This window comes from Miscanthus floridulus, chromosome 16 (genome assembly GCF_019320115.1).
Source record: "Miscanthus floridulus cultivar M001 chromosome 16, ASM1932011v1, whole genome shotgun sequence".
NCBI classification, from domain to species: Eukaryota; Viridiplantae; Streptophyta; class Magnoliopsida; order Poales; family Poaceae; genus Miscanthus; species Miscanthus floridulus.
In genome coordinates, this window is record NC_089595.1 from 11,971,040 (window position 1) to 12,041,487 (window position 70,448).

At 47.8% G+C, this 70,448-nt stretch overlaps 2 protein-coding genes and 2 long non-coding RNA genes across 11 annotated transcripts; 2 read left to right on the forward strand and 2 right to left on the reverse strand.

Moving 5' to 3' along the window:
• Nucleotides 1–4,386: 4,386 nt before the first annotated feature.
• LOC136514150 (uncharacterized) lies at nucleotides 4,387–4,823 on the reverse strand. Its single transcript, XR_010773552.1, has 3 exons — nucleotides 4,806–4,823; nucleotides 4,592–4,693; nucleotides 4,387–4,483 (listed from the first exon to the last, which is right to left on the reverse strand). It is a non-coding gene; the product is annotated as an uncharacterized lncRNA (long non-coding RNA).
• Nucleotides 4,824–9,554: 4,731 nt separating this feature from the next.
• Nucleotides 9,555–54,086, forward strand: LOC136514146 (cyclin-B2-2-like). Of its 7 annotated transcripts, XR_010773548.1 has the most exons (10): nucleotides 9,555–9,849; nucleotides 10,545–10,697; nucleotides 10,791–10,856; nucleotides 10,962–11,007; nucleotides 11,824–11,949; nucleotides 22,035–22,090; nucleotides 22,201–22,380; nucleotides 47,253–47,383; nucleotides 47,473–47,551; nucleotides 47,636–48,758. XR_010773548.1 is itself a non-coding variant. In XM_066508143.1 (7 exons), the coding sequence occupies exons 2-6, from the start codon at nucleotides 10,558–10,560 to the stop codon at nucleotides 47,512–47,514; spliced, it is 420 nt and encodes a 139-aa protein (XP_066364240.1). In that variant the 5' UTR covers nucleotides 9,555–9,849; nucleotides 10,545–10,557; the 3' UTR covers nucleotides 47,515–47,551; nucleotides 47,636–48,758. The 7 variants fall into 7 exon arrangements, 4 of the variants coding, with proteins under 4 accessions (XP_066364240.1, XP_066364235.1, XP_066364238.1 ...); XR_010773549.1 differs by lacking the exon at nucleotides 47,253–47,383; XR_010773550.1 differs by lacking the exons at nucleotides 47,253–47,383; nucleotides 47,473–47,551; nucleotides 47,636–48,758 and adding an exon at nucleotides 53,932–54,086.
• A 31-nt stretch (nucleotides 54,087–54,117) lies between these two features.
• LOC136514145 (TIP41-like protein) lies at nucleotides 54,118–56,207 on the forward strand. 2 transcript variants are annotated; one of them, XM_066508137.1, is made up of 6 exons: nucleotides 54,118–54,563; nucleotides 54,695–54,802; nucleotides 54,875–54,934; nucleotides 55,045–55,060; nucleotides 55,709–55,778; nucleotides 55,935–56,207. In XM_066508137.1, the coding sequence occupies exons 1-6, from the start codon at nucleotides 54,402–54,404 to the stop codon at nucleotides 56,062–56,064; spliced, it is 546 nt and encodes a 181-aa protein (XP_066364234.1). In that variant the 5' UTR covers nucleotides 54,118–54,401; the 3' UTR covers nucleotides 56,065–56,207. The 2 variants fall into 2 exon arrangements, 1 of the variants encoding a protein (XP_066364234.1); XR_010773547.1 differs by lacking the exon at nucleotides 54,118–54,563 and having other exon boundaries at nucleotides 54,767–54,802; nucleotides 55,045–55,087; nucleotides 55,637–55,778; nucleotides 55,935–56,012.
• A 2,064-nt stretch (nucleotides 56,208–58,271) lies between these two features.
• LOC136514149 (uncharacterized) lies at nucleotides 58,272–59,541 on the reverse strand. Its single transcript, XR_010773551.1, has 3 exons — nucleotides 58,977–59,541; nucleotides 58,492–58,574; nucleotides 58,272–58,399 (listed from the first exon to the last, which is right to left on the reverse strand). It is a non-coding gene; the product is annotated as an uncharacterized lncRNA (long non-coding RNA).
• Nucleotides 59,542–70,448: the final 10,907 nt, after the last annotated feature.

A 70,448-nucleotide genomic window follows, 5' to 3' on the forward strand; every position in this document is an offset into this window, starting at 1 on the left:
TCGAGCAACGCTCCAGGTGCCATTAGATACAGGGGAAGCGTGCGACTCATCAACGGCGCCACCCTCTGTGTGTGATAGGCGCCGATGATCCACGACCCCTTCACACCCCTCTCCTTCAGAATTCAGATGGCGGCAAGATGGTCCTGGATTTTCTTCTTGTCTTTATCTAGGACACCCCACTTCCATGGCTTCGGGACCTCTTCGATAATGTGCCCAGAGAACGCTGGCAAGGGGGGGCTGTGTCGTCCTTAATGTAAAACCAATGCGAATGCCACCCCTTGTTGGAGGTCAACAGACGCATCGACGGGTATTCGTTTACCCAGTTGTTTGCAAAGATGAATGCCGGCACATTCCACTGGCACGCTCAGCTCTTGCCTCTTCTCCCGCTTCTTCAAGAGGGTGATGGCAAAGAAATACTGCCACAGATCGAAGTGGGGACTAATCCCCAGGAATCCCTCACATAGGGCAACGAACGCCGCAATGTGTTGGACTCTGTTGGGGTAATATGTTGCAGCTCCACCTTGTAGTAGTGCATCAAGCCCCGAAGAAACTTGTGGGCGGGTGTGGCAAATCCCCGCTCATGGAAGTGAGAAAAGGATATGACATACCCTTCGAGCGGCGACGGTGCGTCCTCATTGCCGGGCAGTCGCCACTCCTTAGTGGCGGTCCAAGGGCAAAGGAGGCCACGACGAACTTGGCCCTCCAAGCGCTGAAGGGTGATATCAGATCTGCACCATGGCTCCATTGAACGATTGGGAGGGGGGTGGATGCAAACTTGATGGCAACCGGGATGCGGATGCGGGAAACTTAGACGATTGGCGGCGAAGGTTGTAGATGCAAAGGTGAGGAGGCAAAGTACGGAACCCTGGGGGCAAACCCCTCGGTTTATAGGGGTGACGGATGCGAGAAGGGCAACTGTTCGCCTAGATCTCTATGCCTACCATGATACACCACCATGTCATGTCGTAGGATATGCGCCCGTAATCCCTATCCTTTCCCATCAAAGTCACGCCGGACGTTTCGCCTTCCCGGGCAGACCAAGACTCTTTTTCCCATAGAGGGGATATGGGTCAAAAATGCATTTCTCCGGTTCGCCTGGGCCCAGGAGTTCGAGGGTTGGCCCAATAATTTCGACAGCCGTCCCGACGAAGGATGAGCCCGCGAGCGGCCAAAACTTAGGCGCACGAGCCTCAAGGGAGTCTTGATCCGCAATCGAGTCTCAACCGGGCTGACCCTAGACGAATCCCCGCGAACAGGATACCAGGGTTCCCTTTAAACTATCTAGTTGTCAAAACACCAAATCTCATACCCATACCCACGAAGGGTCCGAATTACCCCTCGGGTGATTCTATCCAAATCACCCGGGGGCTCGGGGGCTGCACTCGACGGGTGCGCTCGCGCGCACCCTCTAGCAAGTCAAATCACCCTCGGGTGATTCTATCTGAATCACCCAAGGGATCGGGGGCTACTATCGAGGACCTAATACTGGGGTACCAATGAGGTGGAAATAATAACCATCAAACGTTGATGCTTTCAAGCAGACAAGAACGCAACTGCACTTCTTGTCCATACGACCGAAGGTTGGCCGCGCCTCGCCCGGCCCTTGAGGGTTGGCTCCGCCTCGCCAGACCCCCGAGGGCTGGACTCCGCCTCGACCCGACGTCTAGGGGCAAACTCCGCCTCGCCCGACGGCTGAGGGCTGGCTCCGCCTCGCCCGACGTCTGGGGGCAGACTCTGCCTCGCTCGACGGCTGAGGGCTGGCTCCGCCTCGCCCGATGATCGGGGACATGCCTCGCCTCGCCCGACCCCCGAGGGTTGGGCTCCGCCTCGCCCGATGTCTAAGGGCTGGCTCCGTCTCGCTCGACGTCCAAGGGCTAGCTCGGCCTCGCCCAATGTCTGAGGGCTGGCTCTGCCTCGCCCGATGTTCCGGGGCAGGCTCCGCCTCGCCCAACGTCTGCACCCTACTCCTTCATAATGACAAGCACAGGGTAGGATAGGACACTCAAGTCAACGGCAATACCGAGGACCATACCCTGCACGCCCACGGGGAAGTACTGTCAGGATATGATAGGACGGGCGCTTTAAGCCCTTCCAGGCATGACAGAGCCCGAACAGTGTTGTAGGCGTCGACTTTTGTCTTATAGTGTTGTGGGCGCCGCCATCAGCCCTCGGACGTGGACCCTGACATAAGCATACGACAACCACTACAATCCAAGAGGGAACTCACATCGTCTACAGTAACGGACGTATGGTCACTTCCCCGTCTGCTCCCCATAGTGTTACGGCTCGTCACCCTGGCACACTGCACCATCCGCCGAGGTAGGATGGGACGTGACCATTTGCTGAACGAAGCCAGAGCACGGCCCTATCAGAATTGACGAACGTGCTATCCCTGGTACCATTTGCCATGTCAGCAGGGCAGGCTCAAGGGAAAAGGAAGACCCGGCACCTTCGAAGGACCTTCTCTACCTCTGTTTTTTTTCTTTCTCCCATCTGTAACACCTACTCTCCCTTGATATATAAAAGGGAAGACAGGGCACCCCCTAAGGGGAGAGGTCGATTTCACACATCACGCAACACACAGCCAAGCAGCAACCGAGCTCTTGGCATCCTTTCGACCTTTTCCATCAGAGACTTGGGACTTGTCCCTCTCTCGACCGTTTGTACCCCTACTACGAACCTTTTTCAGTGCTAATAACACGAGCAGCAGTAAACTAGACGTAGGGATATTCTGTCCGAACCAGTATAAACCTTGTATCCTTTAGTACATCATCCGGACCTAACGCGCAACAAATATAAATTTACTAGTTGGTGTTTGTTCGAAACACCGACAACAACAAACCATAAAATGATATCTGAACCAGTTAAAACTACAAAGTGGGTAGAAGTTTATGTAGATTTAGATTATTACCGAGTGCACAAATTTCAGGGAAAGAACGTCACTTTTAGATTGGTATAGCCATGATAATCTCCTTGTTTCCAAATCGAGTAGACCGGCACCAATGTCTGAACCTAGAAATAAGATGAACAAGTGAAAAGTGAATCCCAAGCGAAAAGGATACTGTATTGTGCCAGTAACATAAGCAGGCTACGAATTGCAAAAACTGTAAGAATGAGAACATCTTGTTATGACAATTAAATTAATTGCTCCAATTATAGAAATGACTAACCTTTAAATTGAAAAAAGGCATCACAAGAACCAAAATTAACTGAGTTACGGTGGAAGAAAAGTATATAGGTATACAAGTACCAAAACAAGAAGGTCTTGCTATATGGATTCAATACTCAACTGTCAAGTTTAAATCCTCAAAAAAAATTCAGGAATGCTGATTCGGTAGCAAAATTGTCAGTGAATGCATCCAACTTGATAGAGTTATGTAACACAAAGTTAAAACAGAAACAAGTTACAAAAATAGTGTATCTATGTGCAAGGGAAATTTTGGTTGTCTCCTACATTTAAGCTCTGACTCAATGAGCTCACCGAAAGCTGCATGTGTGCCATCAGAACTACAATCAGCTGTCCACATTGTACGATCAAGTGAATGAACTCTATAGGTAGTCCATGATCCCATTGCCGAGTCAATAGCTTCAGAAAGATCCATAGTATATATAGAGCCACCAGATTCTCCAGATCCAAGAGTAGCCACCATGTTTCACAACGTCAAGGGACCCAAGCTCACAGCATATTTCCAGTTAAGAATAAAGAAAACAGAATGCAAAACATGTGCATCTATGGCAACACCAAATATATAGAGAATACTATAAGTAACGAGTTTAGGATACAATGCTCGCTGAACTGATGAATTGATGTTGGATGCATCAGGGACATGACGTCCAAGCTTCTTTATACATGATATACTGGATGAGAAAGTTGTGTAGCCTACTTCAGATGACCAAATGCTGGGGAGTGCGCCTGCCTTGTGCTTTCCCGCGGGAGTCCAAGCAGGTTGGGGCAAAAACTCTGCCTCATTCTCAGAGTTATTCAGAGGAATCCCTAATCCGTATAACCTGTGAGAGGATTACAGGAAAATGTACCATGGCATTTGACATCAGTAAAAGTGAAGACCAATGAAAGATGAAACAGATCAACTGATTGTGAGACTTGAAGGATAAATAAACAGCGCATGTTCACTTAGAGCGGCCAACAGTGTAAGACGAAAGATTAATTTGTGTGAGCAGACAATACAGCGGCTGTGACATGGTGATACCAAGATGGGCTCAACAAGGCTTGCATACTACTTTATCTTTGAAATTTCAATCTTCTCTAAGAGCCTGCAAAATCTGTAGACGGTTTTAGTACATGCATCCTCAATAGACTAAGTCACTAATCAAATGAAAACAATAATTGGAAAATAATTATTGCATTATTCTATTAGTATCCACTACCTGGTGATGTAGTCAAGCGCTTCGCAGCCATTGTCAGATTATTGCTCTGCGTGTTCATCTGCCTTTTTTTCTGATGGGATCATTCTTAGGAAATAGTCTACAAGATTTGGAATAAATAATGAAACATGACTCGTAACTCATTATTTGAAAACATAATAACAGATACTTATTCTATAAGAAGAGTTGTATAGAAATCAAGAAATACCTCGATTAAGTGGGACGCATCGCACTGATGGCCACCCTAATCGGCACCTCCATCACCGAGCTGATCTTCCACTCGTCGGAATCGACCTCCGGTCCTCCACGCCTGGATCAAGAACAGGATTGAGGAGCAGGAAGAGGTTAGGTAGAGACGTGCCTGGAGTTGGAGCCGGTAGCAGTGGGACGGGGAGACGAGATCGATCTATGGATGAACTCACCTCCTCGGCGTGTTCGCGGCATTCCACCTCCTCGAACAGGCCACCCGCGCCGGTGCACCGCTGAGCCCGGGCCAAGGCCGGTTCTGCGCCGAAACCCTAGGTCGGGGTGGCGGCGGCGCCGGAGGCCAGCCGCCCAGGCCGAGGTGCCGCTCCGTGGGGAGGAGAGGCGGAGGCGGCGCTCGGCGTTGTCGAAGTCGGCGCGTGGCGGAGGTGACGGCAGAGGGTGGCGCGGCGGACACCACAGGAGAGAGCGATGCGAGGGAAAAGCCCGGAGGCGGCGTCTCGGGCTGAGGTCGAGAGGACGAGGGAGATATTTTTCTCCCCAACAGCTGTATATACAGCGGGCATTTGTAGGGGCGGCTGGTGATTCAGCCGCCCCTACAAATAGACACAGCAGGGGCGGCTGCTAATACGAGCCGCTCCTATAAATCTACGCATTTGTAGGGGCGGCTCGTATTACCAGCCGCCCCTACTGTGCTATTTGTAGGGGCGGCTGCTGTGCTGGAGCCCGAGCACGCCACTGTAGGGGCGACTCCATCACCAACCGCCCCTACAAAAAAATTGTCACGTTGCTACAAATGTTTTTTTGTAGTAGTGTACAGCGTGGGCGCCCTCGGGCCTCGGTTCCTCTACCCATGGCGTGACGCCGGCAGAACCGCCGCGCGTGGCCTCATAGAGCTCCATGCCAATTGCCAGCCTTCCCCGCGCGTGTAGTCTGCGTGCCTTGAGCACCACACCGACAGATAGGCGACGACAGACCGTGTTCGCCATCGCCAGCGGAGGCTCCGATCCAATCCCTCCCCCGTGCCCATCGGTCGTGGCCCACGTAGTGCACAGATCGAGGCCAGCCGCGCCATGGCTCGATGGCGCGTCGTCTTACTAGCTAGGCGTACATTGCTGGATGCGACGAGCCTGTCTAGGTGCGTCCGTTTGGCGGCTGGTCGACCGGCGACACTACGTGAAAAACGGTTTGTAGCAACGGGACAAATTTTTTTTAGGGGCGGCCGATGATAGAGCCGCCCCTACAGTGTCGTGCTTGGAAGCCCAGAGACCATACGCCCTTACAAATGGAACAACATGGACGGCTGGTGATACGAGCCGTCCCTACAAATGAGCCTGATTTATAGGAGCGACTCACTCACAAACCGCCTCTAGTATTTCTATTTATAGGGGCGGCTTAATCACCAGCCACCCCTATAAATAACTCTCACCATATCTAAAGTCTAAATTCGTTGTGGCCAGCTCGCGACGCCAGCATGTCCACGGTAGTAAACGAGATGGTGGCCGTTCGATGCCTGGTGGGTGGCCGTGATCGCGTTGATCAGCAGCTGGATCACCGAATATATACCGGCTCCAACCCTAGCTCTCTCTCCCGTCCACATCCGCCTCTCCTCCCTCCCCCTTATCTCGTGGCGGCGGCTAGGGCGGGCCCGGTCGCGCGCGTCCGGCCGAGGGCGCCACAGCTCCCTGGCAAGGGAGGCATGAGCCCCGGCTAGGGCGGCCTGGCGCGACAGCCGGCCTGGCGTGGCAGCGCAAGGGCCTAGCGCGGGTGGCCCCCACCATGGCGCACCCCGGCGCAGGGCGAGTGCGCCCCTCGGTGCGGTGTTGCGCCCCCAGCGTGGGTGGCACCCCGTGCGGCGTTGCGGGGTGAGCTCGCCCCCATGGCCGGCGGTGCGGCGGCGCGGGTGGGGCCCAGGGGTTGGTTCGGGTCAGAGCCTCCACGTGGCGGCTGGCTCTGAAGCCCCACGCGCCCCAGCGCGCGAGGACTCTGGCGCGAGCAGACCTAGGTGAAGGTGGCCTCTCTCCCTTGCTCCTCCTCTCCTTCACTCGCCGGCGCCGGGCTCGACCATCGTTCTGTGCTTGTCGCGCTTCTTTGCTGGGGTCGAACCGGGGCCTCCACGACCGAATCTAGGGCCTTCATGGCCGCATCCGTTCGTTCCGCCACTGAATCTAGCTTGGTCGTGTCCTCTTGTAGCGTCCGGCCGGATCGAGCTGCACGCCGACAGCTCTCGCCATCGCGATGTGGGCCATGCCGCCGGATAAGCCGCCAGCTTTGCTTTTGCGTCACCGTGCAGCTGCTTGCTAACGCTAGATCTGCGGTCCTTGTAGGTTGGTGGTGGTGGGAGGAGCGACCCCATGAGCGCACCACGGACGAAACGGCCTTCGGTACCAGGTCCGATTTGCTTTCTGTTTTCTCGGCCCTGCTTGTTCGATGTTTGATTTTTGAGTGCCTTTTCCCGCTTGCTGGAGTTAGGGACCGCGAGGACGATGCCGCAGCCGGACCGGAAGGCGCTGGGGATGATTCTTGAGAAGCTTCAAAAGTGCGTGTTTCACATCTTTGTCGCAAACGCAAGATGAGATTTGTTGTGTCAAGTTTTAATGAGCTCGATTTCTCCTCCTTTTGCCACTGCCCTATTCCGTAGGAAGAATACGTATGGAGTGTTTGCGGAGCCAGTGGATCTAGAGGAGGTAAGGAGCCCATATTCATTTGCCATGCTTCCTGGTGTTGTCAATTTGTTTGGTAGGGAGCTGTTGAGTGTTCATATCGCGGTTATTGATTGACACAGCTGCCTGACTACCACGATGTGATTGAGCACCCAATGGACTTTGGCACCATCTTGCCAGGAATGCGTATTGCTTGTTCGAGCAATTTGAGGTCAGATTGCTAGGCTTTGGGCGTATATTTAGGCAGCGTATGGATAATGAAATATCGTATTGCAATTTGTTGGCCATTAAAGAGTTACTTTTCAGTTCATTTTACTTTTGTCGTGAGCGAATTTGATGTGTAACGTTCTCCCAAAGTAGCAACATGTGATACGTTAGATTTGCCTAAGAGAATCAGGTTTGTAGTGAGGTAGCTAGACTTCTCCATTTCATCATGCATTTGGAACCACATTTCTTGGTCTTGCCTTTCACGACAATTTTGTGCGCAAGGAAGGTGGATACCTTTCCGCTTTGTCTGTTTGTACTAAATTTGTGTTGCCTCATGCAAATAGTCATTAACGTGTCCTTGAATTTGTGGTTGGGCACCCAATGGACTTCGCATCATGGTCAATCACATCGTGGTAATCAGCCCACCAGCTTTACCTCCTAAACTTTATGTTTAGATTTAACCTCACTGGTTATAGACCAAATTATTTTTCCTTCAAATAAGTTAAAACTCAACTTTGTTCATTGCTATTTCCTTTGATCAGTTTTGATGCTTCATAGAATCTTTGGCTGGTACTAAAAAACCTCTAATTGTAGATGAAACAAAAAATTACTGTTGCGTCACTACCTTTTTTATTCTGGGGATGAAGCAGAATCAGGTTCCAGCTTTTAAAAACAAGATAGTGGTGGAGGGTTTTTGTAACACCCTAAAATTTGCATCATCTTTAAAAATAGGTTGAAATGATTTTATTATGCACTTATGTGATCATGCAACATAGAAGAATCTCATATTATTTTTGTTCACCAGAACAGAGAAAAGAGTATCACCATCCATGTATTGGGAAGGCACAAGTGAAAGTCATGCATTTCCTTTCACAAATTTTCTTTTTCGTCAATTCTGGTCAGTTGTATTTTACTTTTTATGTCTGCTGCTGCCTTATTTGTTGTCCTGTCATCATATAAATGCATGTAATGATTAGTGTTTGAGCTAAAATGACGATCCTTGGTGCCTTCCTATGAATGGATTCTAGGATGTCCAAGCCTCCAAGGAATGACCAAATTTCTTTACACTTTTAAGATTTTGTTGTTGTATTTATCTGATCTGGTCTCTCAAAAAGCACCTGCAACATATTGCCAGCCACATGAATCTTCTCTACTAATGGTGTACACTACAGTTTTTGAACTTAAACAAGTGCATTGTCATGTTGGAATTCTGAAAATATAGTTCTTTCTTTTGTACAATAACTGGTGCATTTCTCTATAGGAGGAAAATGAGAGGAATGGGCAATTCTCTAATCAAACAATGGCTACTAAGTTTGAAGTGCAAACAGCGCCACTGAGTGATGGAGTCCTCCCTGGGATTATACGTCAGATAGTGATAGAGTAAGTATTCTTTGACTACTCTGAATTCCACGTGCTTTGGTTTTATCATCTTGTATGGTTTTAGAGACAGTGAAGCAAATTTCAGGATACTAATTAAAGTAGCTGGGAGGGACCTTATGCCTGCTTTGATATTACCTTCTTTCACCTCACAGTTTTGCACTCTATACTCTTTGCACTACGTCCAGTGGACATGCAGACCTAATAATTGCATACTAAGGGGGTTGCGTAAGAGGAAGTGATTGACACTGCAATCCTGACTGAGATATTGCAAGCTAGAGATAATACCAAATGCTGATGCCTTGTAACAGAGGTTGTATTTCTTTGGACCAGGGTGTGCCATGATATTGGAATCCTAGTACGAGAGGTATCTCCATCGTGCTCTAATTATGAATTTTGGAAAGAGGCATTGGTTACAAGTAAGAATTTTCCCTCTCGGATAACACGACCTGCTGGTACATGATGTCCTTATTTTGAGCATTGGCTGCTGCTATTTGGTGTACCATATACATCATACCTGTAGCAGGTAGCTTAAAGCTCATCCAGCATGTAGAGTCAGTTCAAGTACCTTTATTTTGGGAGGACATACAATTAAAACCTAGAGCGATGTACCTTGAGCGGTGACCAAGCACCAACATTATTCCATTTCCCAGATAGAACCTATCATATTCATTCTGTATCAACATTATTTCATTTCTCAGACAGCTGCGGCCATGACTCTCGCGCATTGGCGTGCGCAAATCACTAGTATTATAGAGCACAGTCGAAAAATATCTCTTGAGAGCTTCTCTTCCCCTGTCCTCTCTTTCTCTCCTCTACGCTCTCTCCCCCTCCCGACGCGAGCGGGCCAGCGGACGCAGCAGCCGCCCTCCTCTTCCTCCACGCCTCTCCCCCCTCGCGCCCCCTCCCCCCTTGCGCCGCAGGGGCGCGGCGACGGCGGCCCCGGCCAAGTCGCCGGTGCAGCGTTTTTGGGTGCAGTGCCACACGGTCGAGAAGGGTGTCGGCCACAAGCAAGGTGAGCGAACCCCCCCAGATCTGACGCGTGCGTTCTTGGACGGGGTTGTTGGGTGCGGTCGTCTGAGCTTTAGTTTGCGCTAGGGTTTGAATTGTTTACTGCTCTTGTTTTGCGTTGGATTTGGGTTCTTGAGCTACGACTCCCTTGGATCTCCGGTCAGATGGAGCAATTCAGGGAGAAGATTAGCTGAAAGCGAGATTGCATTCAGACTCGTAGCTAGCTAGCTAGCTTTGTTGCCTGCTGCGGGCGGATCTGCTCCCGAAGATCTCCTCTGCTCTTCTAATTCCATCGAAGAACGCCGAAAATTTGGCCTGGCGTTCTCGGAAAACCCGAGTTCTTGCGAGCTTCTTGCCCCCAATTTCTCAAAGTTGCCTCTTTTCCTCTTCTCTGACTGAGCCTGAGCTCGGGGGATCTCTTGCTTCTCTCCAGACTCCAGCTATGGAACATACCATCAGTAGCTCAGCAGCAGGATCCTTTTTTCAAAGTTGCCCTGAAATTCGCAGCGTTTTATTCTATTTCTTGACCTTCCTATGGTCCTACCTGCCGCATTTGTCGTCTGCGAGTCGTTATGTCGTACTACGATGCGGAATGTCACGCGATATTCAAACCAAAACGCCTTCCTTTAAGCAGATCCGCGTGGCTCTTGGAGTTTATCGGGTTCTCATGTACATTTCGGTTTGACTTTCTTGCTGCAGTAGCTCGTCAGCAATGGAGAATCTGAGATCTGGAAACCACCACCAAGGTGTTGCCATGGAGGGCGTCAAGTTTGCGCCGGAGATGGCCAACACCAAGAACATAATAGGAGGCCCGCACCAGCACTTGGCTGTCAGCAAGAGGGGTCTCTCAGAGTAAGCCCCCCGAGCTGTGCACAAATTTTGCTTCACCTGTAGCTTCCAATTGCATGAACTGGATCTCTAATTGAGTTAATTTCATTGCTTCAGAAAACCAGCTGCTGCTGTAAATACTAAAGATCAAGCTGGCTTTGTTGGACACCGTCCGGTCACAAGGTTTGCAATCTAACACCTCACTTCTAGTAGTTACTAATTACCATCCTGGATCGAATTACCATATATACCAGGTTAATGAAGTAGTATGTCTTGCTCTTTTGGCAGGAAATTCGCTGCAACACTGGCAAACCAACCTACGGTTGCCCATCTGGTAATAGTCATTAAAGATATTCAAATTGTTGCTAGTTTGATAGTGTCTGCTCTGTGCACTGCTGTTTGTTTCTGTAAATTTACGCTCCCATTATGGCATTATAAAAGTTAGGATTGACGTAGGAGCCAGATTATGAATGTGCAGTGCACTGTCTTTTGCTGCCAGTTAGATAATTTCCTGATAGATGCTGCTGCTTCTTATGGTGAATACGCCAATTCAGACATTTCATCAGTGTGAAAGAGAATTCAGATTTTATTTGCACGTAGCATATAAGTTTTATATATTTTTGAATGTGGTGCACTATGTTTTTGCTGTGAAATTGACAATTCTTGGATGCATGTTGCTGCAACTTGTGGTAAATATGGCCATTCAAATATCTGACCTGTGAAGTGTGAAAGGGCACCCATGGACTTCAAACTTGTATATTGAAGTCCTTTATATAATAATAATAATAAATTCAGCTTTTGCATATAGTATATAAAGTTTTGATCTATGCACTGAATCTTCTAATTTGTGCTGACTGCTCTTGTATGTTGTGTACATTTGAATATGCATATATAGAGTATATAAAGTTTTGATCTATGCATTGAATCTTCGAATTTGTGCTGACTGCTCTTGTATGTTGTGTACATTTGAATATGCATATATAGAATTTGAATATTCTACAAACTATCTTATTCTAGTAGACCTTTTTGTTCATAAATGTCGTGCAACTTTCTTTCAGTTCACATCTCCACATACTACAGTGAAATCCGACCTTGTTTCAACAAGTAGTAGTATTCATATATCAGCTCAGAATATTTTATTGTCATGTAGGCCCCAATTGGAAGTGAAAGACTGAAAAGAAACGCAGATACAACATTCCACACACCTGCAGATATGGAAAGCACAAAAATGACTGATGACATTCCCTTGCCTATGCTGTCGGAGATGGATGAAATGGTAAATTGACATTACTTAGCCCTTGGTAAGCATAATAGATTGGTCTATTTGGTAATTGTCATTAATACAAGTCATTTCAGATGAGCTCTGAACTGAAAGAGATCGAGATGGTCTATTTGGTGCACCTATTGGTACAACACTTTAGACTGTAGGCGGTGGTCGATCGGATTCGGGGCGTGCGTGGCGTGGTCGTGGTGGTGGCCCGGCGGCAATCAGACTGCGCGGGCTGCCCACACCTGTTGCAGGCGTCGTGGCCATGGTGTCACCGCCCAGCGCAGGTTGTCTGCGAGAGCTCCATCTGCCTCGCTATCGCGTGGGAGTGGCTCGTCGTTCGGCCGGTCAGCTAGCTAGCTCTCGAAGGTGGTGTCGCTGACCGACCAGCCGCCAGACGGACACATCCAGCAATGTACGCCTAGCTAGGAAGACAGTGCGCCATCGAGTCGTGGCGTGGCTGGCCTCGATCCGTGCACTGCGCGGGCAATGACCGACGAGCACGGAGGAGGGATTGGATCGGAGCCTTCGCTGGCGACGGCGAACACGGTCTGTCGTCGCCTGTCTGTCGGTGCGGTGCTCAAGGCACACGGACTACACGGTGGGGAAGGCTGGTAATTGGCATGTAGCTCTATGAGGCCACGCGGCGTCACGCTGTGGGTGGAGGAACCGAGGCCCTAGGGAGCCCGCGCTCTAGCTGCCTCGCTCACGGCGTCGACTACCTCAGGGCTCAGGGACCGACGGGCTGCGCCGTCCTTCAAGGAACGCCACGCCATGAAAGTGATCGATCATGATTTGTTGCGTTGCCTAGCGCGTACGCACGAGGAATTCAAGGTGAAGGTGGAGTGAACTACCTCACCGCAAAACCGCGGAAGGTGTCGGTCGGAGGGCGTACAGGTGCGTCGTCATGACGGACGGCACGTCGGCCGTGTGCGTGTCCATGAACAGCAAAGAAGCCCGTGGGACTAACCTGCCTGCCATAGTGCCATGACACAGGTCAAAACTAGCTCTCGATCTGCCTCACTCCACGTGCTACTTTGATGGAGTTTCATTTCATTAGTTCCTGCATCATGCATGCATGCATGGTGTGTCACTATCACCTGCAGGTTCTTTGTGGGCCACTGCGTTGATGTGCATGACGATGCCGCGGGAACGATCGATCGAGCTGCCTCAGCTGATTTCTTGTAGCGTGTTAGGGCGTGTGTTTTGATGTCTACAACTGTGTAGCGTGGTGAACTGCCGTCTTTTCTCTTGGGGCGTCATGCTTTTCCTTTTATCGACGAAGGGGAAGAGTAGGTTACACAGAGAGAGAGGGAGAAGAGCCAAGGAGAGGAAGGCTTCCAGGACCGTCGGGCCTTTCTTCTCCTTTATGCGGGTCCCGTCGACACTGCAGATGGTGACAGGGACGGTTCTACGCCGGGCGCCTGTTCGCCGCTGATGCCATGCCCTGGCGTTGTCAGCAAGTCATGACGTACCATTCCGTCCCGGCGGGCGACGTGGCGAACCAGCGTGCTGGTCAGCGGCCGTACAGGGAGTAGTCAGCATAATGACCACGCGTCCATCACTGTTGGTGATGTGAGTTCCATGGAGTGACATGTCGTAGGCACGGGTCATGTTGAGATGTGCCTGCTCCTTGCATGATGTCAGAAGTTTGACTTTGGGTTGTACTTTTTGGCCCGTAGTGGTTGGTGGCGGTATGGGCTTCTGTGAGAAGCCGCGCCTGAGAGGTCGGGCGAGGCAGGGCCCCCGATCCAGAGGTCGGGTGAGGCGGAGCCCGGCACCTTAGGGTCGGTTGGAGCTGTAGTCGCGCTCTTGATTGCTCGGATGAATTAATGTTGATGGTCATTAGCTCATCCTCTTCGGGTACTCTAGTATTGGTCCCAGACAGAAGGAATCATGGCAGTTCTATATCACAGGATACAACGACAAAAAACTACTCTTTCATGAATTACTTGGACAATAGTTACTGTAATTAGTACATTACGAGGTACTGGTAAATTCTGCACTAATAAAAACGGAACATTTCATATTAGTACCCTAAATTAGGACATTTATTTACCCTTGGTACATGGAATTATGGACACACGGTACTAAAATATCGGCGCAAACAGCTGTTTAAATTTTTGCAATATACTACTAGTCACTCCATAAAAGGAAAGAGCTTTTGCTACCGTTGGTTTCTGCTCCGATTGGATGTAGGATCCGTTCCAATTCCGACACAAAACCTATTTTAATGGATGGAGACACGACGGTCGGAGAAAAGCCAAACAAGCACCAATCAACTCAATCCATAATGAAATAGACAAGCGATCGTAACAATTTCAATCGGGCGACGCGACGGGTAGTGCACCAACTTCCTTGAAAACCGCGTTGGCATCGCTGGGTAATGTGAAGTGGTGGGAGCTACGAGCCATTTTGAGTCCATGTATGTTTTTTCTTGTTTTTTTTGACGAGGGTCTCACACTTCACTGAGTCTCCTCCCAGGCGACCGAGACCCGCATTGCATGGCCTGGTTAAAGTCGAGACCTACAGCAACGGTGTCACTGTCTGTTCACCTGTTGGCGCAGGTAGCGACAGTCTGGGTGCACGTACTGGTGCAGCTCTTTAGACTACAGGCGGTGGTCGATTGGATTCGGGACGCGCGTGGCGTGGTCGTGGTGGTGGCCTGGCGGCAATCAGACTGCGCGGGCTGCCCACACCTGCTGCAGGCGCCGTGGCCATGGCGTCACCGCCCAGCGCAGGTCGTCTGCGAGAGCTCCATCTGCCTCGCTATCGCGTAGGCGTGGCTCGTCACCCGACCGATCAGCTAGCTAGCTCCCGAAGGCGGTGTCGCACTACGTCACATGATTTTCAGGGGCGGCTAATGTTCATTTGTAGGGGCGGTTCGGCCAGCCGCCCCTACCATACCGTCTCTATAAATCATGCATTTGTGGGGCGGTTCCTAGACTGTCTCTACAAATTAATTTGTAGAGGCGGCTGGTGTTATCAGCCACCCCTACAAATCGATTTGTAGAGGCGTGGCTGACCGGTTGGGCGACGAGCCACGCCTACGCGATAGCGAGGCAGATGGAGCTCTCACAGACGACCTGCGCTGGGTGGTGATGCCGTGGCCATGGGTGTGGGCAGCCTGCGCAGTCTGATTGCCGCTGGGCCGCCACCACGACCACGCCACGCGCGCCCTGAATCCGATCGACCACCGCCTGCAGTCTAAAGAGCTGCACCAGTACGTGCACCCGGACCGTCGCTACCTGCGCCAGCAGGTGAACAGACAGTGACGCTGTTGCTGTAGGTCTCGGCTTTGACCAGGCCATGCGATGCGGGTCCCGGTCGCCTGGGAGAGGGAGACTCAGTGGAGTGGGAGACCCTCGTAAAAAAGCAAGAAGAAAAAACATACATGGACTCAGACTGGCTCGTGACTCCCACCACTTCACATTACCCAGCGATGCCAGCGCGGTTTTTGAGGAGGTTGGTGCACTATCCGCCACGTCGTCCGATTAAAATTGTTGCGATCGCTTGTCTGTTTCATTATGGATTGAGTCGATTGGTGCTTGTTCGGCTTTCCTCCAACCGTCGTGTGTCTCCATCCATTAAAATAGGTTTCGTGTTGGAATCGGAACGGCTCCCACATCCAATCGGAGCAGAAACCAACGGTAGCAAAAGTTCCTTCCTTTTATGTAGTGACTAGTAGTATATTGCAAAAATTTAAACAGCTGTTTGCGCCGATATTTTAGTACCGTGTGTCTATAATTCCATGTAACAAGGGTAAATAAATGTCCTAATTTGGGGTACTAGTATGAAAGGTTCTGTTTTTATTAGTGCAGAATTTACCAGTACCTAGTAATGTTCTAATTACAGTAACTATTGTTCAAGTAATTCATGAAAGAGTAGTTTTTTGTTGTTGTATCCTGTGCTATAGAACTGCCATGGTTCTTTCTGTCGGGGACCAATATTAGGGTACCCGATGAGAATGAGCTAATGATCATTAACATTAATTCATCCGAGCAGTCAAGAGCGCGACTACAGCTCCAACCGACCCTAGGTGCGCGGGCTCCGCCTTGCCCGACCTCTGGAGGCGAGGGCCCACCTCGCCCGACCTCTCAGGTGCGGCTCCTGACAGAAGCCCGTACTGTCGCCAACCACTCACTACCGGAAACAATGACTTTGCCGTGTGCCACAGACACTCGGCAAAGGCTTTGCCGAGTGTAACACTTGGCAAACAGCACACGACATCTACAGTGTCGGCAAACAGCTATTTGCTGAGTGTTTTTTATTGCGCATTCGGTAAATGATTTGCCGAGTGTCAAATTTGACACTCGGCAAAAAAAAGTTGTTTGCCGAGTGTTTTTCCAAAATGCACTCGCAAAGGATTATTGTTTGCCGAGTGTTTTTGGGAATTACACTCGGGCAAACCTATTTTCCAAAGAAAAAAATATTTTTTTTCTCAGCATATCATTATTGTTTGCCAGTGTTTTGGGGAATTACACTCAACAAACCTATTTTTCAAAGAAAAAAATATTTTTTTTCTCAGCATATTTATATGGTATAGGTAGGCTATTGCATCTCTGAAGAGGCAGTGACACACGGAGTACTAAAGAACTAATTATTACCAATGAATGGGTGTCATGAAAAAAAAAGAGTAGAAGAAACTCCCAAGTAATTGAGACTACAATTACCAATTAATTAGAAATTGAGACTACCGACATGATGTCAACAATTGAATTGAGAAATGAAAGGCTTTGGAGAAAAGAACATCTAGGTAAATGATAGATTAAGGATACATCAGCTTATTTAACAAACAAAAGGGAAACAGAAAGCACCATTTTTTTTGGGTGCAGTCTCGATTTGCAGACCATAAAGTAGAACACCATGCACTTTGCTAAGTACCTGAGATTCCTATGAAGGAAAAGAAAAAGATTACCACAAACATTGCAAAAAGATGGTTAAGACATTTATATATACATATGGGATCAACATAATCAGGTAGCATGGTAGAACTATTTTAATACCTCTATTCCATAGCTATTTTATCTGCACCGTGAAAACAATCGTTCTATTCTGAAATTTGTCTCATAAGTTAAATAACCTGTGCTGATTCTATGAACCAAGTATAGAAATAAAATAATGAATGTCACAGTACAGTATGAAGCAACTATATGGGGAAACAAAGAGTTCAATCTGCGCAGAATTTATGTTAGCATGAAACACATGAGCTTGGTTGGCACAAAAAAAAGCATTAGTCCCGTTAGGAATTTGTCTGAATTCTGATATAGCAATTTGCATAGGTACTGTCAGTGCTTTGTGTGCAGGGTGTGGTTACTGGATGAGCTAGTCAATATAAATTAAAAGAATGAACCCTTTCAGTATGTATGCAGATTAATTGAACAACTGAACTTTTCAAGTCGGTGATTGAAGGATATAACAGAGGAAAGGGATAGCATTTACCGCAATGTCTTGTGTGACCAAAGGATCTTGATGTGTTGACCTATCGGCCTATCATGGCCCTGCAAATTTAGGCAAATTAACCCTTTCAGTCTGTATATGCAGATTAATTGAATAACTAAACTTTTCAGTCGGTGATTGAAGGGCATAACAGTGCAAAGGGATAGCATTTACAGCAATGCCTTGTGTGACCACTTTTGTTCGCACCTAGTAAGATCTGAACTGAATCAGGAGTAACATTCTTGAAACTGTGGACTTAAATGGATAGCTAAGTAAAAACTACATAAGCAAGAGAGGGGCATGGAGAAGGTTTTACATGAATATATCATAGTCCCATGCTCACAGTTGCCATTTACGGAGGTGTCCAGGACATGAGACTCAGACGAAACAGACTACAATGAATTTCAAATAACAAAAATGAAGTAATGATCAAATCAGGAACTAATTCATATTGAAAGCAAATGTGAGTTTAAACATTGTGTTGGGGATGACAGCTTACAAACCCAATGGCACAATACTGCAGTTGCAGCTTCACAAACTAGCAGAACAGAGATAATTGTGCTACATTATTACAAAGGTATTTATCCCAACTTTCAGGCCATGGCATGTAAAATTAAAATTCAGAATAATGGGATAGATACCAACTAACAGATGGCTATATAAGACCGAATGGCGTACTGAAAGCAGATAATGACCTCAATATAGTAACATTTACACAAACACGGAGCATCCAAGAGACTTGGTATTTACTACCATATAATCTGATTTGGATAATAAGAGACTGTAAAACATAAATAATGATTCTCAGTGTCGTCTTCATAGCTAGCAACAGTGATTTTGCTAAAACAATAATATGTGGTTTTGAAAAATGATTTTTTATGGTTAAGAATAGTTTGGACACAATATGCGTATCCAACAAAAGAAGCAAATTTTGTTGCAGAGATATAGCAATCCATGCATTATTAGTTGAGAGCATAGTTTTTAAGGCGGTAAGGCGAGGTGCGGCGCTCGACCCCCTTCTAGACGCCTAGGCGAGTTAGGCGCTGGGCGAGGCGACGCCATACACATACTCTAACCTTCCATAGGATAGCACAAACATACACTTATACATACCTTTTTGCTACCAATTCTAGAGCTCATGAAGCAGTGATCCTCCTGTTTCCAGTTGCCTTCTTCCATGTGCTATACAACCCCTAACAAGTTTCAACATGTGTGACTCATTAATATAATTATGTAACAGAAATACTTTGTAACCAGATTAAATATGGATAGTGAAATACCTTTTGATGATCTGACCTCTCTTTTCTTCTCCCAAACAGTAAGCTGCATATACAATAAGAAATTTAGCAACAGCAAGGAAATTTAGCAACAAAAGACACAAGCAAATATCAATATGTCATCATTACATCAGCTGATCAGCCCATAAACTCATATAAGAGTCTTAGTGGCATAGTTAGCCATATTACAAACATTCTAGAAATATAGATAAGAGTCTTAGTGGTATAGTTAGCCACATTATAAGCAGTTCACAAATATAATTAGTGCAAATCTGAAATCTGCTAGCCATATGCTGCTAGCAGCCAACTCTCAACATTCAATATCCGTCATCAAAGTCATCAAGGATGTTTGGACCCTCCATGTTTTCGCCGCCACCGTTGGAGCCATTGGGATCCTGCTCACAATCACTCACATCAGCATCGTCATGTGGATCTTCCTCTTCCTCTTCTTCATTGGCCCAACCTAAGTCTTCTTCAAGTTCAGCCAACCTTGACTGTCCATTTCTTGCACGCTTGCTGCTGGCATTCCTTGAAAGATTGCGGCCTCGCAGCGAGCTTGATGCACTAACAGCTTCATCCACAAGTTCCCATGTAAGGCCATTACCATTGTCACCATTGTCACACCCACGGGCACCTTGAGGATGAACATAGGAGGAGTCAGCCCACTCATTGTCCCAATCAAACTCCTCAATGACCAAAGGATCAAAAATTTTCCCTTTTTCTCACGCCTTAACTGAAACATGGTCTTCATCTTCCGGTTGTAGAAAACAAACACAATGTCATTTAATCGCTTATGCAACAACCTATTTCTTTTCTTTGTATGCATCTACAAAAGAAGAATGGGAAAACAACAAATAAATGTGTCATTAATTGGCTAGCTGAGCACAAATCAATTAGAAGAAAACAGTGACTAGTGAAGTTGGCAATACTCACAAACTCAAATGTACTCCAGTTTCTCTTACAACCAGAGGATGAAGCACGAAGACTAACAATGCGTCTAGCAAACCTTTGAAGCTCAATAGCACGACCACCATATGAACGCCATCAATCAACTATATTGCCAAATACAAACATATATTAGCATTTTGAGATGAAATATACTTGGCTACTTGCTGGAATTAAATTGCACATACTAAAACTTGCTGAAATTATAAGAAAAACAGCACGTACGAGGGTTTAAATTCTGTAGGTTTTGCTTGGCCATTTTGTTTGAGAATGCATCTCCTCTAAGGCCTTCATAGTCTAAGGATTGAGCATCAGTCTTGCTTTTAATTTCTTCATCCTCCACCATTCTTCCAAGCACATCAAGAAAACAGCCTCTTAACTGCCCAACAGTTGCATCATCATTAGCTTGTATGAGATAATGCAGTCTTCCTAGGTTCAAATACAATGCAGCCCCATACAAAGGATGGTCCATTTGTGTGACCCAACGCTTCTCAATGATCTTAATGATATTCTTGAGCAAGGTTTTCTTGTTTTCAGTAGCAAAGCTGAGCTTGATCTTCTCTTTTGCATGATTCATTAGTGCTGCAACCTTTGGCATTGCAGGCCTCTCATCACCATCAACCACCCTAAGAACAATAAGCAGAGGTGCTGAAGCTCTAAGGCAATCTTCAACTGAATTCCAAAATTCCATAGAGAGCACAGTGTTGTGCACTTCTTGACCGGCTGCAGTTTTTGCCAATTTGTTCCCCAACCATTCTTCACTAACAAATAAAGCCTTCAAAGCATCTCTGTGCTTGTGCAAACTTTTTAAAGTGAGGAAAGAGGTGGCAAATCGAGTGGCTGCAGGTCTCACAAGATCAGCCCCTGTCTTTTCTCTCATCAAACTAAGAATTCTCCCATGCCTATAGATGAAAGTTGTGACACGTTTGGCTCTTGCAATGGGCTTCTTAAATTCCTTCAAGTTCCCTATCTCTTCCAGCATAAGATCCAAGCAGTGTGCAGCACATGGGCTCCAATACAGCGTAGAAATCCTTTCCATTAGAATTCTACCAGCTGCCTTGTAATTAGCCCCATTATCAGTGATAACTTGAACCACCTTGTCTTCCCCAATCTCCTCAATCTTTGCCTCCAATAAATCAGCAAGCATAAATGCAACATGTACCTCACTTGATGCATCAATAGACTCCAAGAAATAAGTCCCTGTAGGGCTGTTCACAAGAAAGTTGATCAAATGGCGGCCTCATCAGTCCAGCCGTCTGACATAAGTGTGTAGCCATACATCTTCCAGGCCTGCTCATGTTCCTCCCTCATAGAACTGGTCAATTTCACAGCATCCTTAAGCAATGGTTCACCTAACATATAGGGAGTAGGAGGCTTGTAACCTGAACCAAATTGTGCAGTTGCCTCAACTGCAATCTCAAATTGTCTTGCTGTTGCTGCATTAAATGGCACACCACACTCATAGAACCATAAGGCCCACAGCTGATCCACATAGTGCTTCTCCTCTTTGGTCCTTATCTTGGCTGGAATTGTTGGCTGAGAACATCCTTTACGTCTTTCATCAACAAGTTCTTCAGGTGTTTTCCGAAGCATCTCAACAATTGACTTGTTAACCTTCGGCTTTGTCTTTGTATTGCTTGCTGCAGTAGCCTTGAATAAATAATTTGCACGCCTTTGTTTAGCTGCAGTCCCTAAACTTGGCTGCACCTTGGAAGCTTGGGATTCTGCAGGTGCACTGTCTTCAGCTTGAACAGATTCAGCTCTAGCTGCTGGGGCTGCTACTGCATCTACCACCACCACATCTGCTGGTTCCTCGGGTGGCTCATCATCCTCTTTGTTGAACAATGGCCTCTTGTTGGATTCCAAGTAATCTCTCATCTCCTTCCTAATGGCAGTGGTGGTCTTAGGACACATTTTTGCATCTCCATATCCACCTGCCAGATGCTGCTTCAACCTTTTTATCCCTCCAGAAACCTCAGTGTCACAAAGAGTACACGTCACCTTATCTGGCTTCTGAGGGTTTGCCCAATATCCATACTTCCAGCCTGGATCATTTGAGTTGGCCTTTCTTGCTTTGTCTACCTTAGGATCATAGTTCTCATTGTTGACAGAAGGTGGACTAATGCTTGCCATTCTAGCATTAGAAAAAAAAATTAGCAAGTTGGCAATGGCAAGTCTCAAAAAAAAAATACTAGCAGACAACAGATAAAAAAAATACTAGCAAACTCTACATATGGTTTCATCTATGAGCCTATGAGCTATCCATTCCAACTATGCAGCAAAGTTCAGACATGCATTGCAGTTGTGTGGTATCAGTTCTAATCCTTTAGTTTGTCTGCAGTCTGCACTTGTATCTTCAAAATTGTTTGTTCTTGTTGTAAGCTTCTAAACTGTCCAACTGTATATTCTTATCAGCTTGTCACTGTTATGCAGGCTCAAAAAGTTATTGGAAACAAGTGGACTGAAATTGGAAAAGTTGTCTCTGGAAGGTGTGTTTTTCTTATTGGATTGCTGTTTATTGCAATTTGAAAAAAGGATAAAAATGAGATTTGTGAACTAAGGTTTATGGCTTATGTATTTTTGGGTTTGGCTACAACAGAACTGACAATGCAGTGAAGATTGAAGAATCGCTTTTTTACTCTGTGCAAAAGGAGGGCCAAGGATGAGGAGCTATACCAAGAAAATGGTGTGCCATGTTCCAACTCAAATGCAAAGAGGGTTCTCGGTTCTCACAGACACCAGGCGGAGTTGCCTCCTTGCTACATATTAAGCAGATGAGGTATATACAACACAAACTGAACTTACATATTAAGCAGAGCAGAGTCGCGGAGCAGAGCAGAAGCGGATGGCGCTGGAGTCGGACTTGCGCGGCTAGGACGGGTGGCCTCAGCAGCGGAGAAGAGTTGCGCAGACGGGCAGCCTCAGCAGCGGAGCAGAGTCGAGTGGACGGGACGGGCGGCCTCAGCAGTCAGCAGCGGAGCAGAGCCGCGCGGACGGGACGGGTGGCCTCAGCAGCGAAGCAGAGTCGCAGCAGTGGAGCAGAGCCGCGCGGACGGGACGGGCGGCCTCAGCAGCGGAGCAGAGTCGCGCGGACAGGCGGCCTCGCACGGCTGGGACGTACTTGCGCGGGGCAGTCGCCTACGCCGCCGCCGTCGCCGGATTTGAGGTGCGTCGCCACCCTCTCCTCTCTTCCTCCCTCCTTCCTTTCCCTTTCCTCTCTTGCTCTCTCAGACGTGATGGGGATTGGGAGATTTGGCGGGAGGTGTAGGCGCAGCGCTGCTGCTTTTCCCGCAAGGGCGTCGCGCCGTTCTTTTCCCGCCCGCTCGAGCGCGCAGCGCCGCTCTTTCCTGCGCCTTTTACATCCGCGACGTCCGCCTCAGCGAGAAGGACGACTAGGCGACGCCTTCGACCGCAAGGCGACGCCATACGCCGGGACGGTGCGGCGACAGCGACGCCGCGCTTGAAAATCCGCCCGGACGACTAGTCGTCGCCTAGGCGACGCCTTAAAAACTATGGTTGAGAGATCCAAGACAAAATAGTACCTAACTAAAAGTTCAATATACACAATTTACCAAGGCATGACAAATTGATAATGACACTAACAGGATCTAAAAAAATTAACAAATCCAGAATTGATAATCCACAATTTGCAGTTAATTAAGCATATAGTGAAAGAAAGGACCATCTAGTTGAGCAGTCCCATTGCTAGCTGAGGATCCTTTACAGAAAGGGCATCTGATGCAGACACATGAAAATTAGTAGTGGTGAAAAAAATTACAAATACAAAATCAAGGTAGGAAAATTAATATAGAAAAAACATAATTAACCCTGAGATCCTCCAAATCGTCGTGACCTCCTCCTTGGATCCTGTCAAAGTCACACAATATTCCTATGAGATTAAATTATGTGAGAAAATTACAGATCGACCGCTGCCTGTCCCATGTGGCCATGTGTTGTGTTGCCGTGGGGTGGGAAGCAACAAGAGATCCGAGGAGACTTGCGACTCCTAATGGCCTAACACAAATCAAGAGAGAGGTTAGGGTTTGGGGGAATAGCAAAGAGGAGGCCAAAGGAGAATCGGGTGCTGGGAACTCACCTGGCGTGGCACGATGGTGGAGTTGCGGAGGTGGCTGGCGCTTGGCGGTGGTCCTCGGCTCGGCCGCTTGGGCCTTCGGCGCGGTAGCGCCTAGTCGCCCTATCAGGCATTGGCCAAGAAAAAGAGCCACGGACGAGGGGGGCGCTCGAGAGGAGGGGGCGGACACATCTCCGATGTCGACGAGGGGGCTGTCACCGCCTTCGACGGCGAGGTCGCTAAGGAGATCCCCGATGGTGAGCAGTGGACCTCCGACTCCTCGCATCTATTTTTCTCATTCCGTACAGGAGACGAGAGGGACGCGGGCCAGGGGGCCGACAGGGCCGGGCGCCGGCGGTGGCCGGGGGCGGGTGTGCCTGTGAGCGTGTGTGGCGCGAGTGGGTGTGTGCGTGTGGCTTTGTGCATTCGGATGCGGGGTATATGAGTGGGGGTTTGCCGAGTGTCTCAGATCTGACACTCGGCAAACCCCTTCTTTGCTGAGTGCCAGACCAGGAGCACTCGACAAATCTAGTATTTTTTCATTTTTTTTCTTTTTCTTCTTTTTCATAACGTATTTTTCTAAATTTGTTCCGATGTATTTTGAAAATACCTTGTCAAATTCACTCAACAATATATATTTGATTTTTCTACGAATATTATTCCATTATTTCATGCAGTTATAGCTCAAATTCTATTTATATCAATTAAAATTCTATAATCACACTTAATAAATTAAAATTATCAAACGGATCCAAAAAATTACCAAAAATTCATATGAAACAATCTATGTTCTCTGTTGCCTATACAAAAAGTTTTGAAGTCAAACCCCAATTCGACCATCACTTTGACTTCAAATCTTACCGAATCATTCTCAATGCTACGATTCTTCTTCTAAGATGTTTCGGTTTATAAACATTGTACGTGACAAAACGTGTAAAACCTTATCAATTTTTTACCACAGCCTCCACGTATGATATCATCACATCATGACAAATCTCATGATTTTTAAACTTCGTTTGCTTTTTTTAGAATGCAAAAACCATTCGGCCACACGTTCGTGGTCGTGTTTTTTGAACGAGATGTTCGAAATTTCTTTTCATTTCCAAGGAAAGGCCTCACACTGGACTCAATAACATGACTATCATTTTTCTACTCATTTTATTCTATTATTTGAATGACTTGCAGTTCAAATTTGACTTAAACCAAAAAATTTCTTAAAATGCAATAAATTAATTAAATATAGCAAAAAGATCCAGAAATGTACCAAATTTTAACATGGAGTACCACATGTTGTATGTGTAGAGTAGAAAAAGTTTGAAGGTTAGAAGAGAGAAAAAAACTTATTTCTTTGCCGAGTGCAAAAAAAACACTCGGCAAACCCCGTTCTTTGCCGAGTGTTTTTTTGCACTCGGCAAACCCCCTTCTTTACCGAGTGTTTTTTGGCACTCGGCAAACCCCCTTCTTTGCCGAGTGTTTTTTTTGGCACTCGACAAATCCTTTTTTTGCCGAGTGTAATTATTTTGCCGAGTGTTTTTTGAACAACACTCGGCAAAGAGCTTGTTTGTCGAGTGCTCGAAGGATTGCACTCGGCAAACCCACTTGCACTCAGCAAATTGACTGTTTCCGGTAGTGACTACGAGCCAAAAAGTACAACCCAAGGTCATACTTCTAACATCGTGCAGGGAGCGGGCACATCTCAACATGACCAGTGCCCGCGACATGTCACTCCAGGGAACTCACATCAGCAACAGTGACGGACGCGTGGTCACTATGCTGCCTACTCCCTGTATGGCCCGCTGACCAGCACGCCGGTTCGCCGCATCGCCCGCCGGGACGAAATGGGACATCATGACCCGCTGACAACGCCGGGAAGTGGCATCACTAGCGAACAGGCACCCGGCGTGGAGCCATCCCTATCACCATCTGCAGTGTTGGTGGGACCCGCATAAAGGAGAAGAAAGGCCCGATGGTCCTAGAAACCTTCCTCTCCTTGGCTCTTCTCCCTATTTGTCTCTATGTAACCTGCTCTTCCCTTTCGTCTATAAAAGGGAAAGCACGATGCCCCAGAAGGGGAGACGGCGGTTCACCACTCTACACGGTTGTAGACATCAAAACACACGTCCTAACACGCCTTAGGAGCATATGCATGTCAGAAAATAGCCGAGGACGCAGCTCGATCGATCGTTCCTGCGGCGTCATCATGCACATTGCCGGGGTGGCCCACAAAGACCCTGCAGGTGATAGTGACACACACCATGCATGATGCAGGAATTAATGAAATGAAACTCCATCAAAGTAGCACATGGAGTGAGTACGCGCTCTACAACACAACAAATCACGATCGACCACCTTCACGGCGTGGCGTTCCTTGAAGAAGGATGGCGTAGCCTGTCGGTCCCTGGGCCCTGAGGTAGTCGACACCGTGAGCGAGGCAGCTAGAGCGCGGGCGCCCTCGGGCCTCGGTTCCTCCACCCACGACGTGATGTCGGCAGAACAGCCGTGCGTGGGCTCATAGAGCTGCATGCCAATTGCCGGCCTTCCCCGGCCGTCGTGTACTTCACGTGCCTTAAGCACCGCACCGACAGACAGGTGACGACAAACCGTGTTCATCGTCGCCTGCGGAGGCTCCGATCCAATCCCTCCCCGTGCCCATCGGTCGTGGCCCACGCAGTGCACGGATCGAGGCCAGCCGCGCCACGGCTCGATGGCGCGCCGTCTTCCTAGCTAGGCGTACATTGCTGGATGTGACGAGCCTGTCTAGGTGCGTCCGTCTGGCGGCTGGTCGGCCGGCGACACCACCTTCGGGAGCTAGCTAGCTAACCGGCCGGGCGACAAGCCACGCCCACATGATAGCGAGGCAGACGGAGCTCTCGCAGACGACCTGCGCTAGGCGGTGACGCCATGGCCACGGCGCCTGCAGCAGGTGTGGGCAGCCCGCGCAGTCTGATTACCGTCGGGCCGCCACCACGACCACGGCACGCACGCCCTGAATCCGATCGACCACCGCCTGTAGTCTAATGAGCTGCACCAGTACGTGCACCCGGACCATCGCTACCTGCGCTAGCAGCTGAACAGACCGCGATGCCGTTGCTACAGGTCTTGGCTTTGACTAGGCCATGCGATGCGGGTCCCGGTCGCTTGGGAGAGGGAGACTCAGTGGAGTGGGAGACCCTCGTCAAAAAAAAAAGAAGAAGAAAAAACATGCATGGACTCAGACTGGCTCGTGGCTCCAACCACTTCACTTTACCCGGTTACTGTAGCCAGAATTCCATTCCAAAAAAAGAGTTGTTCGAGTCGGCTAGATTTGTTGGGGTTTTGCGGGTGCTTAGAAGCGGGGCGGCGGCGGCGGAGGCGCACCCTAGTTTTCGCCGTCTCCAGCAGCAGTGATGGCGCCGAGGATACGGCCGCAGCTGTCGGCATGCGATGCCAGCGCGGTTTTCGGGGAGGTTGGTGCACTACTCCTACTCTATCCTAGCTACCACCCGTCGTGTCGCTATTTGTTTTCTTCCAAAAAATTTGTGCGATCGCTTGTCTGTTTCATTGATGATGGATTGAATTGATTGGTGCTTGTTCGGCTTTCCTCCGACCATCGTGTGTCTCCATCCATTAAAATAGTTTCCGTATCGAAATCGGAACGGCGGCTCCCACTGAATCCAATCGGAGCAGAATCGGTGGTAGCAAAAGCTCCTGCCTTTTATGAATTTGTCAACTAGGAGTAGGATAGGACTAAGGTGGTGTTTGGTTACGCCTCCTAAATTTTAGTCGTTGTCCCATCGGATGGTTGACACATGCATGGAGTATTAAACATAGATTATTTATGAAACTAAATACATAGATTGAAACTAATTTACGAGACGAATCTATAAAGCCTAATCAGTCCATGATTTGATAATGTGGTGCTACAGTAAACATGTGCTAATGACAAATTAATTAGGCTTAATAAATTCGTTTCACGGCTTACTGTTGGATTCTGTAATTTAATTTTTTTATTAGTATCTGAACACCTCATGCGACACCCCATATGACACCTCCTAAACTTTAGTCAGTGGGTCGAAACGCCCCCTAACCTTCTGTCCATGATTTGGCATTATTAATTAGTTTGTGTCGGTACAGAAAGTGATCAACTAGTAAATATTTATAGTTTTGCCGTACGTTGTGATCGGAGGTGGCCTAGCACTCAATGACACAGGGTTTATACTGGTTCAGGTAATGTGCCCTACGTCCAGTTTGGGTCGGTCAGTGACTTTATTCCTAAGCCCAGGTGCTCGAAGTTTGCAGTGGGGTTACAAACGAGAATGATAAAGATGGGGTGTACAAGAGGTCCGGTCGGTTTCGGTCGGAAGGGCCGAGAGTGACAGGAGCTACGCTATGAGCTAAGAGTTCAAGCGTTTGCTTGAGGATCGAACCTGGCGGTTCTACGGTTGTGGACTAGTGAACTTGGTTGATCTGATGAATCTAAGAAAAGGCCCTCCTCTATTGAAGGGAGCGCATCCCCTTTTATAGATGAAGGGGATGGCTTTACAAGTGAGAGGGAGAGAGTATGTTTGCTTCTCAGCCTTGCCGCCCACACCGGCGGGTACAAGACGATTGTAGGCGCCCCAACACTGTTGATGTTACTGTAGAATGTCAGATGCATGTGGGGGTTGCATTGCCTTCTTCAGGAATGACAGATGTCGGCACCTGCAAACACTGTTGATGCCTGGAGGCATGTGACGAGTTTCACCACATTCACCCGGTACGATAAATCCCAGTGCCCACAACACTATCGATGCCTAGAGGCACGCGGGGGGCCTTACCGTATGGGAGTTAACGGCGCCCACAATACTGTAGAGGCAGATGTCGGCGCCTATAATACTGTTTACGTTAGGGCGGTTGTGGAGTACTGTCCCTGTAAGCAGACAGGGTATGGTCGCTGGTATCATGGTTTGACTTGTGCGCCCTGGCTTGCTTTCTTCGTTTGTCCCCTAGTCCTTTCCGAGCGGGTGTCCCCGGTCGGATGGTCCCAGTCGGCTCTGGTCGCGCCAGTCGGCCGAAGTAGTCGACGAGCGGGTGCTGTTCTTCGGATAGACCTTTCGGTCGGTGACTGGACCGCCCTTCTAGTCTATTGTTTTAAACTCTTGGGCCGGCCCATGAGTTACGTGCTGTCTGCTTGGGCCGAGCCTTGGCGTGGAAGCCGGTCCCCGAGGGACCCCGGGTTTATGAACCCGACAGGAGCCCCCGAGCCTCCGGGTGATTTGGACAGAATCGTCCGGGGGATTTTTGTCTTTGTCGTCGGGTGCGCGCGAGCGCACCCACGGGTGTAGCCCCCGAGCCCCCGGGTGGTTCGGGCCCGAACCATCTGGGGGATCTTCTGTGTTTAGTCGGTGGGGGAGCTTTTTCGTTTCATCGGCGGGTGCGCGCGAGCGCACCCGTGGGTGTAGCCCCAAGCCCCCGGACGGTTCGGGCAGGACCGTCTGGGGGATGTTTCGTTTAGCAGGCGTGTGTGCGTGTTCATAGTTTGAGACGGAGTCTATTATAACCAAGGCGTCGTTGTGCAGCCAAGGCGTTTAGTTGGTTTTTGAGAGATAGAGACAGAAACTCACTGATCCTGGCGTCGGTGCGCGCCGTGGGTTCGGGTGAGGAAGTTAGTTTGGACGAGACAGAGCTCACTGATCCTAGTGTCGGTGCACGCCGTGGGATCGGGCGAGGAAGTTAGTTTTAGACGAGACAGAGCTCACCGATCCTAGCGTCGGTGTGCGCCGTGAGACTAGGTGAGTCAGAGTCGTGGGGCGAGATCGGGGTCGCTAACCCAGGTCCTTGGAGCGCAGTCGGAAGCGTAGCCGGATGGGGCGAGATCGGGGTCGCAGACCAAGGCGTTTGGAGCACAGTCGGAAGCGTAGCCAAATGGGGCGAGATCGGGGTCACAGACCCAGATGTTTGGTGTTTTGAGCCCCCGAGCCCTGCTGGGCCTTAGTAGGGGTCGGTGTGAGTTGTGTGCGTTACCCCATCCTTGGTTCCTCACAACCAGAGGGGCTGAGTTTTGTCGCTTGTTCCGATCGCTCGGGCTCGAGCGACGCGCTCGATGAGTTCGCTAACGGGTATGATCGAGTGGAATCCGGGTCCGTCGTTCGTGATGGGGTCGACATAGCCCTCTTGTGACATTCCACTACTCCTTTACCTGCAACCCGGCAGATGCCTGGATCGTTCCGGAGACCGACCCAGGTGGCTGAACGGCCTCGCCTCGATGGAGATTCTATATGCTTGGCGAGAGGTTCAGGATCGAACGAGAAGGTTGAGATGACCCAGTCTGCCAGACCGAGCAAGGTCCGCACGGGGCTCATCTACATTTTTCTCCCCTGGCTCTGTTGGTTGCTCATGTCGAATGAGGCAACCGTCGCTTCATGATGCAACACGGAGCGTTGTGATGCATTTCACTACACGTGCGATGCTTAGTTCCCGAGCCCCCAGGCAGTTCAGGGCCCGAATCGTCTGGAGGGCACGGGCGTATGGAATGAATGCGTGTATGGATGTATGAATGAGTTATATAAAGAAATAGCTGGGGGTTGATAGTGTTACCTTGATGACCTGAGTGATGGGGTTCAGAGAGCTCCAGTCGGAAATGTCCGACCGGGACCCGTGCTCGTCGTTCGTGACGGAGCTGGCATGGCCTACATGGGGCGTCCCCTTGCTCCTTACCTGTCGCTCGGTGTCTGTCCTGGGTGATTCGATCGACTCAGGAGGTTCGATGGTTACTCTTGGTGGAGATCCTGTTTGTTTGGGTTTTTCAAGTACGGTCTAGGAAGGCGGAGGGCCGCCTGCGAGTGATGGCACTTTGGTTCCCATGCCTTACGTGCGGTAGTGGCGGGCCATTCCCAGGCCACATCCCATTCCGTCGGACAGTGTGCGTCCCATCGGTCAGGGTGCGCCCCATCGTTTCCCATCCGCATTGAATGGGGGAAGGGAGAGAGTTTTTCACTCTAATCCTTTGCCCTTCTTTACCTGCCGTGTTTCCTCCTTAAATAGGGGAAGGGAGAGGGCTTCTCGTTGCAGACCTCTGCCCGTTCTCCAACTTTTGTCTCTCTTCCTTCTTCCTTCTCACCGAGAGTGCCCGTATGCCGCGGTGGTTCCTAAGTGAGAGAGAGGGTAAGGAGGGGGAGGACTCACAGATCCCTTCGTGAATCCGGAGCGCGATGTCGAGCTGGGGCTGCTAGAGGCGGTGCTGGCCGTCTTTGCCTAAGGAGGGGCGGCTTCCGTCGAAGGAGGTACTATGCTGGATTTGTTTGCGAGGCCGTTTTCGGGACGGAGCCGTGCGTGGAATTTCTCCGGTGGATCTTCACCGGGCGAGCTTTGTCGAAGGGGAAATTGCCCAGAATCGTGTCGGTGGAGGGTTCTGTGCCTGCAACTGCTCAAGTCGGCCAGTTCATAAAGTTTGACGGGATATCCTCTAGCCATGATGGCCATACCTTGGCGGGCAGCGTCCCTGTCCAGGAGCTGCCTCGACTGCACGAGAAAGTCTAGAGCTCCATGTTCATCTGCTGAGTATCTATGGGTGCGACGCCCTTGAGGTATCCGTTGCGCTTGCCGAAGTTGAGGGAGCGGAGTCGGGTGCGTGCCATGGCCTTTACTTTTGGCATCGGATGATGTCGCCGAGCGACCGTAGTAGCATTTTAGAGTAGAAGTAGTCAGCAAATGTAATCATTTAGTTCATGAGGGGGCCTCGTGTGAACAGTTTTTTGCATCAATGAATACATCAGTTTTGTTTTTTGTGATGGATTTACTCCGTTCGGGGAAGCTTGTCCCCTTCGTTCCTTAGTTTAGGGGGAAAATAACGTAGCTGTTTAATGTTCCAAGTGTTGGTGAGAACGTCGCTGTTGTTGTCCTTCAGTTAGTAGGCGCCCAGTCGGATCACTTTGGTTACGGTGTATGGTCCCTCCCATGGTGGAGAGAGCTTGTGTTTTTCCTTTGTTGATTGGGTCCTCCGGAGGATTAGATCACCGACCTCGAGGGTCCTCCCCTGATCTTTCTTTCATGGTACCTGTAGAGAGTTTGTTGATAGCGAGTGGAGCGGATAACGATCATCTCACGGGCCTCCTCGAGTAGGTCGACTGCGTCTTGCTGAGCCTCCGCGGCCCGGTCGCGGTCAAAGGCCTTCACTCTTGGGGCGCCGTGGTCGAGGTCGGAGGGTAGTACTGCCTTAGCTCCATAGGCCAAGAAGAAGGGTGTGAACCCTGTGGATCGGTTTGGGGTCGTTCTCAGGCTCTAGAGGATCGCTGGGACCTCTGCAACCCATCGCCCGGTGTACTTGTTGAGTTGGTTGAAGATGTGTGGCTTAAGTCCTTGGAGGACCATGCTATTGGCATGCTCGACCTGACCGTTAGTACGTGGGTGTCCGACCGAGGCCCAGTCGATCCTGATGCCGTATCCATCACTGAAGTCCAGGAACTTCTTTATGGTGAAGTTAGTTTCGTGGTCAGTGATGATGCAGTTAGGAACGCCGAACCGGTAGATGATGTCGAGGAAGAATTTGACCGCCTCTTCCGAGCGGATGTTGATGATGGGTTTAGCCTCTATCCACTTGGTGAATTTGTCGACTGCTACAAGCAGGTGAGTGAAGCCGCCCGGGCCCTTTTTGAGGGGTCCTACCATGTCGAGGCCCTAGATCGCAAATGGCCAGGTGATAGGGATGGTTTGGAGCTCCTATGCCGGCAAATGTGTTTGTCGAGCGTAGAACTGGCATCCTTCACACCTGTGGACGACCTCCTCTGTATCTCGTAGTGCGGAGGGCCAGTAAAAACCTTGGCGAAAGGCTTTTCTGACCAGTGACCTTGGGGCCACGTGATGTCCACAGATTCCAGCATGGACCTCGAGGAGGAGCTGTTTCCCTTGGTTGGTAGGGATGCACTTCATGAGTATCCCTGATGGACTTCACTTGTAGAGTTCATCAGTGTTGGCAACGAACGTCTTGGCACGTCGAGTGATTCATCGGGCTTTAGTCCTTTCAGGTGGGAGAACCTCCTTGAGGAGGTAGGCGAGCAGTGGTGCTCGCTAGTCAGTTTGATCGAGCACCAGTACAGCGGCGTCAGTGGGTGACGTCGTTGTGGAAGTACTAGGGTCGGAGCCCCAGAGCGCCGGTGTGGCCTCGGGGTTGGAGCCCCTGAGTGTCGGGCTGGCATCGGGGTGTGCCTGGACCGGACCTCCCAGGATGCGGGCGGATAGCTCATGGAGGTCGTTGATGCAGACTCCGCTTGGAGAGGGATCTCGCTTGGCGACCAATTTTGCGAGAAAATCGGCCGCGTCGTTGTCCCTTTGGGGGACGTGATGCCGCTCGATCCCTTAGAATTTGTCCTCAAGCTTGCGTACCTCCTGGTAGTATGATGCCATGAGGGGGCTTTTGTAGGAGGACGCCTTCATGACTTGATCAACGACCAACTCCGAGTCGCCGTGGATGTAGAGTCGCGTAGCGCCGAGCTCGATGGCGATGCACAGTCCATTGATGAGGCCTCGTACTCCGCGTCATTGTTGGAGGCTGAAAAGTGGAGGCGGATGGCGTAGCGGAGCCTACTCCCATCCGGAGAGATCAGAACCACCCCAGCCCCCGAGCCGGGCGCCATTACGGACCCGTCGAAGTACATTGTCCAGTACTCGTGGGTGACGTCCGGGGTCGGTTGCTGTACCTCCGTCCATTCGGCAACAAAATCCGTGAGAGCCTGAGATTTAATGGCGGTACGGGGGAGGTACCTGATGTCGTGGCCCATGAGTTCGAGTGCCCACTTGGAGATCCGTCCTGTGGCATCGCGGTTGCGGATGATGTCCCCGAGCGGGTATGAAGTGACGACCGCGACCTCGTGGTCGGTGAAGTAGTGCAGGAGCTTCCAGGTCGCCATTGGCATGGCGTATAGGAGTTTCTGCACCTGGGGGTACTAGACCTTGGGGTCGGTGAGTACCTCCCCGACGAAGTATACGGGCCACTGGACCTTGAGCTGGTGTCCCGGCTCCTCCCTTTTGACGACTAGGGCGACGCTTAGGACATGGTTGCTGACCGCGACGTAGAGGAGAAGGGGTTCTCGTTCGGGCGCGACGAGGATCATTGCCGATGTTAGGGACGCTTTGAGGCTCTGCAGAGCCTGCTGAGCTTCCTCAGTCCAGATGAACATATCCATCTTTTTGAGGAGCTTGTAGAGTGGCATCCCTCATTCGCCGAGCTAGGAGATGAATCGGCTTAGGGCAGCCAGACAACCGGTGAGCCTTTGCACGCCCTTGACATTGTGTATGGGGCCGATGTTGGAGATGGTTGAGATTTTTTTAGGGTTGGCCTCGATGCCGCGCTCGGACACAATGTATCCTAGCAGCTTCCCCTTTGGAACCCCGAAGACACATTTTTCGGGATTCAGCTTGATGTTGAACCTTCGGAGGTTCGCGGATGTCGCGGCCAAGTTTGGGATCAGGTCGCAAGCTTGAGCCGTTTTGACCACTATGTCATCCACATAGACAACGATTGTTGGTTTCGTCCGTTCGGCCTGATCGGGTTGATCGAGCGGGTCAATCTGGTCAGCGAAGCATTGCTGCATGCACCTTTGGTAGGTGGCACCGGCGTTCTTCAGGCCGAAAGGCATGGTTACGTAGCAGTACGAACCATACGGGGTTATGAACGAGGTTGTGAGCTGATCGGACTCTTTCATCATGATCCGGTGATAGCCTGAGTAGGCATCCAGAAAGGAGAGGATCTCGCAACCCGAGGTGGAGCCGACTATCTGGTCTATGCGTGTCAAGGGGAAGTGATCCTTTGGACATGCTTTGTTGAGGTCAGTGTAATCAACGCACATTCTCCATTTCCCGGTCTTCTTTTTAACAAGAACAGGATTAGCGAGCCAGTTGGAGTGGAACACTCTTCTAATGAACCCGACTGTCAGGAGTTTGGCGATCTCTTTGCCTATGGCTCTGCGCCTCTCATCGTCGAAGCGGCGCAGGCGCTGCTTAGTGGGCTTCGAGCCCGAGACGAGGCGTAGCGCGTGCTCGGCGACCTCCCACGGTATGCCCGGCATGTCAGAGGGTTGCCAAGCAAAGACATCGCGATTGGTGTGCATGAAGTCGATGAGCTCGTATTCCTATTTGGTCGGGAGCTGGGTCCCGATTCGTACCGTTTTGGCTGGGTCAGTGGGGTCCATTCCCACCATCTTGGTTTCCTCGAGCAGGTGGAAGGCTGTCGAGGAGACTGGTTTGTTGCTGTCCGGGACTGTTGGGGCCGACGACTCCCCGAGCTGTAGGAGCTCGGCTGAGTTGATGACCGCGGTGGCGAGCTCAAAATGCTCGCGGCCGCACGTGAAGGCATGCGAGAAGGCGCTGCTCACGGTGATGACGTCGTTTGGTCCCGACATCTTTAGCTTGAGGTAGGTGTAGTTGGGGATCGCCATGAATTTGGCGTAGTATGGCCGCCCCAAGATGGCGTGGTAGGATCCTGGGAAATCCACACCTCGAAGGTAAGCACCTCTGAGCAGAAGTTGGCCTTGTTGCCAAACGTGACGAGCAAATCGATTTGCCTAAGCAGATATGCATGTGCGCCCGGAATCACCTCGTGGAAGGGAGAACCCGCTAGGCAGAGCTCCGACCGGGGGATGCGCATGGCGTCGAGGGTGTCGACGTAGAGGATGTTGAGGTCGCTGCCTCCGTCCATCAGCACTTTGGTAAGCCGCTTCTTGCGGACGATAGGATCGACGACGAGCGGGTGGCGCCTCGGTCTCATGACATGGGAGGGATGGTCCCTCTAATCGAAGGTGATCGGAGATTTCGACCAGTTGAGCAAGGAGGGGATGGCCGTCTCGGTGGCGCATGCCTCCCTATAGCGCACCTTGTGCTGGCGTTTTGTTCGGATGGCGTCGGATCCGCCGAAGATCATGATGCACTCCTCACGGTCGGGGAAACCGTCTCCGTCCTTGCCCGCCGCGCCCTCTTTCTTGGCCGCTGCCTCTTTGCTGTCTCCTTTCGGCCCGCCGGCCTGCCGAAAAAACGTTTGAGGAGCTCACAGTCTTTGTAGAAGTGTATGACAGGATAGGCGTGGTTGGTGCACGGGCTATTCAAGAGTTTGTTGAAATGGTCAGGCAGGCCCTGCTGGGGCTGCTTGCCTGTGCGATCAGTTGCGGCAACCAACGCGGTGTAGTCCGACCGACGCTGGTCCTTTTTGTTCTTCTTGCCCCTCTGCGTGGAGGGGCCCTCGTCTCGGTCCTCGTGCTTGGCCTTGCCCTTGTCCCATCCTCCGTTGAAGACCGCTCCGACCGCCTCCTCGCTAGAGGTGTGGTTTGTGGCGACGTCGAGCAGGTTGCGAGTGGTACGGGGCTATACGCAGTCAAGCTTGTGGATCAGGGACTCGTAGGTCGTCCCGAAGAGGAATGCGCTGATGATGTCTGCGTCGACGACATTAGGGAGTGAGTTGCATCGTTGGGAGAACCTACGGATGTGTCCCACAGGGACTCGCCGGGCTCCTGCTGGTAGCTCTTGAGGTCCCAGGAGTTCCCAGGGTAGACATACGTCGCCTAGTTCCTGACAAAGACCCTCTGGGTCCGCCCAGTCGCGGATGCTGTCGTGTAGGAGGAATTCAAGCCATGCCCGAACATGTTCCCCTACATAGATGGGGAGATATTGAATGATGAAATAGTCATTATCCACCCCTTCGGCTCGGTAGGCGAGCCAGAAATCTTCAAGCCAAATACCGGGGTTTGTCTCCTCGGTGTACTTGGTGACGTTGGTGGGTGGCTGGAAACATCGTGGGAACGGCGCCCTCCGGATGCGCCGGCCTAAGGCCTGTGGTCCCAGGCCCTCCGGGCTAGGACCCTAGTTGTTCGACCGACGGCCGTGCTCGGGGCGCGTTTCACCGCTCCCCTCGATGGTCCAACCGGGGCCGCGTCGCCTGTCCTTGCCACTGCCCGATGAGCGTCATCATCGCATCGGGTGTGATGCTGATTGCTAATGACGCTGTGGGCGTCTTGGTTTGGATCGAGTCGTTCGCGTGGTGGCGGTCGGCGTGGAGCATGCGCCGGGTCGGATCGCGGCGTAGCTGCGGCCTCCCGTGCCGCGCTTGGTGGCTGTAGCGGCGAGCGGATGGAGCGATCCGTCTGGTGCGTCTTAGCTCCCCTAATGGGATGAGAGGGCGCGCGTAGGAGTTGCGATGTGGAGCTTTCAGCTTGTTGTACGGTGGTGGTTTCTACCAGTGCCCGGAGGTTCCGGTAGCCGCCCGCTCCCAGGGTGGACGGGCTTCGGAACACCACGCAGAAGCACTGCCGCAGCGGTGATGTTCTAGCTAGCTCGAGCGAACTATGGGGGGTCGTTCCCCTCGTTTATGATGTCATGCTGGACCTGGTGGGCACGCCCTCGAGCGCCGCCGGCCGAACCATGCGCACGGGGTGCCGCGCACTGTACTTAGCGCGCTGGCGTAGGTGGCGGCTGTCTATGCCGCCTTTGCCGTAGCTCTTCAGCGTGCCCTTGTGCAAGCGTGAGTGCCCCCGCACGCGGGTCTGGAGGGGTGCGAGTCTATACGGACTCCACGACCACCGGTGGCTACCCCGGAACGTCCGCCATAGCGCACTCCCGGGACGGACGGTGGCTAGGCGCCACGTCACCGATGCTGGAGCCGTCGCTCCCAACCTCGTCATCCAGAAGTTCGTGGAAACAGGTCGGAGCGTGGCTCGCCATTCCCACGAATTCGAATGTGAAAGGAGGCGTCGTCAGCATTTTTTGGAGCCCCCGGGCATACGCGTTCACGGAAGACACGAGGCCGTAGGGGAACCGTTCATGCGGTGGTTGCGGTACGGACAACGCGGTTCCTCCGGATGATTGACAAAAAACGGTAAATAACAAGTAAATAACAGAACGTATATTACTCACAGTGGAGTTTGAGCAGAGAGTTTGCTCGGAATGAAGCACAGATGCCACGCCGTTGAAGTCGTGCGTCCCGGAATCGATGGAGGGTGCCCCTCCGACGGGTGCTAGGATGTGAGCCTCCTCGCGGAGGTGCAGTACGCCGAGCCGGTCGGCGACGAAGTCTAGGCTTCCGAAGAGGGAGGTGGGATGGCTGGAAGATGGGCGGAACCCACATCCCAACAGGTGGGAGTGCGGGAAACTCTAGTGAGCTGAAATGAGTCGTATCGCCCGAGCCCGCCATGGTGAAGGTGGTGGAAAAGTGGGCCATCCGATGACCAAAAAGTGTTGAACGTACAACGTCTTCCCCACGGACAGCGCCAACTGTCGGTGCAGAAAGTGATCAACTAGTAAATATTTGTAGTTTTGCCATACGTTGTGATCGGAGGTGGCCTAGCATTCAATGACACAGGGTTTATACTGGTTTAGGCAACGTGCCCTACGTCCAGTTTGGGTCGGTCAGTGACTTTATTCCTGAGCCCAGGTGCTCGAAGTTTGTAGTGGGGCTACAAACAAGGAGAAAGATGGGGTGTACAAGAGGTCCGGTCGGTTTCGGTCGAAAGGGCCGAGAGCGACAGGAGCTATGCTATGAGCTAAGTATTCAAGCATGCGCTTGAGGACCAAACCTAATGGTTCTATGGTTGTGGACTAGTGAACTTGGTTGATCTAATGAATCTAAGAAAAGGCCCTCCTCTGTTGAAAGGAGCGCATCCCCTTTTATAGATGAAGGGGACGGCTTTTACAAGTGAGAGGGAGATAGTACGTTTGCTTCTTAGCCTTGCCGCCCACGTCGGCGGGTACAAGACGATTGTAGGCGCCCCCAACACTATTGATGTTACTGTGGAATGTCAGATGCATGTGGGGGGTTGCGTTGCCTTCTTCAGGAATGGCAGATGTCGGCACCTGCAAATACTATTGATGCCTGGAGGCATGTGAGGAGTTTCACCACGTTCACCCGGTACGGTAAATCCCAGCGCCCATAACACTATCGATGCCTAGAGGCACGTGGGGGGCTTTACCGTATGGGAGTTAACGGCGCCCGCAATACAGTAGAGGCAGATGTCGGTGCCTACAATACTGTTTATGTTAGGGCGATTGTAGAGTACTGTCCCTATAGGCAGACAGGGTATGGTCGCTGGTACCGTGGTTTGACTTGTGCGCCCTAGCTTGCTTTCTTCGTTTGTCCCCTAGTCCTTTCCGAGCGGGTGTCCCTGGTCGGATGGTCCCAGTCGGCTCTGGTCGCGCCAGTCGGAGAAAAGCGGTGAGCAGGGTTTCTGTAAACCCCGGTTGGAGATGCGGGGCTGCAGTCAGAAGTAGCGCTTGGGCAAGGCCCTTCGATCGGAGAGGCTGTCCGGAGGCCGCTGGAGACCGATGCGAGCACTCCTGTCGAAAAGGTGGGCCGAAGTAGTCGACGAGCGAGTGCTGTTCTCCTTCGGATGGACCTTTCGGTCAGTGACCGGACCACCCTTTCGGCCTGTTGTTTTAGACTCTTGGGCCGGCCCACGAGTTACGTGAGGTTTGCTTGGACTGAGCCTTGGCGTGGAAGCCGGTCCCCGAGGGACCCCGGGTTTATGAACCCGACAGGAGCCCCCGAGCCTCCGAGCGATCCAGGCAGAATCGTCCGGGGGATTTTTGTCTTTGTCGTCGGGTGCGCGTGAGCGCACCCGCGGGTGTAGCCCCCGAGCCCCTGGGCGGTTTGGGTAGGACCGTCTGTGGGATGTTTCGTTTAGCGGGCGTGTGTGCGTGTTCGTAGTTTGACACGGAGTCTGTTTTAACCAAGGTGTCGTGCAGCCGAGGCATTTAGTTGGTTTTTGAGAGATAGAGACAGAAACTCACTGATCCTGGCGTCGGTGCGTGCCGTGGGTTCGGGTGAGGAAGTTAGTTTGGACGAGATAGAGCTCACTAATCTTGGCGTCGGTGCGAGCCATGGGATCGGGCGAGGAAGTTAGTTTTGGACGAGACAGAGCTCACTGATCCTGGCGTCGGTGCGCGCCGTGGGATCGGGTGAGTCGGAGTCGTGGGGCGAGATCAGGGTCGCGGACCTAGGTGCTTGGAGCGCTGTCGGAAGCGTAGCCGGATGGGTGAAAGGTCCTTATTTGGTTTTGGTAATTGAGTGACAACTTAGGTGGACTAATTGTGTTTATGTGAGATACACAGGTGATTAGTCCACAGGTACATGTGTGTGAGCAATATACGCCATGAAGGTGAAAATGGCTTGGAGATGTTGCAAAGCTCACACATGTGATGATGAAGGAGCTTAAATGCACATGAGACATGACATTGAGTCATGTGATCAAGGTGGAGAAGATCAAAACAAGACTTGGCTTGATGGACCGGTTGCAAGCGTGAAGGGCAAGTCAAAGGCTTTGGAGTGATGGACCGCGTGGCGGTGAAGCTTGAGCAAGACTTGGCGCCGATGGACGATGGCAACGGTGAAGAGCAAGTAAAGTCAAGATCGATGAACCAATATGATCATGTGATGATATGAAGTGGATCATATCATTGTTGATCGTGTTGGTGCATGTGTTGCATCGACATTGGAGGAGAAGGAATGGAATGCGCAAGGCAAAGGTATAACCTAGGGCATTTCATTTCACCGATTATAGGTGTGTAGAGAAGTTTATGACCGGGTTTAGGATAGATGGCCGTACTATCAAGAGGGGCAAACTTGTTTGCATATCGGTCATCTAGTGCCACTCGAGTGATCTAACTTTGCATTGTCGCTAGGATCGAGTGGCGTGGCAAGTTGAGTGGCTAACACTCTTTGGGAAATGATTGTGAAAATGCTAACACACATACACATGGTGGTGTACACTTAGTGGTGTTGGCACATTTACAAAGGAGGTGGTGTCGGCGCTTTCGAGAAAATGGAATTCCTATTTTCTATTGCGCCGGATGCAAATTCTTGGTGGTTAGCACATTGGAGCAAGGGTGAAGAAGTTAGAAGTGAAAACGAGTTGATCGCGAAGATGCTGGCATCGGTCAACTGACCGGACGCTGGATCTGAATGCATCGGACGCTGGCAGGCTGCGTCCGGTCAGGCTGATGTACGATGACACAGAAGCTGGAGTGTGACCGGACGCTGGCTGCGTCTGATCAAGTGTGACCGGACGCGTCCAGTCGAGGTCGGTACCTTACTGGAAATGACCGGACGCTGGGGGTTCAGCGTCCGGTCAGTTGTAGCTGATGCGTCCGGTCAGGTCAAGTGACCGTTGGAATCGGGACACGTGGCCGTCTGCGGGCGACCGGACGCTGAGGTCCAGCGTCCGGTCAACACGACCGGAGCGTCCGGTCGGCCCGACCGTTGCCAGTGAAGGGGTAACAGCTAGTTTAGCCCTTGGGGCTATAAATAGAAGTGGCCTTCGGCCATGGCTGATGTGGAGCACCTTGGGGGACTTTGTGTCCATGCTTGAGAGTGCTTAGGAGCCCTCCATCTCACACATACTTGATAGTGATCATCCGATTGTGTGAGTGAGTGATTCTAGTGTGATTGCATCATGAGGTTGCATCGAGTGGCACTAGGTGATCGAGTTGTAAGCCGGTGGTGCTTGTTACTCTTGGAGGTTGCCACCTCCTAGACGGCTTGGTGGTGGTCTCCGTCGAAGCGCGCAAGAAGCTTGTGCGGTGCTCCGGAGAAGTGCTTGTGAGGGGCATTGTGCTCGCCCTGCGAGAGCCGCGAAGAGCAACTCTAGTAAAGCATGTCATTGAGCTACTCTCACTTCTGGGGTAGGTTCTTGCGGCGCCCGACGTGCGGGCTTAGCGGGTGATGCTAATTAGCCGCCGAACCACCAAGTGAGCGGTCGACACAACGGGGACTAGCGTGTTGGCAAACACGTGAACCTCGGGAGAAAAATCATCGTGTCAACCTTATTCTTCCCGTTGGTTTGCATCCCCGTTACACAAGCTTGCAATTACTTTTATACATATTAAGCTTGTGTAGTTGCTCTTGAAATTAGATAGCTTGTGTAGCTTGCTAATTACCTTCTTGCTTGTGTAGCATAGAAGTAGCTCCCTTGCATGGCTAATTTAGTTTTAGTAACCTTGTTAGTCACATTGCTTAGTTTGTGTAACTAAGTATTTGCGCTCTCTAATTAGGCATTGGTTGCCTTGTTATTGAGCATTGCTAGTGAGCTTAGTTAGCTTTGTGCTTTTGCTTACTAGCATGTGTAGGAGCTCCCTTATTGCTTAAAGTACTAGTGGCATAGGTTTGTGTAACCTTGCTCCTAGAATTGTTTAGGAGAGCTCTACCTAGCCCGGCACCTTAGTTGCATAATTAGTATCTTTGCAAGGTGCTAGAGAACATAGATAGAGGGGGTGTAGTCTTGGCTAGACCGATAGTTATAATTCCGTACTTGTTTCGGTTAGCCGACGCGATTAATTTTAGAAAAGACTATTCACCCCCCTCTAGTCCGCCATCTTGACCCTTCAATGGGGCAAGATCTGGGTCGCAGACCTAGGCGTTTGGAGCGCAGTCGAAAGCGTAGCCAGATGGGGTGAGATCAGGGTCACAGACCCAGGCGTTTGGTGTTTTGAGCCCCCGAGCCCGGCTGGGCCTCAGTAGGGGTTGGTGTGAGTTGTGTGCGTTACCCCATCCTTGGTTCCTCACAACCGGAGGGGCTGAGTTTTGTCGCTTGTCCCGATCGCTTGGGCTCGAGCGACGCGCTCGGTGAGTTCGCTAACGGGTATGATCGAGTGGAATCCAGGTCCGTCGTTCATGACGGGGTTGGCATAGCCCTCTTGTGACATTCCACTACTCCTTTACCTGCAACCCGGCAGATGCCTAGGTCGTTCTGGAGACCGACACGGGTGGCCTAACAGCCTCCCTTCAATGGAGATTCTGTGGGCTTGGCGAGAGGTTCAGGATCGAACGAGAAGGTTGAGATGACCGAGCGAGGGCCGCACAGGGCTCATCTACGTTTTTCTCCCCTGGCTCTGTTGGTTGCTCATGTTGAATGAGGCAACCGCCGCTTCGTGACGCAACATGGAGCGTTGTGATGCATTTCGCTGCACGTGCGATGCTTAGTTCCCGAGCCCACGGGCGGTTCAGGGCCCGAATCGTCTGGAGGGCGTGGGCGTATGGAATGAATGTGTGTATGGATGTTTGAATGAGTTATATAAAGAAATAGCTGGGGGTTGATAGTGTTACCTTGATGACCTGAGTGATGGGGTTCAGAGAGCTCCAGACAGAAATATCCGACCGGGACCCGTGCTCGTCATTCGTGATGGAGCTGGCATGGCCTACATGGGGCGTGCCCTTGCTCCTTACCTATCGCTCGGTGTCTGTCCTGGGTGATTCGATTGACTCAGGGGGCTCGATGGTTACTCCTGGTGGAGATCCTGTTTGTTTGGGTTTTTCAAGTACGGTCTGGGAAGGCGGAGGGCCGCCTGCGAGTGATGGCTTTTTGGTTCCCGTGCCCGACATGCGGTAGTGGCAGGCCATACCCAGGCCACATCCCGTTCCGTCGGTCAGTGTGCGTCCCATCGGTCAGGGCGCGCCCATCGTTTCCCATCCGCATTGAATGGGGGAAGGGGGAGAGTTTTTCGCTCTAATCCTTTGCCCTTCTTTACCTGTCGTGTTTCCTCCTTAAATAGGGGAAGGGAGAGGGCTTCTCGTCGTAGACCTCTGCCCGTTCTCCAACTTTTCTCTCTTCCTTCTTCCTTCTCACCGAGAGTGCCCATATGCCGCGGCGGTTCCTAAGTGAGAGAGAGGGTAAGGAGGGGGAGGACTCACAGATCCCTTCGTGAATCCGGAGTGCGATGTCGAGCTAGGGGCTGCTAGAGGCGGTGCTGGCTGTCTTTGCCTGAGGAGGGGCGGCTTCCGTCGAAGGAGGTACTGTGCTAGATCTGTTCGCGAGGCCTTTTTCAGGATGGAGCCGTGCATGGAATTTCTCCGGCGGATCTTCACCGGGCGAGCTTTGTCGAAGGGGAAATTGCCTAGAATCGTGTCGATGGAGGGTTCCGTGCCTGCAATTGCTCAAGTCGGCCAGTTCATAAAGTTTGAAGGGATATCCTCTAGCCATGATGGTCATACCTTGGCGGGCAGCATCCCTGTCCAGGAGCTACCTCAACTGCATGAGAAAGTCAGGAGCTCCATGTTCTTCTGCTGAGTATCTATGGGTGCGACACCCTTGAGGTATTCGTTGCGCTTGCCAAAGTCGAGGGAGCGGAGCCAGGTGCGTGCCGTGGCCTTTACTTTTGGCACCGGATGATGTCACCGAGCGGCCATAGCAGCATTTTAGAGTAGAACTAGTCAGCAAATGTAATCATTAAGTTCATGAGGGGCCCCCCATGTGAACAGTTTTTTACATCAATGAATACATTAGTTTTGTTTTTTGTGATGGATTTACTCCGTTCGGGGAAGCTTATCCCCTTCGTTCCTTAGTTTTATTTTAGCGTAATTTTGTTTTTTATTCTTTCTTTTTCGCACCTTCCCGTTCGTCCGTAGGCTGCAACCTTGGGAGCCCGAGGCATGGCCCGTGAGGCTCAGCTGCTCATAACCATAGGTAGAGGCGGGGTGCGATCGATCGAAATATCTAGAGCAAAGCTACGTAAGGTAATCAAAGGAATGAACTACCCTTTCGTTTTGGGTAGGAAGGAGTTTTTCCATATGACAGTAAGCAAAAAGAGAGGTAATTTTTAGTATTGTACCCTCGTGTACGTAGCCCCCGAGCGACCCGGGCTGAAAGTGTTCGGTCCAGGGTGCTTTACAGGAGCAAGTACTGACTAAAAAGTGGTAGGACCTAAAATTTAGGGGGGAAAACGACGTAGCTGTTCAATGTTCCAAGTATTGATGAGAACGTCGCCGTTGTCGTCCTTCAGCCGGTAGGCGCCCGGTCGGATCACTTCGGTTGTGGTGTACGGTCCTTCCCATGGTGGAGAGAGCTTGTGTTTTTCCTTTGTTGATTGGGTCCTCCAGAGCACGAGATCACCGACCTCGAGGGTCCTCCCCCTGATCTTTCTTTCATGGTACCTGCGGAGAGTTTGTTGATAGCAAGCGGAGTGGATGACGGTCATCTCGTGGGCCTCCTCGAGTAGGTCGACTACGTCTTGCTGAGCCTTCGCGGCTCGATCGCGGTCGAATGCCTTCACTCTTGGGGCACCGTGGTCGAGGTCGGAGGGTAGTACTGCCTTAGCTCCGTAGACCAGGAAGAAGGGTGTGAACCCTGTGGATCGGTTTGGGGTCGTTCTCAGGCTCCAGAGGATCGCTGGGACCTCTGCAACCCATCGTCCGGCGTACTTGTTGAGTCGGTTGAAGATGCGTGGCTTAAGTCCTTGGAGGACCATGCCATTGGCACGCTCGACCTGACCGTTAGTACGTGGGTGTCCGACCGAGGCCCAGTCGATCCTGATGTCGTATCCGTCACTGAAGTCCAGGAACTTCTTTCCGGTGAAGTTAGTTCCGTGGTCAGTGATGATGTAGTTAGGAACGCCGAGCAGGGTTTCTGTAAACCCCGGTCGGAGACATGGGGTCGAAGTCAGAAGTAGCGCTTGGGTCAGGCCCTCCGATCGGAGAGGCCGTCCGGAGGCGGCTGGAGACCGAAGCGAGCGCTCCGGTCGGAAAGGTGGGCCGACGTAGTCGACGAGCGGGTGTTGTTCTCCTTTGGATAGACCTTTCGGTCGGTGACCGGACCGCCCTTCCGGCCTGTTGTTTTAGACTCTTAGGCCGGCCCACGAGTTACGTGCTGTCTGCATGGGCCGAGCCTTGGCGTGGAAGCCGGTCCCCGAGGGACCCTAGGTTTATGAACCCGACAGTTTGGCTCTGTTGTTTTACTTTAGTCCATGATTTGGCATTATTAATTTGGCTCTGTTGTTTTACTTTCATAAAAATCATCCGGCTCCTAGGGCTACCTTCTATCTGTACAACAATCCTGACAAACAGCCTGTTCGCTTGTTGGTTTCAGACATGGCTTATCAGTCAGCCAACAGTGTTTTCCTCTTACAACAAACCAGCACTAGCCGGGCTTATCAGCCCAGAAACCAACCAGCGAACAGGCCGAAAATGGCAAAGTCCTTGAAAAAGCTGCTTAAGTGGGTGATGGGGCTCCTTGCTAACAGTTCACCAGTGTTTGTTACAAATCTTGACAATTAGGAGTACAGAAGGCAGCTCACAGCCGAGGGAGGGTATTTCACCGTGCGCGTGAGGCCACCTGGCAATTGGGCCGAATTTTTTACTTTTTAGCCCTTTTTCGAAAGTTTCTCATAAATAGACCCCTGGAGGAAAGATTTCAGAATCTGGACCCTTAGCTCGGCGCCATCGATGCTGGCGCCGAGCTAACACGTCTCGGCGCCAGCGTCCCTGGCGCCGAGCTCTTAGGCGCGAAGCAGACGTGGGGGTGACATGGCAGGCAGCTCGGCGCCAGCAACCCTGGCGCCGAGCTCGGCGCCGTAGATCTTAGCGCCGAGCTGCCTATTTTAACCCCGGCCATGATCATGATGGGAGATTGGGACTGGGAGTGGGAGCAACAGCAGCAGCCATGGAGTCCAGTCCAGTCCAGTGCACCCTGTTCCTGCATGTGATGGTCTCTGACTGCGCGCCTTTCCTGTAGGCTTTGGCCACCCATGGACTCCGAAAAAAAGCAAAAAAATAGAGTAGAGCCAGGTAGCCGAGATACGACTCCTACACTAGCAGCAGACGATGAAGATCTTGTACCTTAGAATTCGCGAAAGACACACACCGTCCGCATCGATCAAAGCTGCCGCATCCCTGCATTGCATGCTTTGCAGCTGCACTGCACTGCATGCAGGCAGAAGAGTACAGTTACATGCGTGCTTTCTTTTTTTTTTCAACGCAAGCGATCGACTTTTTTCATCAGTCTCAAAGCATGCGCAACAAGATCACTTTATTATATGCAGCAGGAAGGAGTACTATCAAGTAGTTCTCGGTGTTTGTTAATCCACCTTGCTTAGTAATTATTAACACACATCACCGATCCGTGTAGTAGTAGGTCAGTGCTCTGAAAAGTCCTGGGAGATTCAAGGTGAGAGCAGTGGTTACTATGAGGAGAATAATGAATTTTTATTTAGGATCTTTGAAATTAATTGGCAAGTATTGTTACGCTAGCAAATAAAATAAGTATTGTTGCTTTTTTTTGGTACTATATTTGTCGAGCTAATATATATTGCTTGTAATAATATACAATAATGTAATATATTATTGATTATCATAACCACAAACATGTGTGTTCCGCACATGTAATGCTTGGTCCTTGGTGTCATAGGAGTGATTTTCATCACATGTTTAGATACGAATGTCTTTTCATAGAGACACGCGCGTGTGTCCCTGGTGCATGGCCACTAGTTAAATTAAAGTCTCTAGTGAATGAAGGGATCCGTCAGTTTTGGCGTCAACTACCGAACAACTAGTACTACTTGATAGTACTCCTGGGACAACAAGCGCTTTGCACGTACTCCTAGATACTAGTATCGTTGAGAACACTCACAATGCAAGAAACTATTAGCACTCTATTAAGAAAATGCAACTAGTGTCGGTTAAAGTGGTTCATGTTTAATTAAGTTTTTAACAAATAATATTCATATTTATGATTTCAAATTAATTATTATAAAAATACATTTCGCAATTAATCTAATAGTATTTATTTGATATCTTAAATATTGATATTTCTTATTTTTAGTTGGTCAAATTTAAGATATTAAAACATAGACACTACGTTAAAATTACATTTTTTTTCTAGGACGGAAGGAAAATTAGGAATTTAGAAAGATATGTCGTCATTCATTAGCAACAAGGTGCGATGCATACGTGCGTGGCCTAATGACTAATGAGCCGTCTCCCTCTCTCTCAAATGGAAAGACAAGCCTGCCTGTAAGCAAAGCGCTACAGCTGCACGTTCTTTGATCGCTTGCGTTGAAAAAAAATCACACATGTAACTGTACTCTTCTGCCTGTATACAGTGCAGCTGCAAGGCATGCAATGCAGGGATGCGGCAGCTTTGATCGACGCGGACGGTGCGTGTCTTTCGCGAATTCCAAGGTACAAGATCTTCATCGTCTGCTGCTAGTGTAGGAGTCGTATCTCGGCTATCTGGCTCTACTCTATTTTTTTGCTTTTTTTTAGTCCATGGGTGGCCAAAGCCCACAGGAAAGGCGCGCAGTCAGAGACCATCACATGCAGCAACAGGGTGCACTGGACTGGACTGGACTCCATGGCTGCTGCTGTTGCTCCCACTCCCAGTCCCCGCCTCCCATCATGATCATGGCCGGGGTTAAAACAGGCAGCTCGGCGTCAGCAACTCTGGCACCGAGCTCGGCGTCAGGGTTGCTGGCGCCGAGTTGCCTGCCATGTCACCGCCACGTCTGCTTCGCGCCTAAGAGCTCGGCGCCAGGGACGCTGGCGCCGAGACGTGTTAGCTCGGTGCCAGCATCGATGATGCCGAGCTAAGAGTCTAGATTCTGAAATCTTTCCTCCAGGGGTCTATTTGTGAGAAATTTTCGAAAAAATGGCTAAAAAGTAAAAAAAATTCGGGCTATTGGGACCCAATTGCTCCTGTAGTCTTGGCATTCGGTCTTCGAGATCTCTATCTTCTGGGGTATCAGGACAATGCTGCCGGGGGTATATGGAAGCTGTACGATGACTCTAATTATCTGATCGGTAGCGGCGCTGATGACCCGGCCAATGCCGACTTCTGGCAATTCCTTAACGACAGTGGCGGGTACAACCAGGAGATGTATGAGGTGCCGATTGGATTGGCGTCCATGTACTTTGCACTACACACACTCAACAATCCAGCGTCCGATGACATGGCAATCCGGTTGGCCCTCGGCGTGTATATCATGGTGATATCTGAAGGCCTGCGGTTCCCAATCTGGAAGCGCTTTCTGGTGGATCACCTCCGTGAGTTTGAGACAGTGAAACTTACCGATGAGTCCAACCGTTTCGATGCCCACTTCCCTGAGTGGTCAAACATCTGCAAACGGGTGCGTCGAGGACCAGCGGCCTTTGTTCCGGGAAATGGATTTCACACGTACAACTGACTGATTGAGACTCTGCATGTCCTTTTGAGCCGGCCACCCGCCAATGAGCTTTGAGGTCATCCTTTTGAGCTGCCCGGCCGGCTATCCTCTACTAGCCTTGAGATATCTATATGAATGCACTTGTATATCTTTTTGCACTTTGTCGTGGTCTAGATGCACCACCCTAAATGTTAATTACGCTCTTTGCATTGATCATGTCATAAACATTTTTAGTTATGCTGTCATGGATTTCTTGTTTGAGTGATCATATGAAATGATAGCTGTTAAGTCTTGAATTGTGTGTTGTTGCAAAAATTCTTGCTTGTGCAATGTGTATAGCCTTGCTGTGAGCAACTCTAACAGATTACCTAAACACTCTACCAATCCCCAATTTGCGTATTGGAGGCCAAAAAATACACTCCAGTAGACTATACACATGCGCCCCCCTTCCACTACCTATTCTTGTTGGGCCAACAAATCAGACAACCTAATTTTTTTCTCTCTCCTTCACGCTCGCACGCATGCGCCCTGCCCGCACTACTCGCGGACGCTACCTTACTCCACGGCGGTGGCCCTGTGACCTCACCGACGTCGCCCCGTGCCCTTCCTCTGCTTGGGTCGCGCCATCCTCCGCCGAATCTAGAGGGCCGCCTCCACGGTGATCCTAACGAAGAAGAAGGACGCGCCAGTCGTCTTCTTCTACGCCAAGAAGCCTCCCCGCCACTGCTCCCTCCGCGCGTGAGCCCCTCCGACTCGAACGGCAGCCCCGCTTCCCAACAGGGAACCCTCCTCCCCACCGGTAGCCGGTCTCCCTCCCTCCCCGTCGCAGCTCTCTGCTCCGGCCACCGGCATGGCTCTCTGCTTCAGCCACTGGCATGGCTGATACGGCACGGTGGACTGCCACCGACGTGGCTCTCTGCTCCAACGAGAAGAACATGTGAGAGAATGACATGTGGGACCCACACGTCATTCTCTACTAGGATTAGTTTGAGTAGCCAGTTTTAGGTAGTACCGTTGGAGTTCGGAAATAGGTAGTGTATTTTAGGTAGTACTGCTGGAGGTGCTCTAATGTGCTCAAATAACTATAATTAAGTGGCAAACAACTTTTGAACATGTTCCAACTACATTTTGTTACAATGAAAAAATATTGGCCAAAAATAATAAGTTTCTTTTACTGATTGATGGCATGTTTAATAGTTAATTAAACAAAGTTTTATTTAAACTCTTCAATTTTTTCCTAATATAAAAAGTGCAGTGCAAGCCATGATTTTCAACTTAGCACAAAAGTTTGGACTTCATTTTGACTACAAATAATTTATTTTGAAGTTACAAATTTGAATAAAATTCTGAAAGTCCTTCAAGACTTGGGTCGTTTTGTCTCGGTTTTGGCTGACAATCCAATGGGGCGAGCCGCCACCGATCCGTGTGTTCCGCGACCAAAGGTGTGCGCCGGGAACGATGACACCACTGCCGCCGCCAACACAGCAGCCGAGGCGCCCTTGCTCTTCTTGTTTGCGGCAACTACCTTGCTCTTCCTAGCCGTGGCCGCCAAAGGTTGGGGTGCCCTACAAGGAAGAAGAATGGAGCTACGTTGCTGCTTCACCGGGGATAGCGAGACGAATTTGACGAGACTGCTCACTCCCGCATGCGCCCAAACATCAGTCGAGACGGGGAGATGGCCTGTACAATGCTGCATCAGAGAACGGCCCATCACTGTTCAAGTAGTGCAGCCAGCGACAGTGTAGCTGGTGGCACCGTGCCAGTGGACGGTATAGCACAGGCTCCTTGTTTGATGGGTGAGTGGTTATGTGCCGGGTGCCCGGCGCCGAGCACCATGCCGGCAACTATTTTTCCTTCGTGGTTCTTAATGGGCCCAAATATAAGATTATGCTTACATAAGCACTTGTATGAAGATTAAAAAAGCCGTAGCCACTAAACCGAGCATTCAAATTAAAATTTGATTATGCTATCATTTTCCTTGTAATAAATCATTCAAAACAAGACCTCCACGTGGATATATTTGAATAAAATTTTGTTAAGGAACATTTATCTTATGAAGATAGAACATTTTCTTTTATTGAGTAGATGCCATGTTCTAGGTTTAGAAAACTATCTTGCCTTCAGAAAAAAAATGTTTTCGGTTCTTGAGAACAATAATCCAGATCTAAGAAAACAAATTATAGGTTCATATGATGTCTATTATAATATTTGTGAAAACAGTACATCATATGGGTACTTAATGAATATTCAAAAATATACCATAAAACATCTTATGAGTACTATACTAATACTCAAAGATAATCATAGAACATCCCATTTATATTAAGTGAACATTATAAGATATATATAACAGAACGTCGGATGTATATATCGAGAAAATCACATTATACCATAGAATATAGGAAATAAAAGAAAACATGAAAACAAAGAAAATAAATAATTAAAATAATTAATTAGAGTAAAACTTAAAAGGGAAAAGGAAAATAAAAAGAATAATAAATGCTATTAAATATATAGAAATAAATAAATAAACACAATAAAATAATAAAATATTGAACAAAACACCAGGGGAAACAAAAATAATAAAAAAATCACGTAAGAAGAGAAAAACAAAAGAGAACATCACTGGATACTATTTGAGCAACCTAAAATATATCACAGAACATCTCTTAGGTACTATTTGAATACTTAAAGATAATCGTTGAACATCCTCTTTATACTATGTGAACATCCTAAAAATACTATAAAACATCGCATGTATATTGCGTGAACGTAACAACAAGACATAAGGGAAAACAGATGTAATAGAGAAAAATAATAACAAAAAGAACATCAGATGGATAGTACTTGGACAACCTAAAATTACTACAGAACATCTCATAAGTATTATGTGAACATTCCATTTATACTACGTGAGCCTCCAAAGACACATCATATCATTACATGTATCCACGCAAACATATAAAGTAAAGAAAAAAGTAGAACATGAAGAATGAAAACAAATAATTAATAACTGTAAAATAATGAAGAAGAAAAAGGGAAATGAGAAGAACAAAAACGTCCAAAGAAAAGAGAAGGAAAAAGCAAATAAAATATACTACATGAACATCTCACGAGTACTATGTGAATACACAAAAATAATCAAAGAATATTATATATATATCATGTGTATCTAATAAAATATAGGAAATAAAAAATTAAAACATGGGCATGGAAAAAAATAAATTGATTAATTAGAGTACAATAAAGAATAGGAAATAAAAAAATAAATAGCAAATACTAAAATATATAGAAAATATAAAACAAATAAATAACTAAAAAACAAAATTAATAAAATATAGACAAAAGACAAAGGAAACCAAAATGATATAATAAAAACGCTATGTCATAGAGGAAGGTAAATAGAAACACAACTACTATGTGAATAAACCAGAGAAAATGGACAACGAAAAAGAAATGACAAAGAAAAAGGAAAAAAGAAACATAAGAAAGAAAGACAAGAAAAACTAACGTAAACAGCCTACCCGGAGTTAAGGGAAAAAAGAAATATAATAAAAAAGCGGTAATGCTATAGATAGGTCGGACGCCCCACCCACTCGCGCGCAGCGCTTCACCTCCGCTCCCGCTCCCATTCACTCTTTCTTCTCTGCGCCGCTCCCCGCAGTCCTCTTCTTCTCTGCGCGCTCCCCCTCACTCGCTCTCTCCGCGCGCTCCCCCGCCCTCTCCGCACGCCGCTCTTCTCCGCGTCGTCGCCGGGACGGAGGGTCACCACGCCGCGCGCCCGTGCTCCCTTCCCCCCTTCTTCCCTCGTGCCACCGGAGACGAGGATGACGGCGACAGCTCTGACAAGGTAGGTCACGGAGAGATCTGGATTTGAGGCCTCCTCCTCCTCCTCTGGATCTAGATCTGAACTCTCCTCCCTCCTCCTCCTCCTCCTCCTCCTCCTCGTCCTCCTCCTCCCTCCTTTGGATCTAAGAGATGTGGCGGTGGCTAGGGTTCTGGCGAGCTCTCGGGTTCAGATCTCGCCGTGTTGCAATTATTTTCTCTGGATGTTGCAGTAGGTTTCAGTTGATGTTGCAGTAGTACTACTTTGAGATGTTGCAGTATGTTTCAGTTGCTTCAATCTCATGTTGCAGTAGTTGTTCCATGTTGTTGCAGCAATTTGTTTGATGTTGTTGCAATAATATGTTCATGGTGTTTCAGTTGGTTCAGCCTAATGTTTTAGTTGTTGTTCTTTTGTTGTTGCAATAATATGTTTCTTGGTGTTTCAACTTCTTCATCCCAATGTTGCAGTAGTACTGCTTTTGAGATGTTGCAGTATGTTTTAGTTGCTTCAATCTCATGTTGCAATAGTTGTTCCATTGTTGTTGCAGCAGTTTGTTCGGTGTTGTTGCAACAATATGTTTCTTGGTGTTCAGTAACTATCTCTTCGATGTTGCAATTTCATCGATCCACATGTTTCAATGGACAATCTCTTATGTTTCAGCTGTTGTTCCATGTTGTTGCAGCAGTTTGTTCGGTGTTGTTGCAACAATATGTTCATGGTGTTTCAGCTGCTTCAGCCTAATGTTTCAGATGTTGTTCTTTTGTTGTTGCAATAATATGTTTCTTGGTGTTTCAGTAACAATCTCTTCGATGTTGTAATTTCATTGATCCCCATGTTTCAATGGACAATCTCTTATGTTTCATCAACAGAATCGAGATGTTTCACAACATGAACTTGAAGTTGCAGCAATAACTAGCTCCGGATGTTGCAAATCATATTTTTGCTTTGTTGCGAGAAGGACGGCAAGGTGGGGGACCAAATTGAGGTGGAGGCGGGGACGGGTGCGACGGCGGAGTGGCGTGCTGTGCTTCAGCGGGGGCGGGGGCGGAGGCGTGTCGGGGGCGTCCGGGTGGGCCAGGTGCGGGGTGGTGGAGGGGCGCGCGCATGCTTCGTGTTGGGGCGGCGGCGTCGGGGGCATCAAGGCAGAGGAGTTGCGGCAGCGGAGCAGCGCGCGTGGGCAATTGCGCGTGCGGGCGTCCGATGGAAACGTCTCCCATCGAACGTCCGGGCGCTAGTGTAAGACAGAAGCTCACGGTCACGTAGCAGCCTACCGTGAGTTAAGCAACAAAAGAAATATAAGAGTATAAGAAAAAAAGGGGGGGGGAAGAGGCACTAATATGGGCGTTGCTGCGCTGTGTGGGCCGTCGCTGGGCCGTTCCTGCGTTTGATCACCAGTGCACAACAGCCGCTGCAGGAATCACCGGCACGTTCCTCCGGTCCGGGTGATCGGACTGAAAGATTCTCGTCCTTTGATTGGTGCTCAAGAGTATGAGTTTGTTTCGGGCAAATCGATGAATATTGCTTTTAGAGAAACCTAATGCTAAATTCTGTAATGTCTACTCTATCTTCTTCAGATTTGAAGATGAACTTCAAACAACACATTTACCTGAGATGGTTTTTGGAGAGAGTTTCTTGTCCCTTCAACATACTCAAACTGGCATCAAATTGCATTTTAATGCGCTTGATGCACTAAAGGCATGGAAGAAAGAGGCACTGCCACCTGTTGAGGTTCCTGCTGCAGCAAAATGGAAGTTCAGAAGGTCATCTGTAACTGTGCTTCCTTTTTTTACTCAATTCATACTACTGAGCATTTGTAGTGAAAGATGTTGGTTGCTCTTGGCATCACCTACCATTTTTCAAAGCAGTCCACTTTGTCTTAAAATTTTCGAAGCTTTGATCAGAAATACAGATTTTTGGATGGATATAATTAAATTGATTTTATTTTCTTCGTATCATGCATTGTTTCGAGAGAAGTACAATAGTACACACTTTGATGTGTTTATATTGGTCATAGCTGGAAAAAATTTCAGATAATGGAAATATCATGTGTTACCTTGTGAGTTTGTTAAAAAAAAGCCTAATCACAGGTTTCTTTTTTAACTTGTTTTCTTGCAGTAAGCCTTCTGACCAGGTTATGCTTGATTACGACTATACATTTACGACACCATACTGTGGGAGTGATGCTGTGGTTGTGGACTCAGGCACTGTATGGACCTGATCTCAGCTGAATTAATTTAATCTGATTTCAAAGTTTTATATTTGTTCCCCTGCCCTTTCACTTTTTTACTGGTGTAGTCCACTGACAAATAGTTCCTGTTCATACAATTTTCTTTCAAGACACAAACAAGTTTAGATGGATGCAGCACTTTGTGTTGGGAGGATACTAATGATCGGATTGACCTTGTTGCCCTTTCAGAAAAAGAGCCAATTCTTTTCTACGAGGAGGTATGGAAATGGAACAAATGGTTCATAATTTATCTGGATAATACTGGCCTGCCCCTAACAGGATGTATGTAGGTTATCTTGTATGAAGATGGGTTAGCTGACAATGGTATCTCATTTCTTACAGTGCGAGTGGTATGTGATGCCCAATGATGCTTATCTGTTCCTTTTTCCTCAACTGTAATATCTGTGACAACATTGTCTTTTGGTTCAACTCATTAATAGGATTCTGTTGGTTTGTGCAGAGGGTAATGACAACTGGTTGGTTTCTGCTTTTTGCGTTTCTGGGTATGTTCTACTACCTTGCATTTTAAATTTTTGTATTTGATGCCCCATTAGTATGAAGGCAATTTCTGAGGGTGATGTATTGTCGCATATAGGATGGAACCTGTTACAATTATAGTGATAATACTGATTCAGATTGTTTCCTTCAGTGTTCCCATCAATCCAAGATTTTTCAGGAAAACTTGCGAAGAGCTGATCAATAAATAAATAATTAACTTCGCTCCTCATCATGTAATTGACTTTATGCTTGTTCCTTTGAAATATAACAACAAAGCCTTTTTAAGTCCCAAGCAAGTTGGGGTAGGCTAAACTGATCCTATGTAACAAGAAAAGATAAACCTTTTGAAAGGGGTGTATATTAATTATTGAGGCCTAAGCTTGAACTGAACATCCTCCAAACATAGTCATATGTTTGAGTAGTAATAAGCGTGTAACATTTTCCCCCCACATTTAAGTTGCAAGTTTTTGACATATGTAGGCTTTTCAAGATTTTTATCTTCATATATATATAACCAGCTTGTCCTTACTGATGATTGCCTGTGGACCTAACAGCTTAGAGTTGATGGTGTACTGATGGGACTGAGAGACACGTACTCGTTTACATTGTTCGTTTGGAAATGGCAGCGATGGAGCCAAACCAGTGGTACTCCGTGAATGTTGCTGGAGGGAAGCAACATTTGCTAGTTTGTCTGCGGTATGCTATCACTCAACCAACCTTCTTCTTCTTTGAATAATAAGCAGGTTAAGTGGAGGACAGTGCTAGAATATATATTTTCTCTTTTCTCTAAACTCTGCAGCGTACACGGACCCGAATCTTAACGCCCGTACTCACTCCTGTCCGTCCGATCAGGGTGGTGCCTCCCGCCGTTTCTACCAAATCCGCGTCGATCGCCCAGAAATTGCCGCCACGCCGCTTCCGTCATTTCCGGGTCCCCGTCGCTTGCAGCACTTTGACGGGATGCTTAAGGTTCACCAGCTAGTCCAAGTTACAGAAGGAATCATGCCTAGGCTTCCCAATAACTACAAGGGAAAATATCAAGAGTTGAAAGAAGAGTTGAGAGTGATCAAGGAAACAAGAAGCCGCCTCCGGTCATCAAAATGCAGTATATTGATCTGTGGCACCTCCTGAAGCAAACACATCCTAAGGTTCAGCAGCTTGTGCGGAACCTTACCTCAACGCGGCTCATCGACCTCCTAGGCTTTCAGCATAATTAGAACTAGTGGAAAGGCGCGCGTGGTATAGCATGAATGTTGCACGTAAAAATTGTATGGGTTATATTAAACGAGCTATATTAAACGGCGTTTGATCAAGTAATCTGTAACACATAGTTCCTCAGAAAAAAGGCTTATATTAAACAGGCCACAAAAGGGTACAATACATGTGTTAGACTGAATTAGACAAAGTAGGACGCACGGCGCACTCCGCTGTTTATTTAGCTACTTGAAGGGAACTGGGTTGCTTATATATAATATAATGATTATGTTACTTACACACGAAAAAAAAAACTGACAGAAAACCCAAATGAACGTTTGCCCATACATCAGGAATTTCACAAGTAACATACATGACTGCACATGTGTTCACTAAAAACTATGTCAGCAATAATATTCACATACGCCTCTCTCCCTGCCTGCTTAACTATCCTCCGTTCAATTTGTACAATCTGCAGACAGAGGAAGAACTAAAAGGATGTCATAGTTCATAGGCTGATAATCCAAACATACAAATGTACTGGACAAAGGAAATATAGCATCTTTTGGACATTGACACCTGACATGACTAACTACAGACCAAAATGTAAACCTCTAACTAGAACATTGAGCACTATCTAACAAGAGGCTGATTGTTTTGTCCAAAGCTATTTCCAGCATCTCAACAAACAAACCAAAAAAACATAAAGATGACTAAGGTTGTCTTGCTATTAGCATGGCTTGAGCGGGCTTGCTGAAGAACTTATCTGCAGGGTATTCTGAACCAACTGATTGACCCTATAACACTTTGTGTGACACCTTTGCAACCTATATTTTGTATCATGTATACAACAATGGTTTAATCATGGGGCTATTGCATTCTTGTCCCTACTTTGACATTCAGTTGTGATTTTACCTCTGCTTTTGTCATCGTTGTGATTTTACCCCTGTTTTTTGAAAACGAAGCTTAAGTTTACCCCTATTCCGTGAACAGCAGGTAATTGTGTCAAATGGGCTCAGTAAGGACATGTTTGCCCATACGAAATTGCCCCTACTTATCTGAATACATTGTGATTTTACCCCTGTTTTTTTTTAAATTGACAACATCATTGCACAACTTGTTACATATGATTCTACACATCATGCAAATATAGATATATAATATCACATCAAGTGAAAGTGTAGCAAAAGTATCCATAAAGCACCAAGCCTCATCCAACATACAAGTCCAACAAAAGCAGTAGCTAATAGTAAGATATTACATGTTCAGTGTCATACATCACATTCATGCATCTATTCCTAACAATGCAGCCAACCTCCCTCCTCTTCCTCTTCCTTCTGTTCCAGCCCCTTCTGTTTCTTCTGTTCCAGCCCACATGTAGTGCTCAGCCAGCGGCGGATCCAGGAATAATTTTAGGGGGGGGGGCTGAACAACACATATCTCCGACTGCTGCTCGATCTTAAGTCTCAGCTCCACCTACACTATAGAACTTTGACTAAAAATTCATGGAGACTCCACAGGGGTTCCACTGCTGCGGTATGGGTAGGAGGGGCTTGAGCCCCCCCTGCCCCACCGTTGGATCCCCCCTGTGCTCAGCTATGAAATTAACTAGTTGCAACAGGTCAAAGCTATGCATGTCAACAACTTGAGTAGGCAAGGTTCTACCCTGTCATCATGATTTTGGTCCCCCATCATGCACACAGCACGCTGCACCTTGGCCAGGTCACCACCGGGCACCACGTTGGGAGGCTGGTAGTTGATGCCGCACTTGAAGCCAGCCGGGCACCAGTCCACGAACTGGATGGTGCGCTTGGTCTTGATGGTGGCCACAGCAGCGTTCACATCCTTGGGGACAACATCACCACGGTACATTAGGCAGCAGGCCATGTACTTGCCATGGCGGGGTCGCACTTGGCCATCATGGAGGATGGCTCGAAGGCGTTGTTGGTGATTTCAGCCACGGACAGCTGCTCGTGGTAGGCCTTCTCCGCAGAGATCACTGGAGCGTAGGAAGAAAGCATGAAGTGGATCCTTGGGTAGGGCACCAGGTTGGTCCGGAACTCATTCACATCAACATTCAGAGCACCATCGAACCTCAGGGAGGCAGTTAGGGAGGAGATGACCTGCACAACATCAGTAACAGATAAGAGTTAAAGAGCAGTTAAAAAATAAAGAAAAGTATCAGGTAGTAAGAATAGGAAAGCTAGTGGCTTACCAAAAAACAATGTCAAGTTGTTGTCCCTCTGCTGCCGACCAACTAATGTGAAGATCAAAGGTGACTGCTTCTAGACTAGCAAGCTGCAGAACAAAATAGAGATCAATGTCGACAGGAGCAGCTACTGCTGTCAATTGGCAAAGGAAAAACAACACATGAATGCACCCCGTCCAACTTAGATAAAGCATGACATATCACACAAGAGCGCAGAATATTTTCATTCATGAGAGAACATGCCGGATATTTTCATGTTGGTCATTAGCCAAATTAGGAACCTGAGTTTAGAATTAGAACCTGAATTGGGAACATGCTAGACTAAAAAGCTAACATGTGTTGAATAAGCAATTACCCAAAAGCATGAACATGAGTAATATTCAAGGATGAGCTAATGTATCATGATAGGACAATTTAATGTGCATACTAGGCTGCTGCTCTCAAGGTTCAGTAACCCAAAAAAATGAAGAACTTGCTGGTAAGCTGCTTACCTGTCAACACATCGAGAGCCAGTCTGAATTTGGGTGACAGGAAAATGCAAGTGGCAATTGGATCTAGAAGAGCAGCAATGCTGCAGTTGAAAACTTTGCAATCTGCCTAAAGCTACCTACATACAGGTTAAAAAAAACTGGGGACTGGATGTATGCTCTCAGATGGACAGCCATTAATAATTGATTCGAGTGTAATAAAAAAAGCTGCAAACTGCGACCTAGTGGAGGCGGCCCGGCGCAGCACCTCGGCCTGCAGCACCGTCGTCGTCGAGGGGCTCACCCGGGGGGCTTCGCGGGCGCCGGTCGTCGAGGGGCCACGCGGGCGCCGCCGCCAGGGGGCCTCGTAGGCGCCACTACCGAGTGGCCGCGCAGATCCGAGCAGGCACTGCCGCGGGGGAGGGGGGTGGGGGCGCAGGCGCTACCACCAGGCCAGGGGCCGCCGGCAGGAGGCCGCGTAGGAGCCGGCGACGGGGGTCCTCTCGTCGCGCGGCGCAAGGAGCCGCCCAGCCGCACCCCACGCCCACGCCACTGCTAGGGTTTCAGAGGATCGACGTGAGGAGAATGAGAGAGATAGAGAGGATACTGTAGAGGATGGGGAGGGTACGAGTGAACGAGGGGTATTGTTGTCCTCTGATTTTACTGTGAAGGGTTTTGTTGTTTTTTTATTTTTTTTATTTCAGATACAACTTACAGAGTTAAAAGTAAGGGTAAACTGAGCCTTAGTAGTTACAAAGCAGGGGTAAAATCACAACGATGACAAAAACGAGGATAAAATCACAATTAGACATCAAAGTAGAAGCAAGAACACAATATTCCCTTTAATCATTGGCTCCCACTTCAAGTATGTCATGGAACCATAGCCACAATAATTTAGTAGATGGGCTCTAAATCAGTGCATGGAATAAGTCAGAATTGTAATGGTATCCAAACGTACTCTAAAGAGGGAGACAGTTTCATAATTGTTGGTCTGTAGCAGAATAGGTTCAGGTAAGCATAAATAGAGAAAATATTTATCTACAGGAAGGCGCTTGTGATCTCATCTTCGTAAACCTAAGTGACACTAGTATTTTTATTTTTGGACAGAAAAATTAAAAAGATGTAGATTCAGTAAAAATATTGTAGTGGGCAACTCCAAAGCACAACTCAAAAGGATCCAGTAAGAATCCGCTGCTGAAAAGATGAGAAGACAATGGCAGTACGTAAGGTATCATAGGAAGCACTAAACGATATACCTGCTGTCCAGACTACCCAATCAGTAGCATATGCGATTGACATGTGTTGCAATATCCTTATCAGAATGCGTGAAGAAAACAGCCTGAAAAGAACATGCATTTCACATGAGGCGCTGAAAAACAGTGCGCGTATCAGAAGATAGCAATCATACCAAAAACATGGGAGTTAAACATTAGGCAGGCAAAGTGTTTGGTCCAGCTGTGCATGTGAATGTGTATCCAAGTTAGGATTTGTCTCCATTGCATTTAACCTATTCGTAAATTTAAAACCCATGGAACTCTTCTGGTTCAAACAGTTAGAAGATGGTGCACAAATGATACTAAGAACCAAAATGTTAATATGGTTTGAAACTAAAATCCTAAAGTAAAAACACATGGCAGTGCAATAGAGAAACTTGGAGCAGTGGTCGAGCAAGGACAAATGAGAAGACAGTCTTCATGCAGCCTAATGCTTGACACCTGCAAAATTAGCAAAATAAAGGCACTGGCATTCATTACTGAAACGCAATACTAATTGCAGCACAATAGGCCATACGTTTGTCTCTGGCCCTATGAGGGATCAAAGACATATCTGAGTATTTGTTCCTGCATGTAAAACACCGAATTGGAGGAACAAGGAAGTTTAGAATGAGTGTATGTACATGCCAATATAAAATATTATATTTTGATTTAATGGGAATGGCATAATATAGTTTGATCAAAATGCAGAAGAACCATCCGTTACCTTCTGGTGAGGTGCTATGAGGAGCGATGCGTAAGCATGACAATGAGTTCGAGTTCTAATATGTGTGCTTCACTGGTGGAGCATTAGGTCTGTATAGAGTATTGATGCAAATATAAAAGTAGAAGCATATTGAAAAAGCAGTGGACATATTTGCTGGTCTAACTGAACGTAAAATGGGACTTTGGATGTATATTGAAATCTAAAAAAACAAAGAATTCAAATAAATTACCATTATGGCTGATCAGCTGGCTCTAATAAGTTATCACAAATGCTGATTTCTCTTAATCATAATTTACACATCTTTGAAATTTACACATTTTTAGTCATCGTCTACAGTTATGTTGTTCAACACAGTAATGAACTGTAGCAAAAGAAGTGCTGGAAAAGACTAAATGGATTAAATTGAATGGAGGAGAGATAACGAATAAATGGAGAGCTAGTTAACCTGCCTAGATTACACACATTTGACATGGTACATAGTATAAGGAAAATCAACAACAAATGGTGCACTACTGGATTCAGGTTCTTTGCCGAGTGCCTGAGGCAAAGCCTTTGCCGAGTGCGGCACTCGGCAAAGAACACACGGTAAAAAATTGATCGGCAAAGCCCTCTTTGCCGAGTGTCTTTTATTGGACACTCGGCAAAGAAAAGCGACCGTCACGGCGCCGGCCCCGTTGACGGTCTCTTTGCCGAGTGCCAACCCTATAGTCGCGGCACTTGCTGAGGTCGGCCTTGTAGCCGTCCACCGCGCACGACGGGCACTGCGCCCCGGCGGCGCCACCGGGACCCGAGCGCGGGCGCTTCATCGGGCTTGCGGACGGCGCCGTCGCCGCCGCAGTCTCCTTCATCCCGTCCGCCGCCCCAAACTCGCCGAGCCCGCCGAGCTTGAGGTCGACGGAGCACTCCGCCCTGCTCGGCGCCCCGCGCGGGGCCGCCGTGGGGGAAGGCGTGGCAGCTGTGATGGCAATGCCCGACGCCGCCGCGGGGGAAGCCGCGACTGCTGCTGCTGTGGCGGCGATGGGCGGCGGCGGCGGCGATGGGCGGCGGCGGCGGCACGGCGGCGTCGTGCCCGAGCTGGAGCTGTGTGCGCGTGTCTTTCACGGTCAGGACAGTAGTGGCGGGGGAGAAATGGCCCAAAGGGTTGTTTCCTGGCAAGATAGCACAAAAAATTCTTTGCCGAGTGCCCCCGATCCGGCACTCGGCAAAGATTTTTTTTTTGAAATTTCTTTGCCGAGTGTCCCAGATCTGGCACTCGGCAAAGATTTTTTTTTGAAATGTCTTTGCCGAGTGTCCCTAGTGGTGGGGCACTCAGCAAAGAGGAAATTTCTAAAAAAAATTCAGAACCCTCTTTGCCGAGTGTCTTATTCTTGGCACTCGGCAAAGACCCCCTTTGTCGAGTGCCATGCCCCGGCACTCGGCAAAGTTTTTTTATTTTTTTTGTTTTTGGCCTCCAAATTTTGTGTGCAGCCCTTTTAAAGTACCAGGAACTTCTAATTAGAATTTGAGGATTTTTTGTGGCTTTTTGATATATTTAGTTACTTTATTTCGTTTACTTGAATTTTTTCGAAAAATATAAATTTGAATTGCACGTGGTACGAATAATGGAATTTAATGATTCAAAAAATGATGGTCATGTTAGTGAGTATAGTGTGAGGCCATATCCAGGAACGGACCCAAAATTTTGGACATCTTGTTCACGAAACATGACCGCGAACTTGCGTGTGAAGTGTTTTTAAATTCTATAAAAAGCAAATGAAGTCCGAAAATCATGAAACTTATTGAGATGTCGTGATATCGTATGTGGAGGCTATGATAAAAATTTAAGAAGGTTTGATGCACGTTGTCACGTACGATGCTTACAAACTAGGATATCTCTACATGTGATATCAGATATCGTATGTGGAGATGTCCTGGTTTGTAAGCATCGTACATGATAACGTACATCAAACCTTCTCAAATTTTTATCACATCCTCCACATACGATATCATGACATCTCGACAAGTTTCATGATTTTCGGACTTCGTTTGCATTTTATAGAATTTAAAAACAGTTTGTCCGTAAGTTCGTGGTCATGTTTCGTGAACAAGATGTTCGAAATTTTGGGTCCGTTCCTGGATACGGCCTCACACTACACTCAATACCATGACTATCATTTTTTGAATCATTAAATTCCATTATTCGATGCACGTGCAGTTTAAATTTATATTTTTCGAAAAAATTCAAGTAAATGAAATAAAGTAACTAAATATATCAAAAAGCCTCAAAAAATCCCCAAATCATAATTAGGAGTTTCTGGTACTTTAAAAGGGCTGCACAAAAAATTTGAAGGCCAAAAACAAAAAAAATAAAAAAACTTTGCCGAGTGCCGGGGCATGGCACTCGACAAAGGGGGTCTTTGCCGAGTGCCAAGAATAAGGCACTCGACAAAGAGGGTTCTGAATTTTTTTAGAAATTTTCTCTTTGTCGAGTGCCTCTCCACTAGGGGCACTGTAACACCCGGTTTCAAGGACAAAGCCAAATGCACACCATATGTGAGCCCTGGAAATCAAATCTCACGTATAGCTACAAATGAAGGGGCAGTATCAATTCATAATGCTTAATATATAGCGAACTTAGCAAAAGAGATAACCTTAGAAAGTAATCAACGGATAGACAACTCTGATCTTCGGGTGCAGACTTCACTCCACTGGATCCAACTGACTGGTTAATCACAAGCCTAACTCCTTTGAAAACTAGCAATCTGAACTTCGTCCTGAGGTGTGGGGGAAATTGCAAGAGTGAGTCCATGTCGAACTCAATAAATATAGCCAGGGGTTTTTGAGGCTCAATAAGCTGACACTGGTTTACTGCGGTTAGTAATTAATTGATCATCCAATTTAGCATTTATTAGCATCAAGGTAGTAGCAAAACCCATTTACACATGATCAATGAACATGAATAATCAATATCTTAAACAAACATAAATGATCGTCTTAACAAGTAAAAGTCATTATCCCTTAACGTAAGTGTTCAAGGTCGCTCGTATCCGTGAGCACGGCTAGTATACCAGTTTGTTAACTCTGCGCAGAGGTGTACACTTTCACTGTGAGTCATGATTCTCGTATGCCCGGATTAGCTAGGCCCAAAGCACAGAGAACCATATAAAGCCACCCAAGAGCTCGTCTAACCGGCCAGGGCCGCAAGGTCATCAGATATAGGAACCCCCCTTTCAAAAATAAAGTAAAAGGCCGCTTCCAAAGCTAGGCTCAACAGGACAGAGGTTGTCCTATACCCAACTCGCAGACCTCCAACCAGCTAGAAAAGGGTTTCTCAAGCAACTAGAGCCAGAGCCATATAGCCCTCACAGTTGTACGTTAAATCCCGAATAATCAGTTACAAGACAAGACCTTATGTTGCTAAAAAGTCATCTTGTTTATGTTTATAGCATATTCATTAATCAAGTTTCAAGATCATGATTGTTGCACTAGCAATAGAACTACCCAATGCAAACCTCCCAAGGTGACAAGGTAATTGAGTATTCAAAACCTAGGAAATCCTACCATAGGTAGCAAGGAAGACACATGCATATGTATTTTAGTGAGCATCATGAATAGGACAACAAGGAAGGTCCTTAGCTATACTTGCCTTTAACTTGCTTTACACCCAAAACAACTTGCTCAGAGAAGCCCCAACTTTATCTTCCATTCTACAACTTCTGCAGCTTTGGACACTCAACTTCTGATCTCCAGCGTTCGCAAACGGTTCTTGTTCTATTCGAAGCAAACACCACGCAAAGGCAAACATACAAGAAACAAAGTAGACTAAGACAAGACACCACATAAGAGAAAACATCGTACTAAACGTTACTACGACCGCGAGAGCGTAGGAAACGACTATCAGGAGCTTTTATATATATTATAAGACTAACGACTATTGATTTATTTTAACTAATTAAAACCAAGTGAAGAACAATAATTGAAACTGGTCAAAACATTTTTAATTTGAAAAGTCGACTCTAACCATATTTTATATTTATAGACATGCATGTGTTATTTAATCAAAATAAACTTTAACTTTTCAGAATAAAAGAACAATGTGAGCACATCTACTACAACTGAATGTGACGTGGGTTCAGCTACACAAATTCTAATCAAAACATATTTAATTTAAAAGTTGAGTTAGAATTAGTCATATTCTATTAAGAATTATGACCATGTAATTTAAGTCAAATTAAACATTAAACATGGAAAAACACGTGAGAATATATGTTCAAATCATATATATGCGATGCATGACTGAGCTAAGCAAAGTTATAATTAAAAAAAATATTTTTGGTTAACAGTTAACAATATTATTAACATTCGTTTAAGAAAGACCTTGGTGTGGAACCTATGTTTATTATTTTTTTTATTCAGAAAACTGATATAGCATGCACACTAATCAAATTAGTATTTAATTTATAAAATACAGAAACATTCAAGAGAGTATCCAAACAAGCTATATACGATGTGTGTCTAAGCTAAGAAAGCTAATACCTGATGAAGATCATGTTAATATTAGCAAACTAATACTGCTTTCAAATTAGAAAACTAGTGGTATGCACGTTAATCCACTTTGGGTAATTCAGAGCTGAAACGAACAAACGGTGATGGATAATCTTTGACGAGAATAGCTACATATGGATATCAAGAGTTAGCAACGGATAAAGAGGATTAAAAGAAAGATAGATACGTACTGTGCTTGGTCATATAAGGCTGCTATTTCTTCCTTGGCCGGACACGTACTTGCATGGATGTGAGTTCTATTTTCTTCCAGAACACAACGGTCAGAGCTAGTTGACAGCTGGTTTCGGTTTTGATCGATTGCTGCAGACAGCAACCAGGGAAGCACGCCAAACCAGCAGGAGAAGACAGTAAGAGTCTTGACTTGCTTTGTTTCCTTCTGGTTGCTGGCATGACAGCAGCTGGCAAGCTAGGACGCAGGTGCCCAGAACGTACTGGAACGCCGGCGTGCAGCGTGAACTAGCAAAGACGACAAGTAGAAACCGAGCAGGGCGGCTAAGCTCAGCGGTGGTGCTCAGCGGCAGGATGAGAGAAACGACCGGATGCAGCTATGCGTTTGATGTAGCGATGACGACCACCAGAGTTCTGACGGGCAGCCGGCTGAACCAAGAGATCGATGGGTGCTGGGACAGCAGAACTTTGGCGGCGGCGGCGACTCCTAAAAAAGGATTTCAGATCCTCAATAAGATCAAAGAGAGAAACGTAGCATGTATTTATATGCGCTAGGTTAAAACCAAGATGGAAAAGGACTAGATTTTATTATTTCGGAATTAACTAAAACCAATTCTAGAAAGTCTAGAATTATTATTTGAGCCACGAAAAATACTCCGAAGATTCTGAAGATTTGGGAAAATTTCTCAGAGACATTTTGGAACATAAGGAACCTAACCAAAGTATTTGAAGCTCAATAAAATATATTTTGGAGCATATGTAAATTAGATTATGCTAGCAAAAATGTGAGAACGAATTCTAGAAAAAGCTGAAAAAAATTCACGAGAAGTTTTTAGAGATATTTTGATGGATGAGAAACTCAAATGAGTGATTCGGAGTAGAACGAAAAGAGTTTGGGAAGCTCCAACGAAAGAATTAAGCTAGAAAACAAGGAATTTTAATTATTAGAAAAGACAAGCACGGGCTAGAGAAAGATAAACGACTTACTAAACGTGTGTTGAAAATTTTACTCACTCGTAACACCAAGTCAAGCAACAAGCAAACATCACATCAAGAAAACAAGCCCATCATATTAATATGAAAAGTTTGAAAACACAATTTGAAACTTACTTAATCTTGAAAAATTTTATACAAATATTGAAATCATTTTTTTATTTAGTTTTTCCTATTCACAACCCAAAATAGGAATTTTAGGGTGTGACAAATTCGGCAAAGACATTTCAAAAAAAAATCTTTGTCGAGTGCCGTGTCAGGGGCACTCGGCAAAGTATTTTTCAAAAAAAAAAATCTTTGCCGAGTGCCAGATCTGGGACACTCGGCAAAGAAATTTAAAAAAAAATTAAATATTTACCGAGTGCCTAATAACAGGCACTCGGCAAAGAATGACGTGGTCAAACACCGTTACGCGGGGCAGCCTATGCCGAGTGCCGCGCTTTTGCCGAGAGTCTGGCACTCGACAAAGAAGTCCTTTGCCGAGTGCCCTTTTTTGCCGAGTGCAATTCTTTGCCGAGTGCTCGATTTTTGATACTCGGCAAAGCAGTTTGCACTCGACAAAAGCTCTGTCTTCAGTAGTGGTGGGTGTTCAGCCGAACCTGTGAACAAACGAGTAGTAGAGTGATCAGGCCACACCAGTTGCTCTATATGATGAAACTAACGATACAAAGAAATTGCAAAATCTCTTAACAGAAACACTAATGTTGTGGAGCATTTAATTGTCACAAGGTGAAAAAATTTAATAAAGCTGAAAGACACAACAATCTTAGAACCCAGGTGGAAACAAAAACTTAGAAAGGGAACCTACGAAAATGGAAAAACTTCGATGAGGAGGGTCTTTGGAGCAGAAATATTTCGCCAAAAGTGGTTAACCTGAACCTGTAAACATTTCAATAGCATGATTGCATGAGTAGCAGCAGAGGGAGTTTAGTCTAGCAAAAAAACATTAAATAGGCAGTAAAAGGTAAATGCATTGAATGATTAATGGACAAAATGGCCAGCATAACTAACAACTCAGTGAAGTCGACAACCAACGCTTTAAATATAATCATGGAGATGGCATGACTATATCTGTTCTACTTACCTGGAGCCAAGAACATACACTACAATAGCATAAATAATCTACAAATTAGAACTTGTATTGTGAAAGATTGTAGACCTAGGCAAACATTCTCTTATCCATAACTGGCCATAGGTTGGATGATAAAATAACAGAAAAAAAATACATGTGTCCGTATGAAATATTTATGCCAGAGTTTATTAGGGTCATTGCACTAAAGAAAATCTAAGATTTCATAAACAACTATATATACCACTGCAGGCTAGAATTAGTGCAGTAAACATCTTTTTCCAGAAATGACCAAAACCAGTAGTATCAACCAAGAGAGCGTGTTTTTCAATTCCAATGGTTCTGACAAAAAGACCATGTAAGCTGCACGAAAGAAAGGAAACACTGTCCACTTCATATAAGCAGGGGGGGAAGGTTGGTCTCCTTCACCAGGTTCAAATTGCCTGATTCCGTTGCTCCCATAGCGGAGAAAAGTGTTCTGGGTGTGCCCTTAGGCCTTCGGCCATTCTGTACATACACTCTTATTCCTATCTTAATTGAGAGGCAGAGCTCCTGCCATATTTTCAAAAAAAAATTTGTCTGATTCCTATCATTCTATTGTACAAACGTATGTTCATGAGAGTTCTTAGTTTAATCCGTAAAGCATAAACACATTTTAAAAAAACTCATAATAGCTCCATAAGTGGTCCATAGAGTTGATTCATGATAATATATTTAAGTTTTCACAGTTAAAATGTGACATCTGTTACTTCCATAGTGAGATATGTCTGACTTATGATTGAGAATAAACAGCTAGGTATCTAGGATTATCTTTATGGTGGACCTCCAAGATTGATTATAAATATATTGAACTGATCAAAGTGGACTAACCTTGAGAAGGGGTTTAGATCCAAACAAACAAACAATGGCTCATTCCAAAAACTCTCTATATCCTCGTCCACATTTGTTTTCACTATCACATGATAGTTTGGTGTAGAAGATTGCTAATTAAGAACAAGATGAAAAGTCACACCTATGGTGCATTGTTGAACATTTTAGCAACAGAGGGAAATATATGTTAAGGTTTGGACCCAGCATTTTAATTTCTACATCAAAGAATTCACGCACCAAATGACATATTAGGTAACATAAGCAACAGCAATGCAATGATTTCACTATAGCTAGAGAGCATAGAAACACACATCAAAGACCACGATGCAAAAACCTTAGCATTCAACAGTTCATGAGGCTGATAAGAGAAGTGGATTGCATATTCACATACAAATAGATGCAACATGCAAGGCCAATTTTCATTAGACAACAGTAAGTACAATGAAATTTAAAGAACATGTGAATTATGTCAGGATAAATGCGAAAATAAAGCAACTGAGACGAATCCCATGCATAGGAGTGCTGGGGAGGGGAGAGGAGAGCTGACCAGTACCATGGAAGAGGAGCTGAGGAGGTGGAGAGGCGTCGCAGCAGTGGCCGAGGCCGGTACGGCACCCCTCGGCGGGGGCGACGCTCGGCAGCGCCACCTCGACGGAGAGGTGGCTGGGGCGCTACTCGTCAGGGACTAGGACGGGGACGGGGACGGGGATAGGGACGGGGAAGACGGCGGCGGAGGCGGATGGGAGAGGCGGAGATACGGCACCCGGTGAAAATAATTTTCTCTCTAGCCATAGAGTGACACGTGGACCATAATATAATAATAATAAACAGCAATGTATATATGGTGGAGTAAAACCAGACCGTGAAAATTGAATAAAAAAAACAGACCGTGAAAATGAGATGAAACGGTAAGAAATTTTGAAGACTACGCTAACTCTTCAGCCGCTTTGTAGAGGTTATTTAATAATAATTAATAATGAGGTAGATCTGCTAACTCTTCAGCCGCTTTGTAGAGTATTATTAGTTCCATTTAAATTCTTTAACTGCTCTTCCTTTCGATCTCTGTTTTCAGTTGTCACACAACTTTCTCTCCATCTGCAGTGTCCTTCTCACATGGACCATCAAGTGTCTAGCACACCCCGATCCAACTTATTATTACATTTTTGTTCTACACTAAGCTTTCTTGCTTTCATATAATTTTTTTTATGTTTTTGCTTTATATATCTTCTCTAATAATTATATCTTCCCTAATAATTCCATACAATTCAGGAAGCACTGGAATCCTCCTATGGTGCTCTTCATGGCATCATCAATTCCCCCCAAGGAGATTCATAGTTCATGAAAATCATGACAAGGATAAATGTTCTATTGAACTGACCGTCAAGTGAATGACTGACCAACATGTTGTCACTATTGGTTAGATCAAATAGGGAGAGCACCTCCAAACGGTCATTTTTAGAGAAGGGAGTGATAAGAGCAAATAGTATATACATCCGATAGTAGTTCTGTTCAAAATGGGCATCCATCATTTTGTACCTTTTGTCCCCTTTCATATAACCACCTGTTGTTCCCATATGATATAGCCAAATTCAGATATAATCTCAAAGTCTACTGTTTTCAAATTCACTTCTAAGTGATGTATTAAAAATTCCTGCAACAACACACAGGGAAAGTATAGTTCAATATATTTTAAAATATTTGGTGATACAGATGTTGCTAATCTTTCCATAAACTTAATCAAACTTAAGAAAATTTGACTGATACTAAACTTAAAATAATATTCTTTTGGGGGCCAAAGGAGGAGACAAAACAGCGTACAATTTATAATGGAGGGGGTCGAGTGTTGCGAGATCAAAGAGAAGGCACGGCGC

Coding starts and splice junctions, on each gene's coding strand:
- LOC136514146 (XM_066508138.1), top strand. CDS start 10,558: ATGGAGAATCTGAGATCTGGAAACCACCACCAAGGTGTTGCCATGGAG. Junction 10,698..10,790: donor AGCAAGAGGGGTCTCTCAGA/GTAAGCCCCCCG, acceptor TCATTGCTTCAG/AAAACCAGCTGCTGCTGTAA. Junction 10,857..10,961: donor GGACACCGTCCGGTCACAAG/GTTTGCAATCTA, acceptor CTCTTTTGGCAG/GAAATTCGCTGCAACACTGG.
- LOC136514145 (XM_066508137.1), top strand. CDS start 54,402: ATGTGTTACCTTGTGAGTTTGTTAAAAAAAAGCCTAATCACAGGTTTC. Junction 54,564..54,694: donor TGGTTGTGGACTCAGGCACT/GTATGGACCTGA, acceptor TTTTCTTTCAAG/ACACAAACAAGTTTAGATGG. Junction 54,803..54,874: donor CAATTCTTTTCTACGAGGAG/GTATGGAAATGG, acceptor GGATGTATGTAG/GTTATCTTGTATGAAGATGG.